Raw genomic sequence first — 72,089 nt, forward strand, 5'->3', positions numbered from 1 at the left:
TCTTATTCCAAAACTCATTAATATACTTTCTGCTTACATTTTACTAAGTAAAAAGTTGTTAAGATTAAATGTTTATTTACCTCACACGAACGAACGAGTCCTCTTCTTCAACGGCTCGCGTCGCACTGTTGCTATGGTGACGCTAGTTCTGCCGGCGCTGAATCAGAGACTGGACGCTGGGCCACAGCCGGACAACCAGCGTCGGCGCGCACGCGTTTCTACGAGCACCAGCCAAACCCAGCTGTGGTAACAACTGGGCCGGATCTGGCTACATTGATTCTGGCCGATTCTGACACTCGGCCGACTGTGCCGATAGAAAAGTGGAAACTGGGCCAGATGATTGTGCTAGCTGGGGTGTGTGTGTGTGTGTGTGTGTGAGTATGCATGAGTGCTAGTGTGTGATGAGTATACATGTGTGTGTTTATGTGTGTGGATCTCTTGTGTGTATGGTGGTGTACGTGCATGTAAGTTTGTGTGTGTGTGTGTGTATGGAGTAGTTACGTGTCACAGTCTAGATGTGTGTATGTATGTATTTATGTGAGAGTTAGTTTGTGCATGTGCATGAGTGTGTGTGTGTGTATTTGTTCATGGTGTGCATATCATTTGGTGTTAGTGTATGTATCTGTGTGTGCATGTGTGAGTGTTTGCATAAATGTATATAAATGTAACTGTGTAAGTGTGTGTATATGGGTCATTCTATAATTTGGGGTACATTTCACATCACCAAAAAAGTACAAAAACAATGTTCTCTCTCAATAAAACAATCAGTGGTTCAAGTTAATATATTCCTTTAGTGTAACATATCCACTAGTTGCAAGGCTTGAACATTAATTTTTTTAATTTTAATTTTAAAGGGACAGTAGATGTAGACTACTAGGTAACTTAGTTGACAGGTAACATAGTTGACAATTTCCCTATTTTGACCCATAACTTCAGTGGTAGACCTTGCCTGGCTGACCACGTCATTTCTTGAACAGAACGTTTAACGTTTAATTTGAACATACATTTGAATAAAAATTATTTAAAAAAATTGTAACCATAACAATGTATGTAACATAGTTGACAGTCAATTAATATACTCATTGACAATGTTCTATTATAGATCAAATATTTTAAAAAATAAGAGGACATTCACCACAGTTTGTTCAATATACCCACCACAGAGAAAAATGATATCATGTAATGCTGGTCACATAGTTTTAGAACAAACCATTTTTGAGTTGCTGAGTGGAGTTCTGTTAGTAACATAGTTGACAGAACTTTTGTGGACATTAATAAATAAAGATATTTAAATTATTTAAAAGAGAAACTCAATTTTAAAAATATTATTTTTCTTTAGTATTTAAACTTTTGAAATAAATAAAAAAATAGATGTTGTTGCCCTTAATGATTTTATTCGTTATTTTGAAACCAAGGCACCCTCAACTTAAAAAACAGACACAGCTAAAACTGTTCATTTAGGAAGATCATGAGAAATTTCAAGCTAAATGAAGCATAGGATGCACATAATGTTTTTGTGATATTACAACATGTTTTCCATTAATAGGTAAAATATGACATTTTTAAAGAAAATAGTTAGAATAAATATAATTATTATCATTGGACATGGAATGTACCCCAAATTATAGAATGACCCATATGTATGTCAGAGTCCATCGTGTGAGTGCACACCTAAACACATGCATGTACTACAAATAAAGAACTAAAAACTATATATATATATATAACCTACAGATCTATAAATATTTGAAATGTCATGTCGAGTTTATAAGAACTAGAAGCATGTATGGCATGTCAGGTGTACAAGTGAACAACACCTATAGGACATTACACACAGTAAATGAGGTGGAGAATGTCTTTCAAGAAAAACAGAGTCGAATCAGGCGCACAACTATAAACTCGTACTTACCTCCACTCCAAGTCCAGCATCCGCATGTACAGATAGCCCATAAACATCCAACAATCCTTCAAATGGCACAAATTGATGCTGCAAGTAAGCAAGGAACAAACAGCAATCAGACAGATTTGAAAATGATCTCCTTTATGAGCATGTAAAGTGTTAGAAGCTCTCGCCTCTCGACGCGGTTGCCAGATTGGTAGAGTTTGTTACAGACGTGAACGTGTATTCCTCATGCAGGCGGCAAAACAACTCTTATCTTCTCTCCAGCACAACACCCGCGGTGCGTTTCAGACGCAGCGTCACTATTAGACAAAAGAGAAAACTGCTTCATAACAGGGAGAAAAGAGCTCACACCAATTGGTCAGCCATTCATAAAGCAGTCAGTTGAACCCCAATTCACACCTGGCGGACTGGGTCAGCGACTCTCAGACGAGTCACACCAATTGGCTCTTGGTGAGAAAGTGAAAAGTCAGCATAAAACAGAATAACAGTGATTTGCTCGATTGAACGTGAACAATTTTTTTATTAGTTATTCATTAATAAGGATTTCAGTTGATATTATTTGATCACTGGGGTGAACGGTTGAACAGTGTTCATCTCTGTGCTGTTCAGCCTGTACACAACAGTGAGAGATCTTTGGACAGACACAAGTACTGCTGCCAGTAAAGGAGTTTTAGACAGCGGTGATGTGCTGCTCTTCTATTAGAAACATGAAAAGTGTGTTCCTGTTGATCCTGAGCACTGGACTAGAATTTTAGGAGATCAGTGTCTGCATGTTGTGTTTGAACTAGTTGTTGTTGAAATGTCAGAAAATGTCCTACGTGCATGTTTGAATGAACAAAATCACTTTTGTGAAAAGCGTTTTTGTCACATGAGATCCGACCCTGTGGTTTAGGTCAAGTTGACTGTAGTGACTAGTTTCCTTGAATGTTGCTGGGCAAAATGGGTCAATTTTAAAGGGTCATTTTGATCATTTCTCTTTATATGCGTACATTCTCAGCTGTACAAAATGTGGATTGTGTTGCAGGCCTGAAACGCACGAATGGACGTTTATTAATAAATAAAAAAGAGTCGACAAGACAAAACATGGAATAGCTCAGGCTCATCCTGTCTGCAATGAAATACAAGTCAAACTAAATGTGAGGAGCTCTGTGTTTTTATTTGATATGCATTTTCCATACTGTCCCAACTCTTTCTGAATTGGGCTTGTAGAATCAGACATAGAACCAGACCAGAATGTGATATCCAATGTAACTGCACATTTTGTCAATAAAAATGAGACACGGCAAACATTGATTCAAAAGCAGTTTATTTAACTAGGAATTACAAACACAATACACGAGTGGGCGGCGCGGCGGCAAAGTGTGTAGCGCCGTCGCCTCACAGCAGGAAGGTCCGGGTGGGGCGGTCCGGGTCCTTTCCGCGTGGAGTTTGTATGTTCTCTCCGTGTCCATGTGAGTTTCCTCCGGGGCCTCCGGTTTCCTCCCACAGTCCAAAGGCATGCAAGTGAGGTGAATTGGAGACAAGACTGTGTTGCAGACATAAACTCGTGTGATGAACCTTGTGTAATGAGTGTAACGACCGTTCTTGTCATGAATGTAACCACAAGTGTAAAACACAAACAAACAAACAATACACAAGTTCATAATAAAAAAATGACCGTATACGTACTAAAATGCTTTAAACCCAAAACACATCTTTAAATAATTCATCTCTATTGTGGAATCACTTTCATTTCTACACAACATAACATAAATCACAGTAAGTATCATAAAAAAGTATTATCATTATCTATCAGTGGTAATAAAACTGACAAAAGAGCTATTAAAATACCCTGATAAACCTGTGAAAGAGAAGCACGACCAACGTTAGTGTTTGTTCATTATAGAAACGATAAAAACGGCATACTTACCTCACGAGAAATCTGAGCAACAAGAACCTGATAAGTGTTTCTCAATAAAGTGAGCTGTTCAATCTAAACATTATATCTACGTGTAAAATGGAGAGGGTTGCTCAGTATTTCTTCGTGGTCTGCAGCATCTGCTGGACGTGCCGCTTCAGGAGCTCCAGCACCACATGAGCCAGGCCTTTGGGATCTTCATAAAGCTCCAGTGGCTGCGAGAAAACCACTCGGAGGAATTCGGTCAGCTGATCCTATCAACGAAACACACACACACATTTTCAACATGATATCAGTGAGAATACAAACTCTCCTTCACGACGTGTAACGTGGGGTAAAATGAAATGTCGGACAGTTACTTGAAGAGCCAGGAAGCATTGCTGAGCTGCAGTTTCCCAGATCTCCGGGTCCCAACTCATGATGTGCTTAAACAGTTGATCCAGGAATCCTCCATCCATCTTTGGGAAAGAAGAATAAGACACTTTTACTTTATGGCCACTTGAATGGAGAATGATCATACGATGAGGTCAAAGCTGCCGATAAGTCACTCACAAACTCGGGTGCAGAGTCGAACGTGAACCAGCCGAAGACGACGAGTTCATACAGCACATCGAGAAAGTTCAAGTGCAGCTGAAATGTTAAAAAGTATTAGAACAATCCAATATCCAAAACTACCTATTTAATTTATGTAATAGCATACACATTATTATTATTTTTTTTTTTTTTACAAAACTGCACCTTTTTAAAACCCCAATGTAAGTTGCACATGCTAAATGTTTACAATGTTTTCTATGTTTACGGGTATGAATGTGTGTGTAAGAAGAGAGTGAGCTGTGTGAATAAGATTGTCTTTACTGTATGTTTTGTGCACTGCAAGTATGTGTGAGCATACTTGGCCAATAAAGCCCGATTCTGATTCTGATATAAATCCAGCTGTGGAACTTTGGGGGGCTTTAGGTACCCCCATACAGAGAAGCCGTTCTTTTTACCTGTATCTCCAACATCTCCAGCTCGATTGAGCTCCGATTGGCTGCTCCTCTTAGGAAGCGAATCAGAGCCTCGTAAGAGAGCTGCACCTTGAGCACATCCTGTCCAAAAAAGAATCACATTCTTAATACACACACCGCTTTGTTTCTTTAGGTAACCGCATCAGGTAACCCGGTGAGATAAGTCACCTGATTGTTCAGGGCTGCTAGGTGCATCACCAGCTCTTTGCCGCTCACAAACAGCAAGTTCTGGAGGTGAACGCTGGTCAACAGGGTCTGAACAGGAGATGAAGCACAAGGTCAGAACACGAGGAAATCTGTAGGCGTGGTAACGTCTGGTGATCAGAGAGACGGGAGAGGTTCAGGGTGTACTCACGAAGAACGCCTCACGGAGCGCAGGCAGCTTCAGGGCGACGTCTGCGATGCCGCAGTCCTTGAGGTGGCAGCTAAGAACGAGGTTAGAATGAATCTTTCTGTCAAACTGAGTCAGCCATGTATACAACACCACTAAAATGACCCGAGGACGATCCTGACCTGATGAAAGGCACCTCGCTCTCCTCGGGAGAAAGACTGCCATCGTCGCTGCCCTCGGAGTCGCTCTCGAAGTCCATGTACGGTGTGTAAAAGCTGGAGTTCTCCACACAGTGAGCGGCGTCCTCCTGTCCGTCGGCCCACAGCTGGCTGCAGTCCCTGGTCACCTCGTGGAAGGTTTGCTGAGAATAAAACAAACATCACAATGTTGGACAAACCAGACACAAAATGCAGCACTGTACTGTTATCACATCCGGGCAGTGTGATGAATTTACCACACGGTCCTCCAGCAGGACGTTAGCGAAGGTCTCCAAGCGGCGACAGGACACAAATGCAGTCACCGTTCCAGAAATACTCTGAAAGGAAGAAATTGCATCAGACAGACTTAGACAAATGTGCACTTTTCACAATGTGAAAGGACACAATAGACGAGCTCTCACATGTATGCCAGTGAAAGAAACTTCACTGGTGGTGTAGTAGGGGAAGCCCTGCAAAAGACCATTTCAACTTAAACTCAAAACATACGACTGCACACAAATTCTCATCTAATCGAAACAAAGCTGGACGTGAATGATCTGCTCTTACAAGATGATTTACACGGCAGGTGTCAGCAATGGTGAACCACCACTGCTGGATCTCTGACCCTTGTACCACACACACAAAGCGTCGTCTGAGCTGCACTGACTATTAAACAAACACAAAAGCATAGATTAGTAGATATAAACTGGATGATACGTTTGTGTCACAGTTGCAACACTGCAACATATTTGAATACCTCAGACTGAGAACAGTGACATTCAGTAGAGAGGAACCGGATGATTCTGGATGTGCTCTGCAGTCCACAATTGCCAGAATGCTGTAAAATGACAGCATAAAGGTCAATACTGTGTCACAAGTAATGACCATGACATCTCTCACACCCCTAACCTAAAATACAAGAAAAACTACCGGAATCACGGCTTCCTCTGTGGGCAGCGGGTCAGTGGCCACCAATTGCCAGTTTGGCATGTCGACCTTAAAAACAAACACATATACACACACAAAAAAAATAAATATGAAGTAATACGATGTAATTGTAGTGTTACAGTTTAATCCTAAATTAGACACACCTGAAGATCACTGGTCTCATCCAGTCTTTCTTCATGGTCTACAACAGAATAAAGTAATAAAAGAATTCATATTATTATTATATTAATTTATTGGTGGTGAGTGCACAAGCATTGTTAAAGCAAGTGGAGAATCTATACACTGTAGATTAAGGATGTATGAGCTAAAAGAAAATGCGTGTTCTGAAATAGGGCGTGTTTAGAAATCGTACAGCGTGTGACATTGGGTGTGTTTTGAAAAAAAAAATTCGTGTTTATGTTACAGTCTGGATACAAAGTTGCCCTTAACAGCAAATGACTCATTTATTCGTTAATTTATTAATTAATTAATACAATTATTCATCAGTGCCCGGTACAGAACTGACTTTAGCCAACCAAAGTGCACAAAGCTTATTAGCTAACGGCTAATAGCTAACTGACCGGGGAGGGGGGTGTGTTGTTTACCATTCGTGGCCGGCTGAGAGAGCTCAGGTGGCGGGTTGGTTCTGCGCCAACGGCGGTAATAAATCAAGCCGGCTGAACCCAACAGTACCACGCCAGCGGCGCACGCCACCTTCCTGAGACTTCCCTCAGTGATTTTAGGCAGAAATTTGCCAAGGTCCATGTGTTTTTATACAGTAGATGAGCTGTGAAAAGAGAAATTTGTAGAGTACTGAGAAACACGTCTGTATCGCTGAGAGGCGGAAACACTAATGAGGTTGGTTACTAAGGGCTCTGCCTTTAACAACCTGAGAACCGGTCACGTGCTCATCACCGAATCATTTCATAAAACGAGAAACGTGTCTTATTTAATTTTAGATATTTCTTAACATCTAAAAAGTTCTTGAAAGTAGATATTTAGATATTTAGTAATACACATTAATTACAACTAATAATAATAATAATAATTAGTTTAATTCTAGGAGTCGGTCAGAGTCAATGTACCGATTCAACGCTACACCAATGAAGAGTCGATACCCTGTCGTGTTCAATTCAACGAACCGATTCCACGGAAGTAATTTGTTCCAGTTTAAGTAGGTGTGCAGTTAAGCGTGTGAGTGTATGTGTGTACGTTTGTGTGTTAGTTTGTGTGTGATAAGCATACGTATGTATGCGCCTGTATGTGTGTGTGTGTGTGTGTGTGTGTGTGTGCGCGAGTAGTTACGTGTCACAGTCCAAGTGTGTGTATGTACAGTATGTACACATGCATGGGAGTTTGTGAGAGTGTGTGTGTGTGTGTGTGTGTGTGTTTATGTGTGTGCGCGCGTGTGTGTGCGTGGTAGTGCATGTAAGTTTGTGTATGAGTGTGTGTGTGTGTGTGTGTGTGTGTATGCGAGTAGTTACGTGTCACAGTCTAAGTGTGTGTATGTATGTCTGCATGCATGGGAGTGTGTGAGTGCGAGTGTGTGTTTATGTGTGTGGTTCTCTTGTGTGTGCGCGTGGTAGTGTATGTGCATGTAAGTTTGTGTATGAATGTGTGTGTGTGTGAGTGGGTGAGTATGCATGCGTGCGGGTGTGTGTTTATGTGTGTGCGCGCGTGTGTGTGCGTGGTAGTGCATGTAAGTTTGTGTATGAGTGTGTGTGTGTATGCGAGTAGTTACGTGTCACAATCTAAGTGTGTGTATGTATGTATGCATGCATGGGAGTTTGTGTGTGTGTGTGTATGCGAGTAGTTACGTGTCACAATCTAAGTGTGTGTATGTATGTATGCATGTATGGGAGTTTGTGTGTGTGCGTGTGTGTGTGTATTCTTCCCTAAATTTAATAACATCATCCCCAACTTCACCTCCCTCCCAGACCTCGACAAACTGCCCCACCTACTGGGGGAGCACAGAGAGAGCTGCACACTAGCAGCACTCTATACACACACCTGCCACCAGGTGAGGGACAGTGGGTGACCATGTCCCATACACACACACACACACACACACACACACACGCACAAACTGATTGTTTTACTACCTCATTATTGTAAATATTATACTTTTTATTGTTATTATTTTGCACTGTTTTTATTAATATTTTATTCTATTCTATATTTTTTGCACATGTAACTGTTCTGTATATTTTTGTTCTTTCTTATTTTTATTGTTTATATTTCCCTGTAACTTGCTTTGGCAATACGAATGTCCTTATTTGTCATGCCAATAAAGCTTCGTTTGAGTGTGCGAGTAGTTACGTGTCACAATCTAAGTGTGTGTATGTATGTATGCATGCATGGGAGTTTGTGTGTGTGTGTGTGTGTGTGTGTGTGTCTGTGTGTGTGAGTGTGTGTGAGTGAGTGAGTGTGTGTGTGTGTGTGTGTGTGTGTGTGTGTGTGTGTGTGTGTGTGTGTGTGTGTGTGTGTGTGTGTGTGTGTGTGTGTGTGTGTGTGTGTGTGTGTGTGTGTGTGTGTGTGTGTGTGTGTGTGTGTGTGTGTGTGTGTGTGTGTGTGTGTGTGTGTGTGTGTGTGTGTGTGTGTGTGTGTGTGTGTGTGTGTGTGTGTGTGTGTGTGTGTGTGTGTGTGTGTGTGTGTGTGTGTGTGTGTGTGTGTGTGTGTGTGTGTGTGTGTGTGTGTGTGTGTGTGTGTGTGTGTGTGTGTGTGTGTGTGTGTGTGTGTGTGTGTGTGTGTGTGTGTGTGTGTGTGTGTGTGTGTGTGTGTGTGTGTGTGTGTGTGTGTGTGTGTGTGTGTGTGTGTGTGTGTGTGTGTGTGTGTGTGTGTGTGTGTGTGTGTGTGTGTGTGTGTGTGTGTGTGTGTGTGTGTGTGTGTGTGTGTGTGTGTGTGTGTGTGTGTGTGTGTGTGTGTGTGTGTGTGTGTGTGTGTGTGTGTGTGTGTGTGTGTGTGTGTGTGTGTGTGTGTGTGTGTGTGTGTGTGTGTGTGTGTGTGTGTGTGTGTGTGTGTGTGTGTGTGTGTGTGTGTGTGTGTGTGTGTGTGTGTGTGTGTGTGTGTGTGTGTGTGTGTGTGTGTGTGTGTGTGTGTGTGTGTGTGTGTGTGTGTGTGTGTGTGTGTGTGTGAAGCCCCAGCTAGTCAGCTGCATTAAACTCATGGTTAATTGTAATGCAGTCACCATTTTGTGAATCCACATGTGCATGTTAATAAATGTATTTGCAAATTGTTTGTACATTGACCTGTAGTAAGACATGTCAGTTTAATGAGAGTTAACTCAGTTTTAGTTTCACATTTCTTACCAGTGTTAAAAGTGAGAAATATCTCAGGAAAACATTGTTAATAAGTTGTATATTATAATATATATATATGATGTTATGATTTTGGAACATTATAATAGACATGTAGTCTATTGTATATTATATGAGTGCTATGTATAATAGACATGTATAATAGACATCCTTTAAAAGGGTATTGTATTTTTCTGTTTCTTTGTTATATAAGTGTAACAAATATACTTTTGCATCTGACATTGAGTATTGTAACTAAAATGTTTGAGTACTGTAGCTAAGATGTGAGTAAATGGTTTCTGTATTTGTTCATTCATTCCAGTAAAAGTTCTAACTGAGAAAACATCGCTTTATCACTCTCGTGATTATTTCTCCCCATTTTCAGGGGTACAACACATGTGTATTTGTGTAAGTGTAATTGTGTGTCAGAATCTAAGTGTGGATGTATATATGAGTGTGTGTGCATGTGAGTTTGTGGGTGTGCATGTCTGTATACGTGTGTGAGCGTGTCTATGTATGTATGTATGTGTGTGAGCGTGTGTATGTGTGTGTGCATGTGAGTTTGTGAGTGTGCATGTCTATGTATACGTGTGTGAGCGTGTCTATGTACAGTATGTATGTATGTGTGTGAGCGTGTGTATGTGTGTGTGCATGTGAGTTTGTGGGTGTGCATGTCTATGTATACGTGTGTGAGCGTGTCTATGTACAGTATGTATGTATGTGTGTGAGCGTGTGTATGTGTGTGTGCATGTGAGTTTGTGAGTGTGCATGTCTATGTATACGTGTGTGAGCATGTCTATGTATGTATGTGTGTGAGCATGTGAGTTTGTGAGTGTGCATGTCTATGTATACGTGTGTCTATTGTGTGTTTGCAGTGTGTGTGTGTGTGTGTGTGTGTTTGTGTATGAGTGTGCAGTTGCAGAGAGAGGTGTTCAGGCCCAGTGAGCTAAGCTGTCCAATCAGATGCTGAGGAATGATGGTGTTGAATGCTGAGCTGAAGTTAAACAGCATCCTAACATACAGATGTGTCATTTCTGTCCACATGTGTAAGAGCCAGATGAGGTGTGGTGGCTATGGCATCATCTGTTGAGCGGTTGGTATGATACGTGAACTGCAGTGGGTCCATTGAGGGGGACAGCGGGGTCTTAACATGCTTAATGACGAGTTTCTCAAAGCACTTCATGACGAGGTGTGCGAGCTACAGGACGATAGTGGTTGAGGCAGGACACTGACCACTTCTTTAACAAAGGCACGATGATGGTGGTCTTAGGTGTCACATAATTGTGGCACTATTCTGTATTCATTCATTCATAGTCTGTTTTACCAAAGCTTTATCTTGATCAGGGTTGCAGTGGGTCTGGTAACCATTGGAGAATGAGCTGAGTGAGATTGTGTAGTTAATTGTTTATTATCTGTGTTTTTGCTGTTTTTGATTCGACCTAAATCTATTTTAAGTGATTGTTTAAAATCCAGTGTGTGGTGCAGAGGTCTGGGAACAATTTGTGGTTCCAGAAACTTTTTACTTATAAATTCTCACACTAACAGATATTTGATCAATTATAAACTAGCTGAACTAACAAAATATTTGTGTCGTGGCTCTGTAGCTCTTTCAGTTCATGTGTTTTGTTAATCATTTTGTCTCTGAGAACTTGAGGAATCTTCCTCACATTCACAGTGATTGTTACATGAAACTAAAATGAAACCAGGTGTTATTTACACAAGAACCTTTATTTTTATTTAAGGTCTTTCACACACACAGTCTTCTTTCTATAATCTTCATCCACGCAGATGCCTGTAGAATAAACACACAAGAAATTACATTACAGAAACACAAAATACAATCAATATTTTAATAGTTTCATGTTATTACTTTTACTTATTCTAATGATATTAGCATTACAATCTTTATTAGCATTCTCTGTGATCTAGACCATATTACAAGATCTTTTAGTTCTAACTTATTAAGTCTGTTTCATTCTTACTAACCCTAACCTCATACTGTTCTCTGTAAACCACTCATGCTGAAGGATTTCTTTAAGGCTGAGACGTTTTTCAGGCTGTTTCTCCAGACACCTACTTATCAGATGGTAGCAAGCTGGGTGCAGCGATAAAATGAGATTAAAATGTTGTTGTATTTAAAACTAGATTTCTTATTTACGCTTTCTATCATTGTAATGACAATATAAACTTGATCAAACTTTTAAAATCATGTTTTCATGCAGGTTTTACAGACTGTGTGTTTCTAGATCTTAATGTGAGCTGTTTCCATTTTCTTACTGTCAGAAAGTTCAGGTAAAAAGTCCAGGCCCCCATCAACAATCTCCACTTCATCCCCGAACGGCATCTCTCCACAAACTATGGTGTGCAGGAGTACGCCCAGACTCCACACAGTAGCAGGGCAGCCATACATTTCCTTCTCAACTATCCACTCAGGTGGAGCGTATGACTCAGTGCCTGAGTGAAAGGGAGAAATGCTTTAGAGAAATACTTCTCCACTCAAATCCATTTCATTCTGTAACTAAGTACTTCTGAGGTGAACTTACCTGAAAATGAGGTGTACGCTGTTTCCTTGTGTAAGTCCCCACAGCCAAAGTCGATCAGCTTGACCTCCAGTGTCTCAGTGTTCACCAGAAGATTTTCTGGCTTGATGTCCCGGTGAAAAACTCCACAATCATGGCAGTGAATTGCAGCCAGAACCACCTGCCACATGATGAGCTGAGCCACAGCTTCATTCATTGGGAACTGCTGAATGAAGTCAAAGAGGTCCATACAGGGGATGGGTCGCTCCAGGATTAGGATGTAGTGCTCGGGCGTGTCAAACCAATCCAGTAGTTTCAGCACAGAATTACAGTGAGGTGGCTTGAATACCATCTTCATTAACGCCACCTCCACAGGAAGTGGGTACGTCTCTCCAGGCTAATAGAACAACAGACAAGGTTTGGAATCAGTAGTAGGTCTAAACTATGATGAGCAGGTCTGTTAGTAAAGATCTGGGCTGGTCTAAGGCAGTAAGTGGACCAACAGTTTTGGTCTAGATCTGGTCTATGAAGGTTTTTATCTTGTCTAAACCTTGTTGAGTCTTTGTGATACTTTATTAGTAAAAGAAAAAGATGAACTTACAATAGTGATGAATCTGTCGCGGGGGTCCTTCAGCACATATTTCACAGCAACCTGTTCACAAATACAAACACAATTAGTGGATTTAGTTGTACAGAAGTAATAATAATAAACATTAGGGTTTAGTTAAAGAATCTCATCATCCAAATAGAACATTTCTCCTTCTGATTGTATCTTATTAATGTGTAATGCTCTACATTTCCTGTCTTGTGTTTATGTGCTGATGTTCACCTGTTTCCCATCTGCATTACAAACACCAGCATAAACCGCACCACAGCCTCCTTCTCCCAGCAGCTCTCCCACAGTGTAGCAACAATCAAAACTCTCTGTAAAAGTGATTTTTATTCCATTTAAGTCAAATTCACATAGAAAATGTACATCATATCAGCAGTACTAAATATCTGTTATATAAAGGCTGTCAGTGGTGTTTGGCTGTATTCTGTATTTCTGCAGGTGTAATATAATCTCTATTGGTTGATGTAGCAGGTAACAGATGTACAACAATATATTATTACAGGAATTAGTGGAGATTAAACTGACCTTCATGGTTCAGGATGTTGAAGAAATGAACGCTGGTGGTTGGATCCTCTGGGCTTTCTTCATCACTCAGGATTTCTTCTTCTGCACCTACAGAACAAACCCCTGAAAAGCTGTATGTACTATACTTACCACCGCTCTCAACAGAGGAATCAGAGTCATTCAACTCAGCAGCACATTCAAAGATCACTTCACCAAGGCTGATCTCAGCTACAGAGGCTAAAGGTCAAAGGTAGGAAGGTGTCGAGGGAAGAAGGTGAAACAGAAACAGTAAAACAGAAACAGTTCAGCTATTTTGAAGCTAAAGTCTGCAGGTAAGGTTTGATTCAGCTGTAATCTCAATATTACCTGAAGCTTCAGATGCTTTTTGGTGCTGATCTGATTCTGAACTAACTGCAGATGATGATGACGACTTCCTGTCTAGTGTCTATCAAACAGATCATATTGGTGTTACACAGATGCAAATAAAATATCATACAGGGAACAACATCACAATTCACACTTAATGTTTTTAAATGAGAGACTTTTTGTTGTTGTGTTCATTAGATCATTAGATATATACACGTCTCAGTGATTCTCAGAAGGTGTTACCTCCGAGCTGTCTGATCTGTCAGCATCATCAGGCTTGGTAATGATGTTCTGTATTACTTTCATCCAAGCCTGTCCAATCTCCTCTGAATCAGCTTTCAAAAAACACCTCCTTCACACACACACACACACACACACACATCATACACATTTTAATAATATAATTTATGTATTTTGTTTATTAGATGTGTGAGAAAGGTGTTTACAAATGTAATATATATGAATGAGTATTATTATTGAACAGCACTCACTTAGTGGGTGAAACCAGCTGGAAGTGAAAGCTGTGTCTGATGTTCTCAGAGTGTTCAATCCTACACAATCTCACATCTTCTATCAGCACAGTCGCCTCACGCTGGTTACAAACAAACAAAGTTTACACCAAAAATAACACATGATCCTAAAAGCACATTTTAACAGTTCATGCTGTATAATGTTTAGTTTTACTGAATGTAAAGTGTTCTTGTGTCTATATGAGGTTCCTCCAGGTACTTTGGTTACCTTACACAACCCCAAAGCATGCAGAAGGTGGAGTGGCTACCCTGAAATGCCTCTGTGTGTACGTGGGTAATTAAATGGGTGAGTGAGTGGTGCTCTGCATGAGCAGGGACTGAGTAGTGTGTTTAGGACAGGACAAGATTGAGACGAATGATCTGCTGTGGTGACCCCTAACTGATTTAAATCCCAGCAGTGCTATTGACCAGCCAGACATCGACACAGACGTCATGGGCCACGTCTCAGGATTGGTGGCTGAAGCCCCTGTGATGATTGGCACTTTGTTCAGGTGATTCCTGCCTTGTGTCCAGTGTTTCCCAGTGTAACCAGACCCCCGAGACCCTGACCAAGGAAAATGAAATCAGGTTGGAAAAGGTCATGTGACTCACCTTAGACTTGCTCTTGTAAATGAGCTGATTGTCCTTAATCATAAACCAGCGCCTGCAGAGAAAAACACAGAAACAGCTGCAGCTACTGAATATTACTGACAATATTACTGCAGGAATGAAACCGTTCAGTACATCAGGGTTTGTTCAGTGCTTTATTTCATGTCAACCTGGACTTGAAAGTTTTTATCTAATATAATATCTTATCTAAGGCTTTATTTATTTTGATCAGTTAATTAAGTGAATAAGTGAATAAAAAATACTGATATTTAATTAAAATAAAACGTTTTGAATCCACTTGAGCTTTCTACAAACCTGTTCCATGTCTTAAACACATTGCTGGCCCTCTTGAACAGAAATCCCTCCATAACGATCCTGTTCTCTCTGTCCACATCGTATTTCTGTCTGCTGTCCTCATTCAGGTCGTCCTGAGAAGACGTCCGAGGACGGGTCAGACAAACCGGCCAACAAAAGAATCTCTGCATTAAAGAAGCACGTTGGTTCTCACGTCTCTTCTGTTTCTCAGCCATGATGAGTGAAGAGGTGAGAACAGAGCTGCTTCATCAAACCCGAACTTTTATTCCATCAGGATTTAATAGAGGAGCTCAGAACAGCGACTGTGACGTCACCCAGTTCTACAGTGGAGCTGAAACAACTTCAACTCCATTTACAGCCAATCACACACACACACACACACACACACACACAATTACATATTACACACACACACACACACACACACACACACACACACACACACACACAATTACATGTGGTTACTCTGTGTGTATTGTACACTCAGTATCATTAAACACACACACACACACAATTACAAATTACACACACACACAATTACATATTACACACACACACAATTACATATTACACACACACACACACACAATTACATATTACATGTGGTTACTGTGTGTGTATTGTACACTCAGTATCATTAAACACACACACACACACACACACACACAATTACATATTACATGTGGTTACTGTGTGTGTATTGTACACTCAGTATCATTAAACACACACACACACACAATTACATATTACATGTGGTTACTGTGTGTGTATTGTACACTCAGTATCATTAAACACACACACAAACACACACACACACACACACACACACACACACACAATTACATATTACATGTGGTTACTGTGTGTGTATTGTACACTCAGTATCATTAAACACACACACACACACACACGTCTTCCAAAAAATAGGACTTAAAAATATCATGAATAATAAAATGCATTTATACTTTAATAAAGCCTCTATAGAGCAGTAAAGAACATGTTGCACTATAGATTAGGTATTTATTACATTAATGTGTTATCTTTGTGTTTTAATAATCTTTATATTAATAATTAATAAGCTTTAGGACTGTTTTTTTTTTTTTTTGTAATGGCAATATTTTCTGTAATGTAAAATTGATATGCTTTTGTGTGATGTCAGTATTTACTCAGTAATTAAACTTTAGTATTTTAATAGTTAATAAAAGACTAATATAGTTATTTAAAATAGTTTTTTAAATCATTAATAATTATCAGTGCGACAATTTTGTGTTTAAATTGTGTACAAACTTTATTATTCATTATTGTATTACTATGAATAACACAGTTGATGCTTTTGTATGAAACTGGTGATGTGGATGTAGGTTTGGTTTTGTGTCACTAGGTGGATCCACTAACACAGTTCATTTAAACTTTCATGTAAATTATATAAACCCAAACCCAACAATATAAACCCAAAATAAACAAGCACTAACATGTTTTACCAAATCTACTTCATTTCTTCCAAAAAGATCTGAAATACTGATTTGTCTGACCACAATAAACGTTTCCACTGTGTGATGGTCCATCCCAGATACTGCTGAGCACAGAGAACCTGACACCACTTTTGGACATGGCTAACAAAAGACAGGCATGTCCAAAGTCCGACCCACAGGACAATCATTACCCAAGGTCAGATTTTATATGTCTTCTGTCTTAAGTTGCATTAGTTGTGGCCCGGCAGCACAGTCAAATAGAAAAAAAATTTATTATATTAATTTAAGATGCAATTCTCCTTTTTACTAATTGGTGGCAGCAACACTGTAAGTACACATTCATGAGAAGTGACAAAACCGTGAATGAGACTCGTTGAGGTGATAAAAGCGACACAGGTTGTACAAACAACGATTAACGGGAACAAAATGTAACGTGACGTATTGTGCTAAAACAACGACCTAAGAATTTGAGTGGTGGAGAGCACTTATGCCCAGTAATAATTTAGAGAAACTCAGAGTTCCTGTGTCATTCTTTTAGTACATAAAGCCACGTTAAGTTTTATTTTTGTAAATGTACCCCGTCTTATTTTACAGAGTTTCTGAAAGTTTTAAAGTTCAGTTAGAAATTCAGATAGCTTTTTCTGTATGTTCTGATTTGTTCACCTGAATGCGTACATTTGGTTGTTATTCACTGTGTGAAATGATTAAATAACAGCGTATTTATATGCATATTTTATTATTTTAAATAATGTCATCAGGGACTGTTGGCTCCCGGGTACTTTCACATGATCAAATCTGGCCCTCCTAGAAAAAAGTTTGGACACCACTGACATAAGGCTTCTTTTACACAGTAAAGTTTTAAATTGCATTTGTGCATGTAACTCCGTATTGTTGTGCTTTACAAAGGTTTACCAATATAATCCCTCACCCATGTGGTTATATCAGCTACTGATAAATAATGATTGTAGATACAGTTTTATCTGAGGGATTAGAGATCACTGGTGTTCAGTTTAGGCTTGTGCTCTTGACAATGACCCGAAGCACACACCCCAAAAGAACAAAGGAGTGGCTTTAGAGAAAGTCTGTGAATGATCTTGAGAGTCCACACCTGAATCCAGTGGAGCATCTGTGGAAGGAGATGAAAATGGCTGTGTACAAATGCTCCCCATCCAACCTGATGGAGTTTGCAAGGATATGCCAAGAGGAATGTCCAGAAACAAGTGTGCCAAAAGCTCGTAGCTTCTTTCCCAAGATGCCTTGAAGCTGTAATTGCTGCCAAGCATGCATCATCCAAGCTTTAAGCTAAGGGTGTGTACAGATACGTAACCCCTAAATAAAGGATTTATGTCTGTAAAATAAAATTACATATTTTCTAAACCCTGTTTTCACTTTGTATTTATTGGTGATTGTGTGTCAATGTCTGACGCAAAAATTCTATTATAGAATGAGTCTGTAACATAATTAAACATGGAGAAGGTAAAAGGGGTGTGTAGACTTTCCAGCTTGACTGTATATACCCTTCCAATATGCTGTTAAAACACAGAACACATAAGTGCAAAATAATATGATATACACAAGTGCAGATAAAATAAAAACAGTATAATAAATACAAAGACCTACAACAAATACACAAGAAATTTCTAATCTAAAGAGACTGAGAAGGACAGGACCAGAGACAAGAGTGGTGTTGGTCAGTACGTGGTTCAGAGCCACGGAGGCTTTCTTCCAGTGTTAAACTAGCTGTGACCTGTCTGTGACCTGTCTGTCTGTCGGAATATCGTAGTCCAATCAGTGTCGAGTTGTGTTCCGTACAGTACGGACTAAAGTCTGATTAAAAATCGACTCTTATGTTAAAGCTTTTTTTTTTTTTCGAACTGCAGGCACTGCAATGCATTTTGAGTGCAATGCAAAATGAGTTCTGGGAGGGCTCACACTTATGTGCTTGGGCTGGCACTTTTCTCACTGCCCCACTAAGCAACGCAGTCCAGAACCGGGGCTGCATGTCAGTGTGAAGATGGATTATGTAAAAATATTGTTTGCACTATTGAGAAAAAATGTTACATGATGTTCTTTATGTTGTTTTGCCTAAAATATGGTTCTGATTTATTATTACAAATAATGAAAATAATAAATGTTAAATAGCCTAAATAAAACATTCTGATAATGTTCCTATGATGGTGTAAGACGCGTTATTTTTTTTATAAGTGCAATCCTAACCGCCTACCCCCTGCTCAGGTAAACACCCGCCACCTCACCCTCCACCCTATGCCTTCCACCAACCCGTCAGCCCAGGGTGTTCCTTATTTCCAGTTCTGAAAGTTGGCAACCCTAATTGGAGCAGCTAGCGATCTCATCATCATGACTACCATTACCTCAGGATCTGCTGCACCTAAAATAAAATGCTATTTGATGAAGACTGAATTAAATTGTTAGTGTGAAGGCTTTACTTCATTTTATGATTAATAGTAAAGCTGGTCTCTCTACAATGCAGCTAACTATATACCAAAATGCATTAGTGATGACATACTATTTTTCAAATCAATGCAGTCTGCAAATGGAGGGGAACGTTCAGGACTCCCCAAAGACTTCAGCCAAAAGCAAAAGCAGTTTCTCTGTCAAGTCATTTCTGAAACGTCTTTTCAGGGTAAGTCATGATCATTTGAGAAGCAAAAATCAAAGATCATATTCAAATACAAGAACTTGGACATAACTGTGTGTTTATGTTTTCCTGAGTAGAAGAAGAAGAAAATTCCATTAACAGAAGAAAATGTTGAAGCTGTCAGCACTACAGAAAGGTAATAAAAGTGCAGAAGACTGAAAACTTTAGATATATGATTTTTAAGCAACAGATGGATATGAGCAAAATGTTCATGTATTTTTTAAGGTTGTTTATGACCTTGAGTACAGCTAGACAGCATGTGGTGTTCTATTATATCTTTTATTGTAAAATTCTTTAATTCTTAGTTTAAACAGACAGAGAAGTGTAATCATTTCTTCTGTGTTGAATATGGCATGTTGTGCTCATTTCCATGTGGTTTATAATGATGAGATGTCACCCTGTCTGTCTCTCTCTCCAAACTATAGTGTAACGGATGTGTGTAGGGTGGATGAAGCCCAGAGTGAAAAGGCTAAAACACCCACACCAGTCCTCTCCGATGACAGAAAACAGCAGCTACAGGACAGAGGGTAAGAAATGCAGCAGCGTATATTTGTACGTTCATAAAGGTTAATACTGAACATGAACCCTGATCAGTATTGTGTTTGTGTCTGTCTGATTTAATTGCAGGTTTGAAAACTTGGGAAACAGCTGCTACGTAAATGCCAGTATGCAGTGCCTGTTCAGCGCAGAATCTTTCTGCAAACAGCTCATGAAGAACATAAATGAGGACATGCCAGATGAATTAGCCAACCTTACCGGGGAGAGAAGAAGAAACAATGTTTTCTCAGTTTATTTATTATTTACTATTCAATTTCTTATTTTAGATTATGAATGATGAGAATGCTGATCTGGTAAAGTGTGTTTTGTGCTTTTGCAGATGTTTTGCAAAGCTGTGGTCCATGAGAGAGAGAGAGCTCTGATTGTCTTGAAATTGATCGAGGCAGCTGTGCTTAACAACCCTGAATTTACACCTTACACTCAGAATGTAAGAAAACGCAACACAGACACCCTGAACATGATTGTTTTGTGTTTTAAGATGTGAAATGAACTCAGCTAACACAGTTGCAGGTAAGATTGAAATGTTTGAATGTTTAGGATGCTCAGCAGTTCATGTTCAACTGTTTGATGGAAATGGAGCAAACCATGAGTGGCGCAGGGGACATGGCTGTTGAATCCACAGTCAAAAAAGAACTTCAACTTTCAGCTCTTGTGTATCATCACATGTAAAGGGTGAGAACCACTAATAAAGTAAATGTTTACGTTCTTTCATTTGTTCTATTTTCACTAGAAATGACATGTCCACTTTGTGTGTGTAGATGTGGAGCTGAGAAAACCAGGATTGAGAACTATAACCACCTCTCACTTGGTCTTGTGCCTCAGAGATCCATCAAAGACGGCCTAAATGTATTTTTTAGGGTAAGTAGCACACACATCCATGCAAGTTCCAGTATGTACACAGTGAACCGGGCACTAATGCATCAAATGATGTCACACTCACACTAAAACCAGACTGAATTTTCTCTCAACTTTGCATTAAATATGTGTGTGTGTGTGTGTGTGTGTGTGTGTGTGTGTGTGTGTGTTGCTCGCTCTCCGTGATACTGAAAGTTTTCGGATTTGAATATCGATAATAAACAGCTTTTATTACGAGTTATGATTAATTCTCTCTACTGATGCGATGCTGAATGGGTTGATTAGATTACAGCCAATAAGAACTGTGCAGAAATAAAAGACTCGGTTCCTTTCGTTCATTTCAAAGATCCGTTCAATAGAATCGGATCGTTGGCGAACGACCCATCACTAGTATATCTGCAGTTAGCACTGAGCATGTGAGTGAGAGGGGAGCGCCTGTTTAGCGGAGCAGCCTTGTGATGTCAGGAACAAGATCAGTGAGCTTCAAATGCAGATCTGCTCTGACAAAAGCGAGAGAGCTACTGATATCTTTACTGATAACTTTACTGAGAACTTTACTGAGAACTTTACTGAGAACTTTACTGAGAACTTTACTGATAATGCTTTGGAAATTTCGAGATGGAAACCCCGAACGTGAAGTATAGACGTAATGAAATACAGTGTCTGTGTAGCCCCGAATATTTTTAAAAACACATTCGTTTTAATTAAACTGATTTTATTCAAATAGAATTATAAGAACTTTGAAACAGATTTTATTAGTAATTTACACATTTTGTTTCATATTTTTTTATTTATAATTATTAAATGATTTATTTTTTCGGTGCATGTAATTACTTTTCTGAGATTATCTGGCGTACCGCCTCGTGCTGCTTCACGTACCACCAGTGGTACGCGTACCACAGTTTGAGAACCACTGGACTATTCCATGAATTATTCTTTATTTTTCTCTCTTTATCTGTATAATTTCATGATGAGGCCTTCATGCATTTAAAGAACTCCCTCCTACCTAGGGTCTGCTTTATCTCAGATCTATCCAATTAGGAAAAGAACTAAGCTAAGTGAATTCTAGCAAAGACAATCCAACATGTTGTAATGTCTATGAATAAAATCCTCAGACAGACTGTCCGGGTAAGTCTACCAGTTATGTATTATTTCTATTTTAATACTGTGTTGGAGATATAGTGTTAAGAATGATGTTATACCAATATCCTGAACACAAAACTAAAGAACATTTGTACTGCATGTTTAAATCACATGTATTGATTTCTGTGTATTAAAGCTGTTTAATCTATATAATCAGTATTTAGATTTTGTTCTGTTATTATGTTAGTGATATTAAAAGTTCACTTTTACAATCAGATACGTTTTAAGATTATTTTGTGTAATAAAACTCTTCCCACACTAAGAGCAATGCTATGGTTTCTCTCCAGTGTGAATGCGCTGGTGTCTTTTGAGAGTACTCTGATGATTAAAACTCCTTCCACACTGTGAGCACTGATATGGTTTCTCTCCAATGTGAATGCGCTGGTGTCTTTTCAGATCACTCTGTCCATTGAAACTCTTTTCACACTGTGAGCACTGATACGGTTTCTCTTCAGTGTGAATGCGCTGGTGTATTTTGAGATCACTCTGTGTATTAAAACTTTTCACACACTGTGAGCACTGATACGGTTTTTCTCCAGTGTGAATGCGCTGGTGTCTTTTAAAATGACTCAGTTGATTAAAACTCTTCCCACACTGTAAGCACTGATATGGTTTCTCTCCAGTGTGAATGCGCTGGTGTCTTTTAAAATGACTCTGTTCATTAAAACTCTTCCCACACTGTAAGCACTGATATGGTTTCTCTCCAGTGTGAATGCGCTGGTGTCTTTTGAGAGTACTCTGATGATTAAAACTCTTTCCACACTGTGAGCACTGATATGATTTCTCTCCAGTGTGAATGCGCTGGTGTCTTTTGAGAGTACTCTGTCCATTGAAACTCTTCTCACACTGTGAGCACTGATATGGTTTCTCTCCAGTGTGAATGCGCTGGTGTCTTTTGAGAGTACTCTGATGATTAAAACTCCTTCCACACTGTGAGCACTGATATGGTTTCTCTCCAATGTGAATGCGCTGGTGTCTTTTCAGATCACTCTGTCCATTGAAACTCTTTTCACACTGTGAGCACTGATACGGTTTCTCTTCAGTGTGAATGCGCTGGTGTATTTTGAGATCACTCTGTGTATTAAAACTTTTCACACACTGTGAGCACTGATACGGTTTTTCTCCAGTGTGAATGCGCTGGTGTCTTTTAAAATGACTCTGTTCATTAAAACTCTTCCCACACTGTAAGCACTGATATGGTTTCTCTCCAGTGTGAATGCGCTGGTGTCTTTTGAGAGTACTCTGATGATTAAAACTCTTTCCACACTGTGAGCACTGATATGATTTCTCTCCAGTGTGAATGCGCTGGTGTCTTTTGAGAGTACTCTGTCCATTGAAACTCTTCTCACACTGTGAGCACTGATATGGTTTCTCTCCAGTGTGAATGCGCTGGTGTCTTTTGAGAGTACTCTGATGATTAAAACTCTTTCCACACTGTGAGCACTGATATGGTTTCTCTCCAGTGTGAATGCGCTGGTGTATTTTGAGATTACTCTGTTGATTAAAACTCTTCTCACACTGTGAGCACTGATACGGTTTCTCTTCAGTGTGAATGTGCTGGTGTATTTTGAGATTACTCTGTTGATTAAAACTCTTCTCACACTGTAAGCACTGATATGGTTTTTCTCTAGTGTGAATGCGCTGGTGTCTTTTAAAATGACTCTGTTGATTAAAATTCTTCCCACACTGTGAGCACTGATATGGTTTCTCTCCAGTGTGAATGCGCTGGTGTATTTTGAGAGTACCCCGGGTACTGAAGCTCTTCCCACACTGTGAGCAGACGTTTCCTTCTCTCTGTGTGTGACTGAGAGACGTGTTAATGCTGACAGTACCAGAGGACGTTTGCTGATTACTGGAGCTTCTGGTGGGCGTCAGATCCTCATGTTCAGTCTTAATCTTCACCAGACTCTCATATTTAACATGGTTGCAGCTCTTGATGTGATTGTGGAGCTGATTTTGGGTTGTAGAGGAACGTGGACACGAGGAGCAGGAGAAATCCTTGTTCAGTTCTGAAGCACAAAATAATCAAATACATTTATAACATTATAAATAATCAGATACATTTATAACATTATAAATAATCAAATACATTTATAACATAAATAATCAAACACATTTATAACATTATAAATAATCAAATACATTTATAACATTATAAATAATCAAATACATTTATAACATTATAAATAATCAGATACATTTATAACATAAATAATCAAACACATTTATAACATTATAAATAATCAAATACATTTATAACATTATAAATCATCAAATACATTTATAACATAAATAATCAAACACATTTATAACATTATAAATAATCAAATACATTTATAACATTATAAATAATCAGATACATTTATAACATTATAAATCATCAAATACATTTATAACATAAATAATCAAACACATTTATAACATTATAAAAAAATAAATACATTTATAACATTGTAAATCATCAAATACATGTATAACATTATAAATAATCAAATACATTTATAACATTATAAATAATAAAATACATTTATAACATTATAAATAATCAAATACATTTATAACATTATAAATCATCAAATACATTTATAACATTATAAATAATCAAATACATTTATAACATTATAAATAATCCAATATATTTATAACATTATAAATAATCAAATACGTTTATAACATTATAAATAATCAAATATATTTATAACATTATAAATAATCAAATACGTTTATAACATTATAAATAATCAAATATATTTATAACATTATAAATAATCAAATACATTTATAACATTATAAATAATCAAATATATTTATAACATTATAAATAATCAAATACATTTATAACATTATAAATAATCAAATACATTTATAACATTATAAATAATCAAATACGTTTATAACATTATAAAAAATCAAATACATTTATAACATTATAAATAATAAATACATTTATAACATTATAAATAATCTAATACATTTATAACATTATAAATAATAAAATACATTTATAACATTATAAATAATCAAATACATTTATAACATTATAAATAATAAATACATTTATAACATTATAAATAATCAAATACATTTATAACATAATAAATAATAAAGATTGTTTGTAAATGTTAAACTGAGATCTGATGCTAAAGTCCTGTAACGTGATTCATCCTGCATTCATCATTTCCTGCTCACACTGATCTGCATGAGCACAATACAAGCTTTCACTGTATGATGCTTCATCCCAGCTGCTAACGGCACAGCTGCTTTTACGGTACCCAGTTTTATATAGAATGTATTATGCAATTTGTTATGAACAATGCATATACTGTATGTTTCAGGCAGAGCAGGCCTACTGGTCATTAATCTTTTGTTATTGTTATGCTCAATAAGCAAGGTCAGGTAAATAAAGATGTTGTCTGAAATAAGTTAAATCTGGTTTTGTGTGTATTGCACATTCAAACATTAATAATATTCCATAACTGGTTAAAAATGTTTTATTTTGTGTAAGTGTATATAATGACAAATAATTTAAGGGAACTGATGAAAAAGCATTTACATTTTACACCCTTTATATGTATTTTAGGGCGGCACGGTGGCTAAGTGGGTAGCGCTGTCGCCTCACAGCAAGAAGGTCCTGGGTTTGATCCCCAGGTGGGGCGGTCCGGGCGCATCGACTGTATATTTAGTCGACTAAAGTCTTATGATAATTAGCCGACTAAAACTAGACTAAAACTAAAACAATTCAGATGACTAAATTACGACTAAAACTAAATGACATTTTAGTCAAAAGATTATGACTAAAACTAAATCAAAATTTGCTGTCAAAATTAACACTGCACTTAAGTTAGAACTAACAGACACGTACTTCTATACTATCTGTCAAAAAGGACGATCTATAAACCTTTGTTCAAACAGGGTTTCAGCAGATTTAATAATAATAATAATAACAATACAAACCCAAATAAAAAAAAAAACAATACTTGGGACAGTATGGAAAATAATAAAACAGAGTTTCTTACACTGACTTTGACTTTTATTTGATGTCAGACAGGATGAAGCTGAGATATTTCATCTTTTATCTGCTCAACTTCATTTCATTTATTAATAAACATCTATTCCTGCATTTCAGCTCTGCAACACGTTCCAAAAATAGTTCTTTATTGGGGACAGGTCAGGACTGCAGACAGGCCGGTCCATTACCCATACCCTCTTATTCCACAGCCACGCCTTTGTAATGTGTGCAGCAGGTGGATTTGCATCATCTTGTTAAAAAATGCTGGACATCCCTGGAAAAGACGACGTCTTGAAGGCAGAACATGTTGCTGATAACAGTCTGGATCCTTTTCATCTTTGGTCCGGATCACACGCTGTCCAGGACCATCAGCACAAAATCTCTCCAGGACCATCAGCACAAACAATCACGTATATATTAAATATATCAGCTTATATACTCGACTTTATTTATTCTCATTCATTACCCAATCATTCAGCCACTTGTATTCACCTGGCATTACTCTGTAATTATATACTAGTCTACACACTGTACAGTCAGAATTATCTGTTTAATATTCTTTACTTCTGTCTCCTCATTTCACTCACCTGCTCACTTATTGACTAAAATCTACAATCTGAACACTAGATCACAACAATATTCAAAATATAGTCTTACTGGGTTCATCTGTATCTTCAGGTTCTTCCTTCTTCACAGGCTTCATCTGGAAACCTCCACACTGTTGGTCCTCTGAGAAGAGCAGTTCCACAGAAGCAACAAGTTCTGGAGGGATTAAAGTGACTTCACCTGAAATTCATCAATATGAGAAGAAGAAACTCAACAACTGGAGGAAACTGAAGGTCGTGGGTTTGATTTTACAATCACAAATAAATCCTAGTTAGATTAAAACTCAAATCCAGACTGGAGTGTAGCAGCACAGGACAGTACGGTACAGTACAGGTTCTAATCCCACTATCCACTTTCTCTTATTACTTCTACTGATTAGTGACTCCAAAACTAACTGTACTGTACCACACTGTACTGTACCACACTGTACTGTACCATACTGTACCACACTGTACTGTACCATACTGTACTGTACCACACTGTACTGTTCCTCACTGTACTGTACTGTACCACACTGTACTGTACCACACTGTACTGTACCATACTGTTCTGTACCACACTGTACTGTATCATACTGTACTGTACCACACTGTACTGTACCACACTGTACTGTACCTCACTGTACTGTATCTGTACTGTACCATACTGTACTGTACCACACTGTACTGTACCATACTGTACTGTACCATACTGTACTGAACCACACTGTACTGTACCATACTGTACTGTACCATACTGTACTGTACCTCACTGTACTGTACCATACTGTACTGTACCATACTGTACTGTACCTCACTGTACTGTATCTGTACTGTACCATACTGTACTGTACCACACTGTACTGTACCATACTGTACTGTACCTGTACTGTACCATACTGTACCTCACTGTACTGTACCATACTGTACTGTACCATACTGTACTGAACCACACTGTACTGTACCATACTGTACTGTACCATACTGTACTGTACCATACTGTACCTCACTGTACTGTACCACACTGTACTGTACCATACTGTACCACACTGTACTGTACCTCACTGTACTGTACCATATTGTACTGTACCACACTGTACTGAACCACACTGTACTGTACCACACTGTACTGTACCATACTATACTGTACCATACTGTACCTCACTGTACTGTACCATACTGTACCTCACTGTACTGTACCATACTGTACTGTACCATACTGTACTGTACCACACTGTACTGTACCATACTGTACTGTACCACACTGTACTGTACCATACTGTACTGTACCACACTGTACTATACTGTACTGTACCTGTACTGTACCACACTATACTGTACCTCAATGTACTGTACCATACTGTACTGTACCGTACTGTACTATACTGTACTGTACCATACTGTACTGTACCTCACTGTACTGTACCTCACTTTACTGTACCATACTGTACTGTACCATACTATACTGTACCATACTGTACTATACCTGTACTGTACCACACTGTACTGTACCACACTGTACTGTATCATGCTTCATGTTTACTTACAGAAGAAATCATCATCATCTTCATCATCCTCCTTTTGTATTATTTTCTTCTGAAATCCGTCATGTTGTAGATCCACAGGGGTGACGTCTCCCTCTTCTGCTGACTGCATTATTAAAGCTCTAATAGATAGACAGACAGAAAGACAGACAGATAGATGTGCTGTATTTATATTTAAAGGAAAATTATTTAGACTGTTGTAACTGGCTGTTGTTATTGTTATGAACTGAAGCTGGTCTGTACACAACAAAAATGACACTTTGCTTAAGTTTGCCATCACATTATTTCAAATTCCTACAGTAAAATGATCTAAAAATCACAAGATTAGTACTCGAGTAAGTGTTCTTCATGATCATAGGGGTGACATTTAATAACAATTTGATTTGCTTATATTATTGCTCTTCAAAATGTGGTATTAACACAACCGAATAGACACTTCACATGAGTTTGAGATCCGATCACAACAAATTCCTACAGTAAAAATGTCTGAAATGTATTTCATTAATAAAATAAATCTTGATTTGAGTGGATTTTGTGCATCAGAACACGGTAATTAATGTTTAATAAACTGTAAACAGCAGTTTTACCCTCAACACTTCGGGTACCGTAATACATGGTTTAGACCCGCAGTAAACAATTAAAGACGCTCGCTGTAAACAATTAGACACGCAGTAAACAATTAAAACCCTCTGACGCATAGCGGTCACTACAGTGGACAGCTGTTTAATAGTCATTTTCTCCTAAATGCAGCAGTTTCTATGGTGGAATTGCATATCAGTGCTTCGAGTGCTCTCTACTGCCCCCCTCCATTGAGTTTCATTCAGTGGTTAGTTGTTGTAACTACAAGTGAATGCCATCTCAATCCAAGATGACTGGCAGACAGACACACTTGTTGACCACTCCTGGAATATCCTGTCAATCATTCTATTCTAAGAGAACCCTGGAGGTAAAAAAAATATACTGATATGCAGGAGTATCTAAGTAACAATATTATTCTTTTAGTTTTGAACATTTTATTTCAAATAAGTAGGAAATTACGATTAACCATGTGTCCAACAAAGTGGACGTTATGCATTGCTAAGTATGTTTTCAACATGAGTCATATACTTGATTTATCTTTTATTATGACTGTTTTGGTTGCAGTTTAATTCATTTTGGGTACATATATAAGTTAGTTTTAAAAATATATAATTTTTGTGCAGATTAGCTGTCATTTGTGTTGGTAAAAAATATATTTTTGTCATGTGGTTGCAATTTAATTCATTTTGGGTACATCTATAAGTTAGTTTTAAAACAATATAAGTTTTTGTGCAGATTATTTGTAGTTTGTATTAGTTACAAATATATTTTTGTCATATTTGGTTGCAATTCAATTTATTTTGGATATACCTATAAGTTAGTTTTAAAAATATACACATTTTTGTGCAGATTTGTTGTAGTTTGTGTTGGTAAAATTATAATTTTGTCATATTTTTAGACCACAAGTGCAGCAAAGAATAGGGAAGACTATAGAATAGTCCAGGAATTTCCCTCCGACTCCAGTGACAATGAGTATAGTGACAGCAGTGATGAGGAGTGGCTGCCAGAGAACAATAGAGACATAGGAGATGAGGATGATGAAGGAGATGCAGACAGTAAGGATACAGTGAGTCAGGATGCTGAAAGTCAAGATGACGAGGGCCTGGATGATGAAGGACAGGAAGCAGAGAGAGGTCAGCATGTTGAGGGAGCTGAGGAAAATGTCCGTATGGTACCTACCCAGAGAAATATTCGCAAGGCACCTGCCTGCACTCAACCTCGCAAATATGTCTGGAAAGTCCAAGACAACAACTTTGAAGGAGACTTGCCACCTTTTCTAGGAGACAGGAAAGTGAATGTTGAGGGAAGAGAACCAATTGATTTATTTAGGCATCTGTTTCCCTTAGATCTCATCGATGAGATGACATGTATGCTCTGCAGAAAGGGAAAGAAAATTTGGCAGTGACAAGCGAAGAAATGCAAATTTTTCTAGGGATCAATATGGTCATGGGGTACATTCGATATCCTAGGGCACGAATGTACTGGTCCAGTGAGGATGGCCTTCGTCTTGGAATAATTGCAGATGCCATGTCTGTAAACAGATATGAGCAAATTCTGAGTCATCTGCACTTTGTGGATAACTATACATACCAGCCAGCAAACACAGATAGGCTCTTCAAAATAACACCAGTGCTAAGTACACTTCAGAAAACATTCCTGGCGGCAGCAGACCCTGAAGAATTCCAATCAATTGATGAGCAAATAATTCCCTTCAAAGGCCAACTATCAATTAAGCAATACATACCAAAAAAGCCCAAACCCTGGGGAGTGAAAGTATGGGTGAGGGCAGGGTCCTCAGGTTATGTGTACAGATTTGAAGTGTACCAGGGCTCAGCAAATAGGGGTCACAGCAGTGGTTTGGGAATGGCTGGAGATGTAGTGATGCGCCTTTGTGATGACATAAAGCACAAAAACCACAAGGTGTTTTTTGACAATTTCTTCTGCAGTATTCCACTCCTTGAGGCCTTGAAAAACATGGGCATCTATGGCACAGGTACATGCAGAGCAAACAGAGTGAAAGGAGCGAGTCAAAAACTCAAGAGTGAAAAACAACTGAAAGAAGAAGGCAGAGGGGCCTGCTCTGTTGTCAGCACAAACAGAAACATCACTGTCACACGTTGGCTTGACAGCTCAGTCATCCACATGGCATCGACCTGTGCTGGCCAGTCCCCTGAAGATGTGGCCCAAAGATGGCTCAAGAAAGAACAAACGATGATTAGTGTCCAAAGACCCTACTCAGTGGCCCTTTACAACCAACACATGGGTGGGGTGGATCTTGTTGACCAGTGTGTGGCAATGTATCCCCACAGACGTAGAAACAAACGGTGGTACATCCGAGTGTTCTTTCATTTTTTGGATGTGACCGTTGTTAATGCCTGGCGACTCTACATGATGTCTGGATTGGAAAAGATGAATCTCCTCATCTTCAAAGCTTCTGTGGCCCGTGCACTGATAAATACTGGCTCCCTCCAGCAAAGCAAAAGAGGAAGGCCCAGTGGAACCCCACCTCCGGCAAAGCGCAGAGCAGTGACCAAAGTACCCAGTGAGGTCAGGTTCAGCACAGCAAATCACTGGCCCAAGCTCACTCAGGTCAAAAATGCAAACAGATGCCACGATGCTGCATGCACACGGAAGACCAAATACATCTGCATTCAGTGCCGTGTGGCACTTTGCCCTGGATGCTTTGCCAATTTTCATGTAGCCTAAGACTGAGCGTTTGATGAGGGTTAGAAGTTAGGAAAAAGTTAGTAGAGGAGTTTTGGAGATGCAGATGTTCAGTGATGCAGTGACTGTCCATTCTTGTTGTTGAAAACATAATGATAATAACAAGTTATTCCAATTCATGCATTCTTAAAGAAATATGGAGACTCAAATATATTTGTTCTGTTTAGAGATGTTTTTAAACATCCAATTACCTTACATGGAAGCTTTTTCAGTTGTGAGCACTGTTTGTTCTCTTTTTTAGGCCTAAACAATAGGGCTATAGAATGTTAGATTGATTGAAAGTATGTTCAAGTGATTTTCAAAGCACACAATGGAATATGTGCTCATGGATTTATGATAAAACATGGATTGATTCATTATTCCATTAAGTTTATACTGTTTTATGTTGAGTGCTTAAGCGCATGTAGTCCACTGTTGTGGACATGTCTGTAACTTCCTGAAGAAATAACATTTTTGAAAAAAAAGTTAATACAATTTTTTGTCATTCCCTAAGAAAAGTAAAGACACATTTAAAAAAAATCTTGACTCAGGATTTCATAATTCATGCATCAGAGGGTTAAAGACGCTCGCTTACACTTTTCACCTGACTGTGACTATAAAACTCTACAAACCACCTGTAAACAAAGTTCCACTATAAACAAAGTTTAAAAATATCACGTGTTTATATAAAAATGTGAGATTTCATCATGAAGAAACTCAATCAGTTCCGCTCAATTGATTCACTTTGCTGGGTCGGTTCAAATGAATCGGTTCATCAGTACTGAATCATGTGTGATGCTAACAGTTAGCGGAGCAGCTAATAGTTTGTGTGTTTAAATGAAAGCAGAGATAAAGCTCCTCAAATCCTCACAGTGATGTTTTATTATGAACTCTAGTTTATTATGAATTAGAATGTAGTTATAATGAAATATAAGGGTTATAATTAAATACATATTTTACTTACAGATGAGGCTCTACAGTACAAACACAGCAGCTTCTTGTTCTTCTTATGATGGTTAATGGTGGATAGCAGAACAACTTAAGACGCAGCAGCGTCACCAACTGGACTGGAGTTGAACAGCAGCCCAGCAGTAATAAACCTCCATTAGCCCTGTATCTCTGAGTTAGATTTAGAGAGAACTACAGTGTGCAGTGTTGGGGGTAACACGGTACAAAGTAACACATTACAGTAATGTCATTACTTTTTTCTGTAACGGCATCGTGGGGCGTCGTCGTCTGCACGCTTGGCATCGGCTGAACTTACTCGTGTGTTTCAAAGTGATCTTGAGGTTACATTAAAAGTTGTGACACTAAGCTCTGTTTTTGAGGGAGTGTGTGTGTGTGTGTGTGTGTGTGTGTGTGTGTGTGTGTGTGTTTTCTTTAGGTTAAGTGTGTTTCTTTATTTGATATTTTTCTCTGTTATTACTCTCATCCATTTCGTTCTTTTCTTTAAAGATTTGCTTAGAGCTGGATTTCTCTTTGTTGTTGTTTTCATTGTTATTTAGAAATTTTATAAATAAATTGTGTGTTTTGGAAAGATTGTTTCCTCCTTATTATTTCATTATTGTAGTAGTATTATGTTACATCCCTGTCACCCATAGATCACTTTGGGATGTAACACATGTTAATGCTTTTTCATTGTGAATCCACTATGAGGGTTTGTGTTGTGCATTTGTGATTGAATACACTGCAGGGTTTACAGTGGTTAGTATTTGTTTTGATGTGAAACTGGTTTATGGGAACTAAGTTTATGGTAAAGTTTGTGCAAGTTCTTCAAGTTTTACAAAGCAAACTGACTAAAGCCATTTAGTACAACATTTCTGACTCTGCCTTTTTGTCTTTGCAAATATGAATTTTTACATTTATTTTATTATTATATTTGTATTAATAGATGTACACTTAACATTTCTATGATACATTTGAATGGAGTTAATTTTTATAAAGCAAGTTAACTATGGTACCATGGACTTAACTATGGTACCATGAACATAATGAAATTGCTTCAGAGTTACATAATATCTTTAAATAATGGCAATAAAAATGTAGCTGGCATTACAATTTGTTACATGATGAAACTTGATATCAATAACTTGATTTTAAAGTAATGAGAAATAATATCTTGCATTAACATGATTAATTTAAATAGTTTAAATGTGTGAAATATTTTGGCTATATTCTGATCATGTGGGAGTGATGTTCACATTAAAATCAAGTAAATTCAAAAGATTGTTTTTTTAGTGTATAATTGATTTTTTTATTAAATGTGAACACTTCTGTAATTTGAATTATAATTTTTAACAGTGTTAATAATAATAATAATAATAATAATAATAATAAGTAGTAGTAGTAGTAGTAATCATATAAAAGGTAAAAAAACAATGCAAATCAAGCAAACCTATCAGCAGAAGTTGAGTGAAGTCAGCAGATAACTCTAGTAGTGTTAAGTTAGTAACATCTGATCTGCATTACAGTTAAAACTCAGGAGCTCACATTTAAACAGCAGCTTTGTGACGTCACAGTAAGGTGTTCTATAAAGCGGGGAGTAAGAGGGGTGAAGGATCAGTTTTGTTGAGACCCCCCGCAGTGTTCACTGTGTTTTCTTTCTCTCTCTTAAAACTACACTGTAAAAAATGAATCAGTGGTCCAGTAGATTTTATACAAATGTTTTGTGTTAAATTTATTTAATGGAATTGAGTTCTTGAATTTTTGGCTATTATTTGAGTTAATTTTACTTAAAAAATGCTATAAAATCTACTTATTGTATTCGTGTGAAAGCTCCGATCAGTTGGACGGATTCGTGGTGTTATTCTGTGGGGACAAAAGTGGTTGTCCAGAGTTGTTTTTGGATAGGCAGAGAAATGGACCAGAGAGGCTAAACTAGGACTACAAGACTGTGTTGAACACACGGATTGGTCTGTTTTTAAAACTGCAGCTGCAAACCTGGACGAACTGACGGACACTAACATCTTACATCAGTTTCTGTGAAGAGGTGCAAACTAAAACTTTCTGCACAAACACTTATTTTTTTATTATTGTTGTTATATTTTTGATTATTTGTTGTCGTGTTTGTTGATATTTAAATCATTTCTTTTTTGAAAACTGTTTACAGGTTAAAGTATAAAAGCATAAACACCACCATCTATAAATGAATGAATTGCTTTGGTCCTCCACTTGAGACTTTTATGTAAACAGACACAACAACAAATAAATAAATAAAAATAAAGACAGTAATAATAAATAAATAAATAAATAATAACAATAATGTCACAAATCTATACCACATCTACAAGATGTAACTTATTTCTAGCACCACTAGATGGGGATGATGTCTGGACATAATTTTGAACTTCATTTTTAAAGTCACTAAAATGCTAAAGATCCTAATTTGGTTTTTAGTACAGTTATTAATAAATGCAATTCAGGGAAACATTTACATTTTTAAAGCAGGAAAACAAAGTTTTTCGTTAAGCTTTTTAAAGTTATATTGACAAAATAATTACCTTTTGTACAGCCAGGATGGATAAGTGTTTTACTCAGAATGAAAGTGTCAGCTGGTCTTTTTCTTCACGTATTGCTTTGATGATGAAGAAAAAAAGAAAATGTTCGGCTCCTTTGGCAGGAGGTTGAAGTAAAGATGTGTGATGAAAAGCTTCCAGCACCTGGTATTCCCAGGCGGTCTCCCATCCAAGTACTAACCAGGCCCGACCCTGCTTAGCTTCCGAGATCGGGCGTTCTCAGGGGTGATGTTGCCATAAGCGAGAGACATTACAAATAGTTTCTCTTTTAAAGACGTCCATCATTCAGCCTTTCACTTCAGTATTTTTTTTTTCTCTATTCTACACGCCCCATTTTAAAAAGCGTCTCATAGTTCCTATGTACCAGAAAAGTCGTCATTTCATGCCTGCAACATTTTACAAAAACACTTGGGACGATGGAGCCTTTATAAACTAATCAAGCTCGTCATATTTAAGACGCTGTTTACTTAAACAAAAGTCTCAAGTGGAGGACCAAAGCAATTCATTCATTTATAGACGGTGGTGTTTATGCTGTTACGCTTTAACCTATAAACAGTTTTACAGGAAAAGAAATGATGTCTAAAATAACAAAAAACACGACAATAAATAATCTAAACCTGCTGAAGTGAAAGGCTGAATGATAGACGACTATAAAAAGGAAACTATTTGCAGCGTCTCTCGCTTACGGCCACACCACCCTGAGAACGCCCGATCTCGTCCGATCTCGGAAGCTAAGCAGGGTCGGGCCTGGTTAGTACTTGGATGGGAGACCGCCTGGGAATACCAGGTGCTGTAAGCTTTTCATCACACATCTTTACTTCAACCTCCTGCTAAAGGAGCCGAAAAGTTTCTTTTTTTCTTCATCATCAAAGCAATACGTGAAGAAAAAGGCCAGCTGACACTTTCATTCTGAGTAGAGTAAAACACTTATCCATCCTGGCTGTACAAAAGGAAATTATTTTGTCAATATAACTTTAAAAAGCTTAACGAATAACTTTATTTTCCTGCTTTAAAAATGTAACCGTTTCCCTGAATTGCATTTATTAATAACTATACTGAAAAACCAAATTAGGATCTTTAGCATTTTAGTGACTTTAAAAATGAAGTTCAAAATTATGTCCAGACATCATCCCCATCTAGTGGTGCTAGAAATAAGTTACGTCTTGTAGATGTGGTATAGATTTGTGACATTATTGTTATTATTTATTTATTTATTATTACTGTCTTTTTAATTATTTGTTGTTGTGTCTGTTTACATAAAAGTCTCAAGTGGAGGACCAACGCAATACATTCATTTATAGACGGTGGTGTTTATGCTTTTATACTTTAACCTATAAACAGTTTTCGAAAAAGAAATGATTTAAATATCAACAAACACGACAACAACAATAAAAAATAAGTGAATAATACATTGCTCACAAAAATTAAGGGATATTTCAAAAGGAATATGAAGCAATAAAAAAAGAATCATCATTTTTTTTATTAAACAAGAACATCAACAAAGCAAACGACAAGTCAAAGAAAGTTGTTTGATTATGCAATTGAGATGCAAACTCAATTATCGTGATTGAGTAGCAAGTGACATATTGGTGGGGGTGAACCAGATTGTCCAGCAGTTCTTGTGGGATCCTCTGCCACTCTCGCTCCAGGGCAACTTCCAGCTCAAGACGTGTTGTGGGAGGCATTGGACGGTTTGCCAGACATAAAATACACTTCCTCTACTGGTGGGTTGCAACACATGACTGGTGGTACCATCTGTCACATCCATCACAGGCAATCTCAATGATCATACAGTCCTTCAATTGATCAATAAAAAGTCACACAATAGTTTTATGGTTACTTTAGACTTCTCAATTACAAGTGTAGCTATAATAGATAGATCACTTTATTAATCCCAGAGGGAAAGTCAAGGACATATGTAATAGCATGGTGCAATGAAAAAGCCAATAAAATTAAGGCATTATTTTTATTTCTTTGGTACTACCAGTCATGTGTTGCAACCCACCAGTAGAGGAAGTGTATTGTATGTACTGAAGATTAGACCAAGTTTAACTGGGACGTTATTTCTAAAAAGTTTGCTTGTTGCTGTATTTTATTTTATGTTGCTCTTTTAGTTTATTTAAAAAGTAGATAGTAAATTAATCATTCATTTCTGTTTAGTAACTGCTTTATCCTGGTCATGGCCGTGGAGGATCCAGAACTGTTCCTGGGGAAACTGGACGTATGGCAGGAGTGCACTATGGATGTGATGCTAGTCAATCCCAGGGCACATCCCAGATTTTATTTTATTTCGTTTTAAAATATATATATTTTTCTTAAGCTATAAATATGTATTTACGTTTTAATTTGCATTGAGGTGGACTTCTTTATTATATATTTGCATAATTGTAATATATGCATAATTTAGTTTAACACTAATTTCTAATACAGATATTTGTTTTTAAAATGTGTGTGTGCCTGTAGTTTGCATTAAAAAAAAAAAAAAGAATCATCACACAGTAATATACTATACATGTGGGGAACCATATTCCCCTTCTCCAGGTAAATGAGTTCCCCCCCTGTGTTGTTAGTGTAATGGACTGATTTATAGGTTAAACTTGTTCTACATAATAACAACAGTTAAATACATCACCAGCATCACTGTAGTGTTTTATAATTACACACACAGTGATATACATGTGGGGAACCATTTTTTCCAGGTCTCCAGGTAAATGTGTTCCCCCCTGTGTTGTTAGTGTAATGGACTGATCTATAGGTTAAACTTGTTCTACATAATAACAACAGGTAAATACATCACCAGCATCACTGTAGTGTTTTATAATTACACACACAGTGATATACATGTGGGGAACCATATTCCCCAAGACTCCAGGTAAATGTGTCCCCCCGTGTTGTTAGTATAATGGACTGATCTATAGGTTAAACTTGTTCTACATAATGACAACAGTTAAATACATCACCAGCATCACTGTAGTGTTTTATAATTACACACACAGTGATATACATGTGGGGAACCATTTTTTCCAGGTCTCCAGGTAAATGTGTTCCCCCCTGTGTTGTTAGTGTAATGGACTGATCTATAGGTTAAACTTGTTCTACATACTGTTTGTTAATTTTTAAATCACATGGATGCAGTTTGTGAAGTTTAAATGAACGAGAGATCACCATGAATGAAACTATTCTTGAAAGTAAATGGTAGTGCAGCGGAGATGAATAACCTTACATAATAACAGACTACTTATTGTCCTGTACGATATAGTTTATACCAAAACTTTATCTTGTGCGACAAAACGAGAATAAACAAACTAGTGTGTGAATAAGAGCATGTTCTGTATTAGGATTTATTTACAAAAAAATCTGACACGTTCATTCTAGTTGATTGACAGCAAGGCTGAAGACAGCAGTGTGAAAACCTCGGGGTGGAGCAATAAAACCTCTGACAGTAGTTCATTCAATACTTTAAAGTATGTATTTAATCACAAACTACCTAACATACAACATGAAATGTGAAAAGAACATACCGCTATAAATACATATTCCAAATAAACCGACGCTCAACGAAGCGACTGAAAAAAACGTCGTGATTTTTGCACATGCGCGTTAAAGGGGAAACAGGGGGAACTGAATTCTCCGTAACACCGGCACCGTACGGCACCTCATGCGGTCTTTCCCAATCCGCTCCCTCCTCACTAACACTCCACTACAGAGGGACCCTCCACGTGAACGCGCAAACGGAGGCGGAGTGGAGAGGGGGAGTGAGTAGGGAGCGGATTGAGATAGGGGGGATTGGGCTCCCTGACTGTACTTCATGTTTACATTCCGTTTCTGCTCTCCACGCTAGCCTGCAAAATGACCACAGCAAAAGTTAAGTTTATGTTCTCAGATTGAGCTCCCTGATGTGTGTCTCATGAATTAGTGTATATTATTATTAGGGCTGTCGTTAATCGCGGTAATTAACGCGATTAAGGCGTTAAATTTTTAATCGCGATTAAAAAAAAAATAATCGTGATAATTTTTAATCACAATATTTTTATTGAGCTGTTGGTGTCACATAAATTTGCGTGTCTGTGGCAATTTGCGTTCCTTAAAAGTGCATGAAGCAGAACTCTGATGAACAGAACTTCTGATAGCTTCCCTACACACTCGCTCCTATAGTACACTTAACATTCTTAAAAATAGTTCTTGTGTGAATTACAAGGGCAGGAAAAACTACGGCAGATACAGAAGGTGCACCGGGGCCCATGGCAGGGGGGGCTCCACAACATTAACTCAACCACTCACCTCACTACCATTGGCTGCACTCGCCAGGTCCTTATTATTATATTACAATATTTTAGTTAAGTAAAATTAAAATGACTAAAACTGTGCATTCAAAATACCAGAAATAGTCAGAAATTTGAATTTGAAGTGTAACTTCTGAGTGAGTACTTTTAAGTTAACTATGTTTTCTCTAACAAGTTTAGCTACAGATGAATGCAAAACTTTTTTCCAGCTTCAGATAAAACTTCATTCATCTAACCATCTGTGTGTTATCGAGTTTTAACTTTGCTCTCAACACTGGGTTAAAGTAGTTTTCTGAGAAAATGAGAAAAGTTTTTATTAGCTAGTGAGGTGTCTTTGTCTTAACGATGAGGTGCCGACTGTGAAACGACGACTCCGTTGACACAGTTTATTTGCAATTAAGAAGTTTATTACAGAATAATAGCAGTGTCGCTCGGACAGCCTGGCTTTGTCCGGAGAGAGCTTGTGTTCGGATCTGCTGCTCTCTGACTCCAATGAAATTTGCTTCTCCTTAAATACTTGAATATCCATACAAAAAACATATGGAATGTATTGGGTGTGTCATTTTCTTAAAACTCAGTAGAGGTTCCCACAGTCCTACTGACAGTTAGGGCCTCTGTGTGATTAATATATTTTCTATAGAATAACAGAAATGTATGCATTTAAAATGGATCCCAGATGTGGGATTGCAACCGAATACACCCCGGCCTCCTTATGGAATGTAGAGGTCTCATGAGAGGCATCCCAGAAGTGTGGGAAACACTTCTACACAATAACCTATATATGAGATTGTTTTAAAAGGAATATTAAAAAGAGATATCTGACCAAATTATTTTATATGAACCTTCCAGACACCTCATATTCCCCCCTTTGGGACTAATTAGTCTCAAAAATCAAAAGAATAACATAATGAACAATGGTTATAGACATAACATAATCTAGTTCCTCCCACATGTATGTTTCCCCAACTTAAATGTAGCACTTAGCGACTTTTATGGAGTGCAAGGAGCGAAAAACCTATCAGGCAGTGTCATCCTTCTGAAATGTCCATCAATCAATCAATCAATTTAGACAGGAAAAACTCACTCACGACCCCTCTGCCCAGGCGGCCACATATTGTACTCCAGTCCAATTGTCCCCAGAATCTAAAGGAGGAACTATTATATTTGAAAGGATCACATCCAATTTTACCCCAAATTACAAACGAAACTATTATATTTGATAGGATTATGATTTTAGCAAATACATTCGAAAACCTCAGAAAAGAAAATCAATAAAATGTCCAAAGGTCAACGGGTCAACCCCTCGGATTGATCTATTGGACCTTGTTCCTACCTATCAATCAATCTGTCCCTAACCATCGAGAAACAAACAAAAAACTCTGAGGTCCCCAAATGTACCTACCTCATAACCGAACATTTTTCATTAAAGACTAATACCTCCAAAAACAACATAATATCACATTAAGTACTCCAAAAACAACATAATATCACATTAAGTACTCATAATTACATACTACAATTATAACAGCACACATCTTATTTGCATAGTATAACATAAGAAAGACATAAGAATGTATCACACTGCAGCTCCTCAGCAGCGCTGACTCTCCATGTGACTCCATGAAGTCTTGATGATGTATTGAATCTTGACATTCATCACAGAGTCCTTGTTCAGAGTCTATCAGTCCATTCTTATTGTCCTCATGTGAGCTGTATGAACCCCTTCAGCACATCAGGGTCCTCGACTAATCAATCAACCAAAAAGTGGTCTCCCCCCTTTCATACTAAAAGGAAAGAAAGAACACCAACCAGTATCTTTTGCATAAACAACAGATGCAAATTGAAACATCAATTAACTCCTTATACAAACATGTAAAATCACAATATCATACTCTCATATTCCCCCAATCTCATTACTCCATGGTAAAACCACCAAACAAAATAACTAAAATAAACGGTAGGACTACAGCCATATAACGAGATTATAACGAAATTACATATTCAAAATGGATACGTCTCCATCAGTTCACCTTCCACCATCAGTTCTTCGACATCGTCCATGTCAGTCCCTCGTAATAAAGGCATCTGTATCCTATCACCAGGCATCACAACACCTACCCATCTCATTATCATAGCCTTTGCAAAGGTCAATAACAGCGTACAAAAACAAAACATCACACACAATGATAGAAGAACCGCTACCAAAATCTGAACCAACACTGCTCCCAACGGTCCTAATTTCTCTTGCAACCAAGCATTCGCAGACCATCCAGCTCCTGCTGACGCTCCAAACGCATCCCTTATATTCTTCAATGCATCTATAACACTAGTCATATTATCTGAACTATCAGGAATCAAAGTATAACAAGCATCTCCTGTCAAGTTCAAAGCTACACACAGGCCACCCTGTTTGGCCAAAATGTAATCAAGAGCCATATCATGTTTCAGTAACGTCAATCTGTGACTTTTCTGAGTATTTGATAAGTATTCAAACCCTCTCACAGTTTCATTCGCAAAACCCTGTAGGGTGTAGGTAATATTATCAATGTGATCTGCTAAAAATGTCACACCATACCATGGAAATAAGCCTATACCCCACTTTTCTCCTATACTTATTCTCCAATGGTAGGCCTCTAGATTATGAAATTGTGCCATGTCCCTTTTCTTTCTACTTCCAGAAACAGCCTCAGATTGGCTCTCATCCGGTCTTTCACCTCTCTGAATAGTAAAAACCTCATATGGCAGCTTCAATGTTGCCATGTAACAACATCCTATCCATCCATATGGCAGAAATATATAAGCTTTATCACCACAAACCCACCAAATATCTTTAAAATTTCCTATAGTCACATTTCCAGGCAAAATCTGATTCCTCACCATCAAAGTTCTGCTTTGTTTACGGTGTGGCATATAAAAAGTCACCTTAAATAAATCACTCTTAGCCTTCTGCTTACGCTTACCCAAATCCATTATATAATTGTCACAATCTGATATTCCCATAAACATTCTAGTTCCTTTATGAGTGTCATTTGAACAAAAACAATCTTTAGCTCCAACAGATCTTACCTCTATTGCATCAGGAACTGCTGTCAATACATTTTCATGCTGATCAAGTAAATTCACATATGGTAAATCTCTCAACCAAGAACAATTATTCTTAGGTCTAAACAAATGCACTGACAAAGCCATCAATCTATCTCCTCCTGATTGCTGCTGAAATAATAACCATGACAGCACATAGTATTGACATATAGAAAGCAACGGCTCTGGTTCCGTTTCCAAAATTGAAGGCCATGTCCCTGGTGTTGGAACTTTCACTATACATGGACCATTCAGTCGTCTAACTGATCTTACTGAATGAGTTAACTGCTGAAACCACAAATTCCTACTTGCCCATGGGTCTGAGATTTGTAACACTGAAGAATCGAATCCAAATGCTTTCCACTTAGTTTCTCTCTTCTGTAATGAACGGTACTGGTCAGTCATTTCTTCTGATGTCCAGTCAAAATCTAAGAACTGATCTTTAACATCCAAAACAGTCCTCTGAGTTGTCACAGATGAATCTACACCCTTCTCTTCTTCCATCTGCTTCCCAGATTTAGATATCTTACTACTACTATTTACACTAAGCTCTATCTTTAACATAGGCTTCTGAGTTATATTCACCACTTCCTTAAAGTTCAAAGTCGTCATGTCAGGTGTTTGAGTCACCTTTACAAAATTCCTAGGCAACATCGTTGTCACCGTATTATTAACAAAGGTTGCCCTTATATCAACCTTACTTGTAATATTTCCAGAAGTGACAAAAGTAGATGCTTTCACCATCACTGTAGTAGCTTCTATTCTCTTCAAAATCTCAGCTACAGTAGTAATCTCCACTGATGTATTAACACTCTTAGTTGTTTCCGGAACTAAAGTAATACTCCTCATCTGTGTTCTATTTACCCCTAGAGTAGTCGCTGTAGTAGCTTGCTCCTCAATTCTCTTAGCAACCGTAAACATCTCCACAGGACTCAAATCTACTATCATAACCACCACTTTACGAGTTATATAACCTCCTCTCCAACTATTTACCAAGGGAATGAATTTAAACTCCGGCTCATAATAAGTACATGTATACTCCCCTAGGCCTTCTCTAGTAATATTTCTCACAAAAAGTGTACAATCATCACTGACTGTCAACCACCTTACATCATTCAGCAAAATATATTTCCTCTGATCAAGAGGCACAGTATCAACCTCAGATCCCATTAACAACTCTTCATCACGACTATTCCTCCACACAGGAGGATTACTACCACCAACATTAAACCTCGAGCATTTACAGGGAAGATAAACTGCTCCTCCTAACTTGGCTCTAACTACCTTCTTCTTAAGAGTTGACACCATTGTCACCATCTGAGGCGCTACCGTAGTTAAACATAACACACTCATACTTTCAGAATCATTCAGTGCTGAAAGATTACACTTCTCTGAAGTTCCTACCACTCTAGTCGTCATAACGCTTTGGCCTAACCCTTTTCCTAGCTGGTCTTGGACTCCTTTGTTTACCTGTGTCTCTGCATTCTCCTGCATCAGAATCACTTCCCTTTGTAACCTCTGGCGCTTCACATTCCTCAGGAACAGGCTCTGCTGTTCCTGGGACATATTGAAAATCAACGTCTCCAAATCTCCTTTCCTGCTCACTAACTGCAGAGTCATCTCTGACATCATCAGACACATGCACACTCCCATCAACATCTTCCACATTATCTTCCACATTATCTTCCACAACATTTTCTTCCAACTTTCTTGAACCTTCAACTTCCTGACTTTGTGACTCTAGTCTCTCTTCACTTGGCGCCTTAACACAATGCGACAAATGGTACCACGTTGGAGACCCCTTAACCTGAACCGCAGTTCCCGTACTGCGAACAACTTCAAATGGTCCTTCACGACGTTCGTTATACCACTTTCTTCTAAATACCTTCACAAACACCTTGTCTCCAGGTTGCACTGAACACTTCCTTTGTTCGTCCAGTCTCTCCTGCACCTCCTCTTTCTTTTGCCTGTCAGAAACGTACGCGGATATTCTTTTATGCAGATTAGCCATATACGCAACATATGCTCTCATTTCATCCTCTAAAAGGGCTAAGCTTGGACCCTTTCCACTTGTACGCAAACAAGGCATCGGCATCAATCTACCTGTAACCAATTCATGAGGTGTCATATGTAACTCACGCAGCTCACTCGAGCGACACACCATTAATGCCAATGGAAGTGCTGCTATCCAATTCAACCCCGTATGCTGGCAAATTTTCACAATGCGATTTTTCAAAACACCATTCATCTTTTCACAAATCCCTTGACTTTGCGGATGATAGACCGCACCAAGACGCTGTTTAATTCCCAGTTTTTGCAAAATCAATTTCACTGTTTTATCCACAAACTCTTTCCCATTATCTGAGGATATCCGATCTGGAAGTCCCCACCTGCTTATGACCTCTCTACACAAAAACTTAGCAACAGACTGGGCATCCTTTCGCTTGGTTGGACAAGCCTCAGGCCATCGTGAAAATCTATCCACAACAACCAACATATACCTCTTTCCTTCAACTGGCTTTATCATATCCACAAAGTCCACAACCAACTCACGCATAGGACCTCTCGGAGTTGGAATATAACCAGGAGGAACCATCACTCCCCTTCGAACATTATTTTTCAGACAGATAGTACATCTACCTATAACATAATCAATCTGCTCAAGCAGACATGGTGCCCAAAAACCATACTCCTTTGTAATCTTACGTTTAACTTCCCCCCTTGCAACATGAGCCAACCCATGTGCTTCCTGAATCATTAGACCTAACAGGTCTGGAGGTGCTACTATTAATCCCTCATGATTTCTCCAAAGACCTGTAGAATCCTTGGTGGCACCTCGGTCTAGCCACAACTGTTTATCCACATCAGGAACAGCTTCCTGAAGTAAAATGACATCCTTAAGTGTAATTTTTTCTTCCAAATTCACTTCATGCGTAACCAGAAACACTTCACCCACTTTGTCTGCTCCTGTAACTGCCTTTGCAGCTTCATCAGCTGCTTTATTTCCTTGTGTGACCCTTGACATATCCTTTTTATGTGCTGCACATTTAGCTATTGCTATTTCCTTGGGCTTCATCATAGCATGCAACAGTTTCATTATTTGAGCATGATGCTGTATTGGGGAACCATCAGTTTTCTTAAACCCTCTGTTCTTCCACACTGATCCAAACAAATGACACACATTGTGCGCATATGCGGAATCAGTATATATTGTCACTCGCTTACCTTCCGCCAACAAACATGCTTCAGTTAGCCCCACAAGTTCAGCAAGCTGCGCAGATGCAGGCTGCAGTATTATTTCAGCCTTCTCAATAACAAATCCAGCTCCTTGGGCTTTCACTACTGCATAACCAGCACTCAACTTATCTTCCACACGATAACAAGAACCATCAGTCCAATATTCTACATCTGCTTCATGCAGTGGGAGAGCTTGCAAATCTGACCTAAGTTTCATATACCTCTCTGCTTCCTTAACACAATCATGTGGTTCACCATCCTCAGGAGTTGGCAAAGTCTCAGCTGGGTTCACTGTAACACACCTCACTAAAGTGACATCTTCCTGCTCTAAGAGTCTATGATAGTCCCTAAGCCTAGGCATAGTCAATGTATACTTGCCATAATTCAAAAGATTTCTAAGGCTATGATGGGTAAGAATTGTTACCGGATATCCCATCGTAACAGATGATGCTTTATCATACATTAAAGAAACTCCCACCATTGCTCTGTAGCACAGGGGTAACCCCAATTCTACTTCTGAATACGCAGTAGAATAATAAGAAACAGGTTGAGGGCTTGTTCCTGTTCCTGTTGGCTGACAAAGAACTGCACATGCATATTTACCCCCAATAGAAGTAGACACATACAACAGAAAATTTCTAGAATAGTCTGGAAGCGCTAGCGCTGGAGCCTCCTGTAACCTTCGTTTGATCGTCTCAAAAGCCAAAAGGCCATCCTGTGTCCACGAAAGATTACAATGCAATTGCGCATTCCCTGTATCTTTAATCATGGCTCTCAAAGGCCCCGTTAAACTAGCATAATCCTCTACCCATGCTGAAGAATAGCCAGCAATGCCAAGAAATGTCATCATTTCTCTGACCGTTCTAGGCTTTGGAGCCTTGCGAATAGCTTCCAACTGACTATCAGCAATACTTCTATGTCCCTGTGTTATTGTTTGTCCCAAATAAACCACTCTCTCCTGACAATACTGCAGCTTTTTCAGAGAGACCTTATGCCCCTTCTCTGCCAGTATCTGTAACAACCTAACTGAGTCCTTGTGACATGTTTGCTCATCTAATGAACAAATAATAATATCATCCACATACTGAATAACCGTGCTTTTTAGCATCTGATCTAACCCTGTCAGATCATCCTTCAATACTTTATTGAATATATGAGGACTATGTTTAAATCCTTGCGGCAACCTCTTATACTCATAAAACTGACCTCTGTATGTGAATCCAAATAAGCCCCAACTTTCTATACCAAGTGGAACACTAAAAAACGCACCACATAAATCTATCACTGTAAAATGTGTCGCATCTGGAGGCATTTGGGCTAACAAAGTATGCGGATCCGGCACTTCTGCTGGAAAATCAGCCACTACTTCATTCACTGCTCTTAAATCATGTACCAGGCGATAAGAATCGTCTGGCTTCTTCACAGGCAACAAAGGCGTATTACTCTGAGGATTCTGTGTTAACTTCAAAACATCTGCTTTCAAAAGTCCTTCAATTTGTGGTCCAATCCCCCTAATTGCCTCTTCTTTCAATGGATACTGGTTCCTCCAAGGAAGTTTAACTCCTGGTCGTAGTTCAACTTTCACTGGTTGAGCTGACTTCACCAGTCCAATATCAGCACTATGCTGAGACCATAAACATTCTGGAACTTGTTGCAACATCTCTTCTCTTATAAAGTTTCCATCCAATTTAGCACTGCAAATGGACTCATGCGTCATCCGCACAGTTTGTGGCTGTCCCTGCCCTTGAGCAGAAATCATAATCTTAATAAAACGCTGGTCCTCACTTCTCCAAATTGCAAGATTCTCCTTCATCGGTAGAAAAACAGCTTCCTCTGCTTGCACCATCATTTCTCCTATGTGCTTCTGCTCATAATCCTCAGACACCAACAAAGTCACATGTGGGACACTCTTTTCAATATCAAACTCCTTGGACAAATAATCATCTCTATCTATCTTCATAGCTGCCCCTTGTGGTCCCAAAACTATGCAGCACGAACGAAGTTGAACTTGCTTCGGTTGACATTTCAACCATTCCTCTGAATTCGATTGGGCAGCATCCTTGAAATACTTAAGCGTACAGTGATATGGATACTCCGGGAGCTTCGCATTAGGCATGTTTGCTACAATAAACTTCTCCCACAACTTGGCGGGCTCCAAAAATTCTGCACCAAGATTTCCAATCCAGAATACTGAAGAGACCTCAGTCTCCACTGACATCAACAATTGGTGCACCACATCATTTGGCACCTCCACCAGACAGCCGTCAGGTGTACACTTTATCGTACAGTTCAATCTACATAAAGCATCTCTTCCCAAAAGTGCAATAGGTGTATGTTCTGATACCAATATAGGTATTGTAGTCTTCAGATTTTTATAACAAAGCTCAATCGGTTTTGTAAGAGGTATCAGCTGTTTTATTCCCTCAAACCCAATTGTCCTAATCCATTGATTAGACATAGGGAGATGTATAGCATCTTCAGGTCGAATACAGGTGAAAGCCGCTCCACTATCCGCCATCATTTCCAAAGGTCTATTATTTACTTTCACCTCTATTGTTGGATCTTTCTCCGACCCTGATGCTACCAGCTGACACCCCCCTTTTGGGTCCTCTGGGCACCTCTAAAATCCTTGCTCCGGGCCCCTGTAAGGGTTCACAGGTCCCTCAAAAGACCTCGGTTGGCCCCTAAATCCTCCTCCTCGGAAATTTCTTCCTCTGAAAATTCCTCCTCTGAAATTTCCTCCTGGCCTGTTGCACTCCCTGGCAAAGTGACCAAACTGTCCACAATTAAAGCACACTTCCGAAGACTGTTGAAAATACGGATTAAATCTTCCTCCTCTTCCTATGTTTCCACGACCTCTTCCTCTCCAGGTCTGCACTTGACCAAACAATGGCTGTGGGTAAGAAACAACTGGAACCACTGATGATGACTGAGATGGTTGAGGCTGAGCCTGGCTCGGCTGTACTTGTGGCAATGGTGGATTTTGCTGAGACTGACTCTGTATAACCACAGCCTGCTTCTTCTCCTTCTTCTTATTATCCACCAATTGTATTTGGTTAAGTTTTCTAAGGGTTTCTTGGTCCTGCTCTTTTTGATCATGCTCCTTCTTCCTATACAGCTCCACCTGGTGGGCTATATGATCTGTATAGACACCCTTTTCCATGCTTCCAAGACCAACCACCTCTGCTAGCTTACTCCTCACCGGCAAAGGCAGCCCCTTCTGTATTTTAGCTCTCAAAATTGACTGCTCCATTCGATTCAAGTCCGGATCATTTCCTGTGACATTTCTCCACACTTGATGGGCTCTCGAGACATATGCCCTCGGGTTTTCTCCCTGGCCCAATGGCTCAATGAGAATATTATCTGGATGCACATTTGTCGGAAACGTATCTCTTAGCGCTCTCCACACTCGACCTCTATTCGCAGAAAACAGCTCCGGGTCATTCACAGCAGTCCCCACATATCGATTAAGCCCTGCTTTCTGTAGAAGCTCCTCCATGGCTGGAACCCCAAGGAGATTAGCTAGAAGTCTCTTAATATCTCCTACAGCCGATTGTGTCCCCACCATAATCTCTTCCAGCTTTGAAATCCAAGGATGGGCTCCATCCTGAAGAGTAGGCAACTTCTCAAGTATATCTGACATATCTGTATTCTGCCAAGGCTTGTACTCCAAACTCTGTCCTCGGATAGACTGGACACATCTTCTCCAGTGACTTCCCTTTTCTTGAACGCAACACATACTTTCTGTCCACTTGTTTGGAGTCTTCTTTCTGCAACTCTTTCTTCTGTATCTGCAATTCCCTTAATTGCTCCTCCAGCTCTTTCCGGCCTTCTGGACTAGTAGATTCTTCCAGGCGTGAAAGACATTGATCTATACTTTTTCCTACCTTTCTTAAAGCCTTCTGTTTGTTCTCAATTCTGGTGCTGGATGTTGCAGGAAAAAACCCTCTTGAATACATAGGACCATCTGAATCACTATCGCTACCTCCATGTTCACTCTCCTTAGAGCTTTCATCTCCTGAGTCTTCTCTCCTCCTTGTTTTATCTCCTCTCTTTTCCGCTTTAGCCAATATCTTCCTGACTGCAGGGTCATATCCTCCCATGACCTCCTCCAGATCACTTCGATCTTCATCATCTTCAAATTCCATCCTCCTGATCCTCAGCTCACCCTTAGTTTTCAAAGATGTCGTCTTCTTCTTACTTTTAGAACTTGGGTACATCTTTATGGTCGTTTCCGCTTGTCCCATTTCTATTATTCGATCATCCTCATTTCTGATTTGATAATTGCCCTCCTGACTGATCACTGGGAGCTGGGGATAAACCTCCTCAAATTTCACATTCGTCTGATAGGGAGGGGGTTTTTTCACTGAGTCCACATGTGAAAAAGGCACATTGACTTCCGCCATTCGTTTTTCTATTTCTTTTGTGCTTTTTTCTATTTCTTCTGCACCTCTATCTCTCTTCTCTTTTGCAGCTCTCATCCGCTTCTGCCCTTCATTCTCAAACAACTGGAGAATGCCAAGCTCCTCTTGTCTTTTTTCTTTACGTTTTTCACCTTTTTTACCCTTCTTTTGATCAGCTTTATATGTAGACACAAGCACCTGCATTGTATTAATTACATCTGGATTAAACGTTCCCTCCAATGGCCAAGGTTGGTTAATCTCAGGCCAACGCTTATTCCACTTCTCCATCATCTTTGGGATGCCTTTAACTAAAGAATTATTCTTCTGTATCACATCAACAGGAGTAATAACCTTCGCAATTTTAGCGTCCTTCTCTGACATTGTAATGACTTCCTTATGTACCCTTATTGCAAAGAATGAGACTAATCACTATAACTACTTAAAACTATTTCAATTACCACTCCTTTATTTCCCTAAGCAACCGATTTGACACAATCAATAAAACCTAAAATGAATTTGCCAACTCCAAAAGTGACAACCATCCACAACACTAAGCATCTCCTATTATAATAACCAAACACCCAAAGAATCTATCAAATTGTAAGCAAAAGCTCACTCAATTAATCCCCCAAATAAAAGAAAGTCCTATCCCATATGAAACTCAAACTCACACACTCCCACAAGGGACCAACTATCATCAAATAAAGTCCAATTCGCATATTCATTCACCTTAAACCAACAAATAGTCTCAATATCAAACCCCAACACAGCTTAGATCAGAAATCATGCACAGACAATAAAACTCACATTAGCCATCAAAGTTTAGTATATTCCTATAGACGATCAGTCTGTTGCCAAGCCTTTTCTCTCTAAAACTATATCATATAGTGTAAACAAATACACATACTCTTGTATACCCAAATAGATGAATAATAATCATAAAATACACTTAAAATGCAGGTATTGGATAGCAGAGTTTGTGATAATAAACAGGAACACTGGCCTGATTAGATGAATGATGTCATCACACTTCAGTCCTTATTGAACAGCAGCACCTCCACTCCGCGCTGCGCACACAAGGGGAGAATCACCCCTCCTTCTCCCCTGCTCACAGAAACCCACTTTGTAGTCGTCTCATATGAACACACAGGAATCAGAAGACAGGGCAAAGTTTATAAAGTCTTTTACTAAACAGCACTCTATTAATTCACAACTTTGCTCAGGTTTTTTTCCTTCACTTCAACAAACTTTTATACACATGCAAGCATTTGCAGTCAGGCTAAACATTACACCTACAAAGGTTAGGCACTTCAACTACACACACCACATACATTAATGTACATGGGCCTACTTAGTTCAGTTCCTTCAGTTCCTCTGACTACTTTTCAGTCCTTAAATCCTTACATATTCCTTATTTCTGTTTACAATAAACTCCTTTATATTGTCTATTCCTTAAACTCCTTTTAATAAATTTTTACGTCCTCGGATCTCTGCAAATCTGAATTACATGCATTCTATTCTTCTGCTATCTTAACTATTTGCTATCTGCTCCTCATCCTTCAAACCTCCTGAGGCTGGCTCTCCAATGTCTGTGGTGTCAAAAACTCAACTTCAAACATACTTTATCTTAAAACCACACCACAGCCAGCAGCAGCAAAAATCACATAGATTCATGGCATATTACACACACTCACACATAACTTTACAATTTATTGGTTTACTTATCCTAATTCTTCATAAAAGTGGGCTTAGGGGTCTTTTTTTTCTCCTTTTTTTTTTAAAGCCTGCCCTTACCACACTTCGCATCATCTGGTTTCCATCATTACTCACATTACACTCAACCTCACACTAGACGACACCCTCCAATCACTATGATTGACAGGTCTCCATACCATTTGATTTCCTTACTCCCTAGGCCAAAAACTCCCCCTAAACGTGGGATACTGTCTCTCTCTCCCATACGCACATAGAAGCAGCACCTCTGACGTCACCTTACACAGCTCTCTAAGTCTGGGCAGCCCCCACTTTTTCTCCCCCTCTCACACACACACACAAAGGGATCAGGGAGCAAAAAACAGGACTTTGTTACTTATAAGAATTCAATGCAACTTAGCTGTCAGCACTTCATCTAAACACTAAGCCATGATTCACACTATACTTCTCACCTTAATACTATATCCATTCTTTAAAAATCTTTCTTGGGAGTTTATTGCTTACATTTCAAATGTCCTCATCATTTCTGAGGCTCATAAATTTTTAATTAATTAACCTCCCAAAGAAAGCTCATTAATTATCATTAATTACTTAATTAGCATTAAGCTGTCCTCTTGAAGAAGCTTATTATTTTTATTTATTAATTATTACTCAATAAAAATCAAACAAAAGTCTTCTTCAAGGGCTCATTTTATTTCTAACTAAATATCCTATTGACCACTACAGCAATCTATTACAATAATCACCCACTGACAATTAAGACAGGCGCCACACATTACACATATGCACACATACTTCTGTATCTCTCTCATGCAAAGGGGCTTCTCTCATGGGAGCTCTCTCCTGCACACACACACCCCAACCTAAAGCTCTGCCTCTCAAACAAACACAAACACACACACAGAATCCAAAGAGCCCAGCTCTTTGCACGCACACACATAGTCTTAGACACACAAACTCAATCCTAACACACACAAATATACATTACATAGAGCACACACACATAGACTTAACGCCCTTATGCACTCACTTTTTCCTGCTCTTCCATCTGACATACACACACACACACTTAGAGCTCTCACATACATTCCTAAAAACATTTAATGCTGCAAAGTCGACTAATTCATATTTTCCTTAATGCATGCTTCTTCCTTTACTCTCATTTAATCTTCTTAATTCTTTTTAACTCTTCTCTTTTTCCTTAAAACACTTCACTTTCCTCTTATTTACCTTTGTATTCTCTATTCTTTTCTGTTTCCTTTTAACCTTAAATTTCTCTTAATCCTTAACTTTAATTAATTAGCACCTTATTAATTGCTAACGAGAGAGGATAATTGCTCATGTCTTACAGTCAACAAAGTTAATAGGCCTATACTAAGTCACTCGCATGGCGCTAATTAACACTCTTACTCGTTAATAATCAAGGCTATTCCACATACTTCAACTTTTTTTTTTTCCTACTTAAACTTTTTCCTTTTCCATCCCATATTGTCTCTATTTTCACTTTACCCCCCTATTGTGATGTCCATATCACAATAAACCTTGAATTTGGACGGAGCATCATTCCACCGTCCACACCTCACAGTACACACAAGAACGTTGCAGTGCAGCCAAACACCACAGATTACAACACACAGGCTCACGCCCTATCATCATAAAAAATAGAACGCTCACCTGATGTCGTTCTGACAGTGTAGCAGCTACATCAGAATCCCATCCTCGTCGCCATCTGAGGTGTCTTTGTCTTAACGATGAGGTGCCGACTGTGAAACGACGACTCCGTTGACACAGTTTATTTGCAATTAAGAAGTTTATTACAGAATAATAGCAGTGTCGCTCGGACAGCCTGGCTTTGTCCGGAGAGAGCTTGTGTTCGGATCTGCTGCTCTCTGACTCCAATGAAATTTGCTTCTCCTTAAATACTTGAATATCCATACAAAAAACATATGGAATGTATTGGGTGTGTCATTTTCTTAAAACTCAGTAGAGGTTCCCACAGTCCTACTGACAGTTAGGGCCTCTGTGTGATTAATATATTTTCTATAGAATAACAGAAATGTATGCATTTAAAATGGATCCCAGATGTGGGATTGCAACCGAATACACCCCGGCCTCCTTATGGAATGTAGAGGTCTCATGAGAGGCATCCCAGAAGTGTGGGAAACACTTCTACACAATAACCTATATATGAGATTGTTTTAAAAGGAATATTAAAAAGAGATATCTGACCAAATTATTTTATATGAACCTTCCAGACACCTCACTAGCTAACTTAGCTCAGCCAACAGAGATTTTTGCAAAGTTACAAAAAAGGCTGAAAAATGAACCACCTAACTAGCTCAGTTAACAAAATGGCAAGCCTGAAGAACAGCTCAACCTATTTTCAAATGAGAAAAGTGAGACGTTGCAATAAATCAAACTACAAGACTCATCACAGCATCTCTCACATAATGTTGATTTAAAGTAAGTATAATAACGACATGCATTCCGACACATTCTAACACACTAATTCTAAGTTTACAGTAATAAACTGTGGTAACTATACAGATTAATAGAACAGAATTACTTACCTTAGTTCATTTGCTCACAAACTGTGCAATCTGGATTCCGTTGTGGAGGCTCTTCAGAAGGTGTATTTAAAAAAAAAAAAAAAAAAACGCACGCGTGCAGACTGGAAGTGCTTGTAAATTGAAAGCAACTTATTTATATAACTTATTATTTTTATATTCACACAAATGAAATAAATAGATTTTATAGCATTTTTAATAAGTAAAATTTACTCAAATAATAGCCATAAATTCAAGAACTCAATTCCATTAAATAGATTTAACACAAAACATTTGTAAAAAATCTACTGGACCACTGATTCATTTTTTACAGTGTATGCAATTTGTTGAGGGGGCCCAACATTTTTTTTTGCACTGGGGCCCATGAGCTCCCAGTTACACCACTGGTGTTGCATCTAGAAATGGTTCATATTATGAGCGCCTGTTTTCAGTGGCAGGGTTATGAACAGGTAAAGATCCTCACTTTTACCAGTTCATATGAACAGACTCATTTTAAATAACTGGCTGAAAGATGGTAACTGTCAACATCTACATTTCAGCAGCAGTATTACACACATTTTGCACTTACGGCTGCTATTATGTGGACTGTTACAGTTTTTGTGGACAGTTGGTTGTTCAACAGTATTTGAAAAACATTTTTAAATGGTATCTTTTGTTGAGTTTTTTTGCACAATACTTACTCTGACCTTTTGGAATCCTGCACCTAAAAAATGACCCAAAGTATAAAAAAAAACTAAAACTAATAATAGAACTAATAAAAACTAAACTAAAACTAAACATTAAAAAAAATAATAAAAACTGAAAAGAACTAGCAAACCCACTATAAAAACTTATTAAAACTAATTAAATTAGAGAGAAAAAAGTCACAACGAAATAAAACTAAACTATAATGAAAAATCCAAAACTATTATAACCTTGATTCCTACATGTAATACATTAATGAATTCATTATAAATATGCACAAGTTCATTTTGTCTAATGTAAGTGCTGGAGAAGGTACAGAATGTAGTCGAGTTAAAGTAGAGATATCCAAGGTAAAATATTACTCCAGTAAAAAAAAAAAAAAAACGTTACAACGGTTCCCTACGGGAGAGTCGCCACTCTGTTCTCTCTACCGCTCTGGATACACTTAAAACATCGTCTCGTTATTATTGTTAGGATTGAAGTTTTGTTTAAGCGGCTCCATTTATATGCATTATGACATTTCAAAGTCAGACACATCTTGGTTAAAGTGAAAGTGATCTTAGCTGTGTATCAATAAAATCCAAATAAGTGAAATAAGACACTGTATGTGTCTGTGTCAGCTGTGTTAAAGACATTTCTAAGTTAAACATTAAAAAGTGCATCTTTATAAAAGAGATGTATCAGATAAATAACTAAAATAGACTTGAATCTGTTTTGTGAGTGTTAGAAAGATCAGTAGAATGTGAATGTTGGAGCCATGTGTTGTTTTAGAAATGTGTCAGTATATGTGAACTTAAAGCTGACACGGTGATGTTCTGTAGATCTTACAGCATAAATATGTAGATTTAACTGAAATGAATGTCATTATTATTCTAAATTTTTATGTTTTTTTTCTTCAATTTCTGCTACATGACAGTTAAGCACCCTGGACTCGATCTAGTCCTGCTTGGTAGCTGTGTTTTACTTCGCACTAAACAGAGTTACAGAACAAAAACATGCCAGTAAAGAAGAGGGAGAAGTAAACTGCAGTAAATTGCAGCGGTGGTTAAAATATAACGCTACTAATGCAAAAAAAAAGAAAAAAAGAAGAAGAATCAGTAATTATTATTCAGAATAATGTATCAATATCAATAATAAAATATTATTTTAGGGGTAATTACAGGCATCTTAGAATTCAATTCTTGATATCAAAAATTCAATTCTTGATATCAAGAATTGTATTTTTTGATATCAAGAATTGCATTTTTGATATCAAGAATTACATTTTTACTAGTTAAAATTGCATTCAAATGAGTCTGTTTAAATGTATCCAATAGTAGCTCATTGTCACTGCATGTGGGAGTGTCTCCAAATATTCAGGGTTGCCAAGTCTGCAATGAAATGTGAGTTTGATAAATGACAGTGATAAATAAAATGACAATTGAGTATATTAAATTGAATACATTTTTTTAATGTTTGCTTAGAGTGTTTAGCTAGTCCCAAAGTAGCTAATATTTTTTAGTTTTGGTTATTGTAGCGCATTTGTTGTTGCCATCTGTAAGACGACTTACATCGGTGTCTGGCAACCATACTCCCATTACACTGACCATAGACCTGGCATTACACACATCTGACAGTGATTTTCGTCTCTTACACTGTATATAAATCACTGTCATGTGAAACACTGAGAATCAGAAGCTTTGACTTAAGGAGACATTGCAAGTGATTGGAAATCAAATGTAATTATTGAAAAATCTATTTAGATCTGTTTTTTCCCCTAAAATAATCATCATCAATAGAGAAATCAAATAAATGTGTATTTATTTAGTAGACCGTTCAGTCTCTGGTTTCCAAATGCCATCTACTGGACTGTTGAACATTGTAAGTTGGTCCAGAGAAACTCCATTAGAAAGTTGTTCATTAGTGTAGTTGACTTTGTAAAGTGTAGATGTGTCAGAGTTGCAATAATAAAGTGATGTTACATTTTACAGCTTTCATACACGTCATTACATACTTTATTAAGACGTCTGCGTTAAAAAAGAAATGTGGTTTAATACTGTAACAGTATGTGTTTATGTATGGAACGTATGACGGTTTTATGTTTCAGTGCGGAACAGTTAGAGCGACGCACACACTTATGTATGCGGGGTTTTGTGTGTTTACACGTGATGGTTAAAGTTCGTTACTGTTGTACATTTAATAAATATAAAATAAGCTAGTACAAAGCTTTAACCGTCCATTCTGTTTATTGACACGATAGTCAAGAAAAGGAACAGAGTGAAACAAATACTGATATGTAGATTACGTGATAGAGTATAGATTTAAGGGTTAGATGTGTTTTCAGTCTGCAGTTTTTAAACATGTTTATTTTTTAATGTAAATGCTCGACTATGCTGCAAAATCTGTACAACCTTTACTATTTTGTTTACAATGGCTTGCAGTACATGTGGTTCATGATGTCTCTTTAAGAAAAGCACAACCCAAGTTAGCTCCGCCTTTAAATCCACATGCAAATCAACTCATTATCATTAGAACATGTAGTAATTCAATTCCTGATATCAAAAATGTAATTCTTGATATCAAAAATTAAATTTTTAACTAGTAAGAATTAAATTCTTGATATCAGAAATTGTATTCCTGATATCAAGAAAAGGAGGATTAAAAGCTAAAACGGCTTGCCATACACATTGGATTGGGCCAATATAGCCATAACTATATGTACATTAGCATACATACGCATGTGTATGAATATACTAAAGTACACATATATACATGTATATACGCTCAGTCCTTAGTGATCACCCGTTGCATATTCATAATAAATTCATTCATGTATTACATGTAGGAAACGATTATTAATTACCCATGAAATAAAACATGAATTAATGCTATTTCACTTTCATGATATTTAATTTTCATTACACTGTAATGTTTCTGGTACGATAGAGTGTTTATCAACAGGATCATCTCTTTATTAGTTACACGATTTGAGACACGCGTCAGCACTTAAAATTGTTTTCGGCTATTGTAGCCATGTTATCTCTATCACCGCGCTACACGGTTACGGTAGGTTTTTAGATTCAATATGTAATTAAACAAATACACAATTCACAAACTAACATCATTAAACACAACACCAAACAACATAAACAAACCCAATAAACATGTACAACAAAGAACTAACAGTTATTAACACCGCGGCCGCAAGTGTCTCTGGGTAACGCTCGCTCCGCCCTCCCCCCTAATCCACAGTGGCGGACGCCACATTATTATGAATCCTCAGGAAAGTGAAGGGAGATTATAGTTTATGCAAAGAACAACTATTATGCTAAACTACTAAAACCTCTTTAATCTCTGTACTGTATATTGTCTCTACTACTTAATATCACCACATTATGTAATGTATGCTAATATAATGTACTGTGTTAACAAGAACGACCTATTAACATCAATCTTCCACTTCATACACCAAATTGACATTAAAGCAGATGCAGTAAATGTAAGCGCAGTTGAAAATACCCTGAAATTGTACAAATGTTTATTATTTAGTGTTTAATATTTCATTCACTGCTGCCTGTCCCACATGAGAACATGACAGCGCGGCTCTATCTGGAACTATTGGAGGGGCACATGAACCACGTGACCGCGAGGCTGCGAGATCAAGGAGTGTCGCAACTCTCTCTACAGCCGAATTAAAAAAAAAAAAAATTTAAGAGTACAGTGAAATTTGATTATGCGTGTTATTCTAAACTCACCACAAAGTAGCAAGTCAGGGCCCAAAAAATGTAATATATTAATAAATATATAAAAGAAGATAAAGAATGCGGTATTATAAACACGGGAAGCTATCTAGATAAAGTGGGTATAATATATTCAAATAAAATATTGAAAAAGAGGAAAATTCTCTTAACTTGATAAGATGGGTGGCTCTTAAAAGAGCCGTTGGTTTGCCAGAGCGACTAAGGCGCTTTACTTGGAGCTGGTGTACTTGGTGACGGCCTTGGTACCCTCGGACACGGCGTGCTTGGCCAGCTCACCGGGAAGCAGCAGGCGCACGGCGGTCTGGATCTCCCTGGAGGTAATGGTGGAGCGCTTGTTGTAGTGAGCCAGACGAGAGGACTCACCAGCGATACGCTCGAAAATGTCGTTGACGAAGGAGTTCATGATGCCCATAGCCTTGGAGGAGATCCCGGTATCAGGGTGGACCTGTTTCATGACCTTGTACACGTAGATAGCGTAGCTCTCCTTCCTGGACTTTCTGCGCTTCTTGCCTCCTTTGCCGGCGGTCTTGGTGACGGTTTTCTTGGAGCCCTTCTTGGGCGCGGCCTTCGCTGGTTCGGGCATGATGCTGCTGTTTCCTCTAGAACAAACTGCTAGTGAATGTAGACGCTCTACACGCCCGCTTTATTAACCCTGCATGCTGAGTCAGCCAAGTTGGAACACGTAACTCTGATTGGTCCAAGGTCCTGGGTTTCTATTGGACAGACAACATACCGTTCCACGCCCCCTTCTGCCCCATTCACTAGAATCTGTTCTTTGTTGTCTGTTCCCGCTTAATCTGAGGTCGATACATGTTTTAAAAACCGAATATAAAAGAAAAAAAAATCGCAATATTTTATTAAATTTTATATATAAATATAAAGTTAGGATAGATAGAAATTTTTTTGTTTATTTTTTAACCGAGGCATTCAGGCACAATGTTTTGCTGTATTTTACCCAGAGATCGTGTTAATGATTGTAGTGTAATCTACAGTAGGCTGTACATTGGTAGTATGCAGACACGTATGAAGGCTAAACGAGAGATCTGATAGTAAACGTAATACTAAAACTACTAATGATAACGCCAAGCTTTTAGGGCTATATAAATTAATAAAAAAAATGCAACACTGAATGTGTTATTTTTACTTATAATGATGCTTTCAAGCTTTTGAGGCTAAACGAGTGATTTGCAAATCTACGCATCAGTGAACGTACTACTACTACTACTACTAATAATAATAATAATAAAGCAGGAGAATTTTATCTTTTGTAGAAAATATGGGTGGCTCTTAAAAGAGCCGTTGTGTTAGCGTGGAGGTCTGAACGTTTAACCCCCGAATCCGTACAGGGTGCGTCCCTGGCGTTTCAGAGCGTACACCACGTCCATTGCGGTGACGGTCTTTCTCTTGGCGTGCTCGGTGTAGGTGACGGCATCACGGATGACGTTCTCAAGGAAAACCTTGAGCACACCGCGGGTCTCCTCGTAGATCAAGCCGGAAATACGCTTCACACCGCCACGGCGAGCCAAACGGCGGATGGCGGGTTTAGTAATACCCTGGATGTTATCACGGAGAACTTTGCGGTGACGTTTAGCGCCTCCTTTTCCAAGACCTTTGCCGCCCTTTCCTCTTCCGGACATCGTTACTGCTGTCGTCGAGATGAAATGAGTCAATGCAGGACGAGCGTTCACAGCGAGCCTGTTATTCCCCTCTACCGGACCTAGTTGAAGACAATGGGGCGGAGTTAAGCAGTGACCGCCCACTGTGACCGCAGCTGCTCGGAGTAGGCCTCATGTAAAGCGCATAACTTAGTACCTCCACTGTTTTTACCCCACAGTAAATCGGTCCACAATCGATGTGATGTATTCCACATGACATATTTTTCTGTAACTAATGTTTAATGTTAAGAATTTTTTTCTAAACATGTTGTGCCAGAACAAAGAAAGACAAACAAAGAAACAATCCTAAACCCTATAAGAGAGAGAGAGAGAGAGAGAGAGAGAGAGAGAGAGAGAGAGAGTTGGGCCCCAGCGCTCAGGGTCTCCAGCACAAACTGGACCTGCTGCAGCAGTACTGTCAGACCTGGGCCCTGACAGTCAACCTCAAAAATACTAAAATTATGACCTTCCAGAAAAGATCCAGATCTCAGGGAACCAAACACACATTTAAATTAGGACATCATGAAATTGAACACTCTAAAAACTATACCTACCTTGGACTAAACATTAGTTCATCATCAAAATTTGGCTCAAAATATTTGGCGCAATAATTGAACCAATTGCCCTGTATGGCAGTGAAGTGTGGGGCCCGCTTACACACCAACAATTTAACAAATGGGAACAACATCCAATTGAGACCCTGCACACAGAATTTTGTAAAACAATATTAAAGGTGCACAGACACACCACCAACAATGTGTGCAGGGCAGAATTAGGCCGATACCCACTTATTATTAATATACAAAAAAGGGCAATAAAATTCTGGAATCATCTAAAAGAGAGCGACCCACACTCGTATCATTACAAAGCTCTGCAATACCAAGAGCTGAGCAAAGATACCAGTCCCCTCATCCAACTGGTCCTGAGTCACTGCATTAACACACCATTAACACATACTAACACACCACTAACACAGACTAACACTATTAAGACTCAAGACCAGAACCTAATCAGAACTGATCAAATTACACATGAATTAAAGATAAACTATTTGGCCTATTGGGAAACACAAACTAAACTCCAAAGTAAACTACAATGTTATTTGGCTCTAAATAGACAGTATAGTGTAGCAGATTATCTCAGCACTATAACTGATCCAAAACTCAGAAACAGCTTGACAAGGTACAGACTCAGCGAACACAGCCTGGCCATCGAGACGGGACGACACAGACAGTCCTGGATGCCCAGAGAGGAGAGAGTGTGTCAACACTGCTCTTCAAACCAAATAGAGACAGAGCTGCACTTCCTCACTGAATGTACAAAATACACACACATTCGAAAACAATTTTTTACCAAAATCAACAAAATTATCCCCAATTTTAATTCTCTCTCAAACCCTGACAAGCTGCCCTACCTACTGGGGGAGCACAGAGCGAGCTGCACACTCGCAGCTCTCTACTTACACACCTGCCACCAGGTGAGGGACAGTGAGTGACCTTATACTGTATCCCATACACACTCACACATACTCGCACACACACATCATCATACACACACCATACACACACACCATCAAATGCACGCACACGCACGCACACACACACACTTACAAATACTTTTTCCACACATACATATACAGGTCCTTCTCAAAAAATTAGCATATTGTGATAAAGTTCATTATTTTCCATAATGTAATGATAAAAATTAAACTTTCATATATTTTAGATTCATTGCACACCAACTGAAATATTTCAGGTCTTTTATTGTTTTAATACTGATGATTTTGGCATACAGCTCATGAAAACCCAAAATTCCTATCTCAAAAAATTAGCATATTTCATCCGACCAATAAAAGAAAAGTGTTTTTAATACAAAAAAAGTCAACCTTCAAATAATTATGTTCAGTTATGCACTCAATACTTGGTCGGGAATCCTTTTGCAGAAATGACTGCTTCAATGCGGCGTGGCATGGAGGCAATCAGCCTGTGGCACTGCTGAGGTGTTATGGAGGCCCAGGATGCTTCGATAGCGGCCTTAAGCTCATCCAGAGTGTTGGGTCTTGTGTCTCTCAACTTTCTCTTCACAATATCCCACAGATTCTCTATGGGGTTCAGGTCAGGAGAGTTGGCAGGCCAATTGAGCACAGTAATACCATGGTCAGTAAACCATTCACCAGTGGTTTTGGCACTGTGAGCAGGTGCCAGGTCGTGCTGAAAAATGAAATCTTCATCTCCATAAAGCTTTTCAGCAGATGGAAGCATGAAGTGCTCCAAAATCTCCTGATAGCTAGCTGCATTGACCCTGCCCTTGATAAAACACAGTGGACCAACACCAGCAGCTGACATGGCACCCCAGACCATCACTGACTGTGGGTACTTGACACTGGACTTCAGGCATTTTGGCATTTCCTTCTCCCCAGTCTTCCTCCAGACTCTGGCACCTTGATTTCCGAATGACATGCAAAATTTGCTTTCATCCGAAAACAGTACTTTGGACCACTGAGCAACAGTCCAGTGCTGCTTCTCTGGTTCAAAAGTGGCTTGACCTGGGGAATGCGGCACCTGTAGCCCATTTCCTGCACACGCCTGTGCACGGTGGCTCTGGATGTTTCTACTCCAGACTCAGTCCACTGCTTCCGCAGGTCCCCCAAGGTCTGGAATCGGCCCTTCTCCACAATCTTCCTCAGGGTCCGGTCACCTCTTCTCGTTGTGCAGCGTTTTCTGCCACACTTTTTCCTTCCCACAGACTTCCCACTGAGGTGCCTTGATACAGCACTCTGGGAACAGCCTATTCGTTCAGAAATTTCTTTCTGTGTCTTACCCTCTTGCTTGAGGGTGTCAATGATGGCCTTCTGGACAGCAGTCAGGTCGGCAGTCTTACCCATGATTGCAGTTTTGAGTAATGAACCAGGCTGGGAGATTTTAAAAGCCTCAGGAATCGTTTGCAGGTGTTTAGAGTTAATTCGTTGATTCAGATGATTAGGTTAATAGCTCGTTTAGAGAACCTTTTCATGATATGCTAATTTTTTGAGATAGGAATTTTGGGTTTTCATGAGCTGTATGCCAAAATCATCAGTATTAAAACAATAAAAGACCTGAAATATTTCAGTTGGTGTGCAATGAATCTAAAATATATGAAAGTTTAATTTTTATCATTACATTATGGAAAATAATGAACTTTATCACAATATGCTAATTTTTTGAGAAGGACCTGTACACACTTTATATACTTGTTGTTCTAATTTGTTCATGTTAATTTTTTAAGGCTAATTACTAAGGTTATTGAACATCCTTTAAATTAATATGAATGTTTACGTATGCAATTCCCCTGAGTTCCTACACTGCAGTAACACACACAAACTGCCCTACATACTGGGAGAGAAGAGCGGACTGAAATTATTATTGATTTTTACTGATATTACAGGGTTTTTATTTTTATTTATTTTATTAATTTTATTTATTTATTGATCACTAATAATCCTGTAAATAACTTTAATTCTAGAGTTGTATTTTTAATCTGTTTTATTAGTTATTTTTTTTATTATTATTATCTTTATATATATGTATCTTATTTTCTCATTTCTATTTACTGTTTATTGTTTACCGCTTTGGCAATAGTGTATCTAATTACATTCATGCCAATAAAGCACCACTGAACTGAACTGAACTGAGAGAGAGAGAGAGAGAGAGAGAGAGAGAGAGAGAGAGAGAGAGAGAGAGAGAGAGAGAGAGAGAGAGAGAGACTTTGACTTTTCAACACACATTTTATTCAAGATTATTTACAAAATAAAACCAGTAGCCAATTCCAAATCCACTAACTGAAATAAAACAAATAAAAACACACACAATAAAAAAAAAAAAACAGTCCAGTCACAAATTCAACACAAAACCAGCCAGACCATCGGGCTCACAAAGCAGGCCCCCATCCCCCCACACGGTAAAGAAATGGTCCACATTGTCAGTTACAGTGTAGTAGCTAAACTCCACAGTTAGCCTCTTCAGAATTAAACCCCTGACCATTAGGACAGGGTCAATACCCCAAGTACCTTTCAGTTTATTTTTCCTTGTGCACCAGATGGCTAGTTTCGCAGCACCGTATAGAAAATTTAAAATCACTACTCTGTCCTTATTAGAAGCTGAATACTTGGGACCATAAATGAAAAGACAGTCAGTAAAGAAGCCTAAAAATTTCACGCCCCACTCTTTAATCACACCCAAAATGGGATGTAGCCGGGCACACAGCAAGAACAAGTGAGACAAGGTCTCAGTCTCACCACAAAAAGGACAACCGTCCCCAAGTGCGGGATCAATCCGTGCCACGTGTCTGTTTGTGGCTATAATCCCATGCACAATCCTCCACTGGAGGTCACCCACCCTCTTTTCAATGGGTCTTTTGTACAGGGACCGCCAGCTACGTTTAGGGGAAGCATCAGCCGAAACAACCTCAGCCCACCCAGACTCCTTCACATCCCTCAGGCTTCGGTGATGTAGAGTTTTAACACAAGCCTGATACAGGGCCCTCTTGTGTAGAACACTGAAAAGTCCCAAAGCAGGGGTGTCTGAAGACAGGAGTGTCCCCTGTCCCTCCTGCCGGTCCTCCTGGTCCATGTCCATTACCAGTTCAGGGAAGGTGACATTTTGACTCAGATGTTGCTCCACAGGGGTAGCGTTCAGGTACTCACAGGCATCAGCAGAGAGGTCATCCAACAGCCGGTCCAGCAGCTGTTGAGCTACACGCACCGACCTCAGACCGACCATCTCAGCCAACTGCTCCGCATGCACCCAGTCCCTACCCCTCCGCAGGTCACGAACCTTGACAAGTCCACCTTCCAACAGGGCAGTCCTCAAAGCCCCTGAGACCCGTTGCAATGATGGAAAAGAGGGGTTGTGGAACAGTGGCTCCTCAAAGATCCACGCTGAAGGCAGAGTGGAGTCGTCCCTCGAAAAAGAGAACAGACGCCATGCCTCCAGCACTGCTGTGTAAAATGGAGTCAAACCTCTCAAATCCACCCCTTCCAGCGGAAGGGAGAACAGATGCCAGTCCAGCCCCATACCACCAGCGCGCCGCAAAAGGGCACAGGCAACGGCCTTCCAGCCCTGCTGCCCTCTGTACAGCAACCGCTGCACAGCTTGCAGACGCAAGGTTGCAATTCTGGACCGGATGTCGATAAGACCCTGTCCCCCCTCCTGCACAGGCAGAGACAGGACAGCTGCTCTGAGCCAGTGTGTCCAGACCAGAAAAAATTCACCAGTATTTTCTGGATGTCGTCGGTCAGTTGTCTAGGTGGGTTGAGAACAGTAAATCTGTGCCACAAAGCTGACGCAACAAGATTGTTCACGACCAACACTCGACCCCTGTACGATAACTGGGGGAGCATCCAGGACCATGAAGACAACCTGGCACGAACTTTCTCCACAACACCTTCCCAGTTCATTGCTATTGCCTCTTCAGAGCCCAGCCAGACCCCTAAAAACTTTATGCCATGCCTGCTCCACCTAACCCCTCCCGGGAGTAATGGCAAAATACTGCATGGACTCTGAGAGCCACACCACAAAGCCTCTGTCTTATCCCAGTTAAGTTTAGCGGAGGTGGCCTTGCTGTAAACTTGCAGGGTATCCTGCAGGGACACAACATCCTGGTCATTTTTCACTATGACTGTGATGTCATCAGCATAGGCAGAGACTCTATATAAACTGTTCATAATGTTTAAGCCCGACAGTCTTTTCCTAATTAAAACCAGAAGGGGTTCCACTGCAAGTGAGTAGAGTTGTCCAGACAAAGGACAGCCCTGCCGTATCCCCCTACTGACGGGGACGGGGACACTCAGACCCCCTCCCACCTTTATCAGACAGGAGGCCCCTGAATAAAGCAATTTCACCCAGGACATGAAACCATCCCCAAAACCAAAAGCACTTAGAGCAGTAAAAAGATAATCATGATCTACACGATCAAATGCCTTTTCTTGGTCCAGAGATAACAAACCAAACTCTAAATGAGACATTCTAGCAAAATCACATAAGTCCCTAATTAAAAACAAATTATCATAAATAGAGCGTCGAGGCACACAGTAAGACTGGTCCTTATGTACAATCACGCCTAACACACCTTTTAGTCTGTTCGCAATACATCGGGAGAGTATCTTATAGTCTGAACACAAGAGAGAAACAGGTCTCCAGTTCTTTAAAAGGCAGAGGTCTCCCTTCTTCGGTAAGAGGGATAAGACGGCACGCTGACAGCTACTCGGGAGCACCTTGGCATCAAGGCCAGCCAGCAGAACCTCATACAAGTCCCTCCCGATGATCCCCCAGAAAGCCTTGTAAAAGTCCACCGGAAGACCATCAATACCAGGCGCTCTCCCAGACGAAAGCTGAGTTACAGCTGCAGTGAGCTCCTCGAAAGTCAAAGTCGCATCCAGGTCCTGCTTGTGTTGATCATCCAGTTGAGGTAGATCCTCGAGCAGGGTCCTGGAGCAATGCTGATCCCTAGCACCTGCTGTATACAGTTCAGAATAAAAGTCCACAGCCAATCTTCTCACCTCCGCCGGTTCTGTCGTAATAGTTCCGTCAGCTTTGCGGACAGACACCAGTGATTTATGTCGATGAGAAGATTTCTCTAAATTAAAAAAGAAAACAGTAGGAGCATCCATGTCCCGCACAGACATGAACCTGAACCGCACCAAAGCTCCCTTTGCCTTCTCCTTTAAAATATCACTCAGTTCCTGTAACTTAATCGTAAGATCCGCCCGCAGATCCAGTGAATTTTGAAGGAACATAGAGTCGTGTATTTTAGAAATGTCTTGTTCCAATTTACTAACTGCTGCCCTCAATTTAGAGGTGGAATATGCGGTAAAGTCCTGACAGAAGGCTTTAATTTGGGCCTTCCCCACTTCCCACCATTGCATAAGGTTTACAAAATCACCCTTCTTACCAACCCACTCTCCCCAAAACAGTTTAAAAGTATTGCAAAATTTTTTATCTACTAAAAGTGCCTTATTAAAATACCACATTGGACTACCAGAGGACTGAGGAACAACAGAAAAGACTACAGTACATAAATGATGATCAGAGAAAGAGGTGGGCTGAATGGTAGACTGACTAATCATATTCCGAGCACTATTAGAAACATAGAACCGGTCCAAACGGGCCGCATATACACCTCCTTCAAAAACCCTAACCCAGGAGTACTGCTTGACTGAAGGGTGTTTTTCCCTCCAAACATCAACTAAATTAAAACCAGATAAAGTAATGGCCAAAGTCTGAGCAGACTGGGGATGAGGCTCTTCGCCGTTTCTATCATTAACAAAATCCAAAGTGCAGTTCCAATCCCCTCCCAACACAACTGTGCTGTCTGAAGGTAGGGATTGCAATAACTGCTCCAGCCTCACAAACAGCTCACCTCTTTCTGCACCTCTATTTGGGGCATACACATTAATAAAAATAAACACATGATCACAGAGTCTAGCTTTAAGCATGAGAAGTCGTCCAGCTACAATTTCATCAACAGACAGTACGTTCACTCTACTGGACTGAGAGAAGAGAATAGCAACACCTGCGCTAACATTCGAACCGTGGCTAAGAAACAATTCCCCTTTCCACCACAGACCCCACTCAGAAGCTGAGGCATCATCACTATGTGTTTCTTGTAAAAAACATACATTTAATTTCTTAAGAGAAAAAAATTCATAAAAAAGGGCCTGTTTATCTTTGTCTCTAAAACCATTAACATTCAAAGAGCCCACCCTTAGAAAACCCATAACAACTGATGTTGATTTCAGGAGGGCCTTGATCGATATTACGGAAAACCTGAATTCCTCAGCTGTGCAGTGGGGCTTCGGTCAGGCCACAGGAGTTTCTTGAAGTCGAGATTTTCTTTATGTGTTTGTGGATTTTGCTTTAGAAGTCGCTTATGACACTTGTTAACACTTGTTTGCTATCGTTGCGGCTGAAACACATGAATTTCCAAATTAGAAAAAGCATCATTGTGAATACGGTTGTTTTTTTGGCCATTAGTACTATTACCAGTATTATGGTTAACATTAAATATTCTTCTTATTATCATCATCATTATTCTAAATTGTTATGTTTATTATTTATTTTTAGTTTTTTTTTTCCATTTGTTCTTTCAGCTACATGGCAGTTAAGCACCCTGGACTCGACCTAGTCCTGCTTGGTAGCTGTGTTTTACATCGCACTAAACAGCCTATTTTTCTAGTAGAAAAGGAAGCTCACATCCGCTTATAAATACATGTGGAAAACACCAAGGTCTGGTTTGCTCTTTTCAGCCTGTGTCTACAAGAAGATCGGGTTTCCTCAGCATATTTTTACGTGTAATAAGATGTGAAATGTGCGCTGCGTCGCTTTACGCATCAGGAGCGGTGTGCTGTTTTAGCAGAACACAAGGAAACAGAGCATCGTTAGGTTCCCTTTGCGGGCTTTTACATGAACGAGAGAACTTATGTTCGGCCGACGTGCACTTTATTACCTCGCATTTTATATCAGGACTTGTATTTTAATCGTTATTTGCCATGAGAAAACACAAGTGCGCATGTGTCACGGAAGCACACAGACGCTGCGCTGGGCGAGCTGAGTCTGCACAGTTCTCATGTGTGCTATAAAGCCCCGCCCCCTCTCGTAAGAGGGAGGAATCTCTGTACAACAGAGCACAGCGCTTCACTCGCTCTTTCTTAGCGCCGTTTTAGCTCCAACAACGATGGTAGAAGAAGCTCCAGCACCGGCCAGCTCGGCCCCCGCCAAGGCTCCTAAAAAGAAGACCGCGGCCAAACCCAAGAAAGCGGGTCCCAGCGTCGGCGAGCTGATCGTCAAAGCTGTTTCCGCTTCCAAGGAGAGGAGCGGCGTGTCCCTGGCCGCCCTGAAGAAAGCTCTGTCTGCAGGTGGATACGACGTGGAGAAGAACAACTCCCGCGTCAAACTCGCCGTCAAAAGCCTGGTGACCAAGGGCACCCTGGTGCAGACCAAGGGCACCGGCGCTTCAGGCTCTTTCAAGCTCAACAAGAAGCAGACCGAGGTGAAGAAACCCGCGGCCAAAAAAGCCGCCGCTCCTAAAGTGAAAAAGGCCGCAAAGAAACCCGCCGCTGCAAAGAAGCCCAAGAAGGTAACAGCCAAGAAGCCCGCAGCTAAGAAGTCTCCCAAGAAGGTCAAGAAACCCGCTGCTGCTGCTAAGAAAGCCACCAAGAGCCCTAAGAAGCCGGCGACCCCCAAGAAGGCAGCCAAGAGTCCTAAAAAAGCCAAGGCAGCCAAACCCAAGACCGCTAAGCCTAAAGCGGCCAAGGCCAAAAGAGCTGCACCCAAGAAGAAGTAAACTTGTTCATGTTTTATTAACTTCGTTTTCTTAAAACGGCTCTTTTAAGAGCCACCTATATCCTCCCATAAAGAGTCGCGTTTCCTAAACACATACATACATATAAGCATGCATGCAAACATACAACTATTCATACATGCAACCATCCATACATACATATTTTGTGGAGAGAGTGATAAGCAAGGAGTTAAAAACACTAAGTATAACTGGTCCTGTTTTATGTGTAATAATGATTTTGTCACACATCCCCATAAAACTGTCCGTATAAATGTGTATATGTATGTGCACTCACGTATATGAGCTCCTTACATAATGTAATTGTTAGTGTAAATGTTATTGTGACATAATATAATGTAATTGTTGCTAAAAAGAAGCTTTTCTGTATCATACATTACACGGGCGGGAGAACGGAGGAGAAGAGAGGGGAGGAGGGGGGGGGGGCAGTATGTGAGGGGGCGTGTATGTGTTTCCCTGAGACATGACGGCGCGTTTAGGATTGGCTCAGCTGTGCCGTCGCTCTAAGCCAATAGGAGAGAGCCAGTTTGCCTATATTACACCGTTTCGAGCTCTTTCTCAGTTTACTTCAGTTTTGTTCGACGAACACATCTGATCATCAAAATGAGTGGCCGAGGGAAGACCACCGGTAAGACTAGGGCTAAGGCCAAGACTCGTTCATCCCGTGCCGGCCTTCAGTTCCCCGTGGGCCGTGTTCACAGACTGCTACGTAAGGGAAATTACGCCGAGCGTGTGGGAGCTGGTGCTCCTGTCTACTTGGCTGCCGTGCTGGAGTATCTGACCGCTGAGATCCTCGAGTTGGCTGGTAACGCCGCCAGAGATAACAAGAAGTCTCGTATCATCCCTCGTCATCTGCAGTTGGCCGTGCGTAACGACGAGGAGTTGAACAGACTGCTTGGAGGTGTAACCATCGCTCAGGGCGGTGTGCTGCCTAACATCCAGGCTGTTCTGTTACCCAAGAAGACCGAGAAAGGAGCCAAGTCCAAGTAAAGTCGCTCTCGTGTTCTAACCAAAAGGCTCTTTTAAGAGCCACCCATTTCCACAGAAAAAGTGCAATTTCCCCAGATAATGTGTAAATAAATGTAATATCGTTTCATAGACTCACACGGCATAAACCACATGATTTATGACATGGTAAAATTAACAAATCAATATGTACGACTTATTTTTTCCCCATTTATCTATCTTTACATATATCCATATGCTCGGTGTAGGTGACGGCATCACGGATGACGTTCTCAAGGAAAACCTTGAGCACACCGCGGGTCTCCTCGTAGATCAAGCCGGAAATACGCTTCACACCGCCACGGCGAGCCAAACGGCGGATGGCGGGTTTAGTAATACCCTGGATGTTATCACGGAGAACTTTGCGGTGACGTTTAGCGCCTCCTTTTCCAAGACCTTTGCCGCCCTTTCTTTTTAATATTTTATTTAAACTTCATCAGAGTACATGGAAATTACATTACATTATCAAGACAATCATTTACAATTTTAAAATCTTCCACAATTCAGAGTCCTTAAATAAAATATTCATTGTTCGTATTCTTTTCAGTTCAGTTCTTATATTTTTATAAACATTCTCTGCTGAAACAAACTGTTGGTCAATAGTCATTCTGCATCTTGTTTTCCATAATTTAGACTTCACAATACACAGTACTAACCACAAGAAGTCATGTTTATCTTTAGACATGATTTCATCAAAAATACCGAAACAGACGGACTTCATATGAATTTTAATCTCAAGACCTAAATTTTCCATTTTGCTCCATACTTCTTGGGAACGATAACACTCTAGAATAAAATGTTCTAAAGTTTCCTCTGTCTGGCATTTTGGCATAGGGCACATGTTTGTCTTCACAAAACAACTCCACTTCACTACAGATCTCACTGGAAGTCTCCTCACTGCTACCAACCATGTAATATCCCTTAACTTCTCAGATATTTTTTTACATAAAATATTATTTACACATTCTTTCTTTTCTTCCTCTCTAAGGCCTCTAAAATCCACTATATTACAATATTTCAAATCTACTATTAGCTTGTAAATCTTTTTATTAGAATCCTTAATCCAATCTATATTCAAAACATTAAATTTATTTATAAAATCACCATAAATTAATTTATAATAAGGAACTAAAGCTCTAGAGCGGCCTTTTTTCTGTTTCCAATTTGTGATGTTTCCAATCCAATCAGCTTGTCTGTAAATGCCATTTGCAATAATTTTACATACAAAAATTTTTGTTTTAATGGAAAGATCAATTGCTCCTAGACCACCCATTTTTTTCTGTTTATATAAAAGTTCACGCTTAGTTACTTCACGTGTTGAATTCCAAATAAAATTACAACATAATTTATTCATATTTTTAAGCCATTTATCTGTGGGAGGGAAAATACAGGATAAAAATATTATTTTTGATAAGATAAAGGTCTTAACCATATTTATTCTTGTTTTATAACTTAAATTACAATTTTTCCATTTACTAAATTCTTCTTTAATAATTTGTTCTTTTTCTTTCCAGTTATAATCTACACAGCCATTGTTATCAAAATATATACCTAGGACTTTAAGATGTTCAGTCTCAGGTACATCAATTGGAAATTTTTTATTAATGTCTCCAATCCACACACATTCTGATTTTAAAACATTCAGGGTGGCTCCCGACACTTTCTCATATAAGGAGAAATGTTCGTAAATAATGTCTAAATCTTTTCTTGTTTTAATGAACACAGTAATATCATCAGCATATGCAGAAATTATAAATTGGTTGTCACCTAATCT

The 72,089-nt window shown here is 39.1% G+C and overlaps 6 protein-coding genes, 1 long non-coding RNA gene, 1 other non-coding gene and 1 pseudogene across 10 annotated transcripts; 3 read left to right on the forward strand and 6 right to left on the reverse strand.

Annotated features, from left to right (window-relative positions):
• Positions 1–3,192: 3,192 nt before the first annotated feature.
• LOC134304811 (uncharacterized) lies at positions 3,193–7,040 on the reverse strand. The gene is made up of 14 exons (XM_062990045.1): positions 6,868–7,040; positions 6,427–6,464; positions 6,266–6,331; positions 6,093–6,173; positions 5,903–6,001; positions 5,758–5,805; positions 5,593–5,673; positions 5,321–5,499; positions 5,163–5,232; positions 4,976–5,062; positions 4,790–4,888; positions 4,353–4,430; positions 4,160–4,258; positions 3,193–4,054 (listed from the first exon to the last, which is right to left on the reverse strand). The coding sequence occupies exons 1-14, from the start codon at positions 7,025–7,027 to the stop codon at positions 3,914–3,916; spliced, it is 1,326 nt and encodes a 441-aa protein (XP_062846115.1). The 5' UTR covers positions 7,028–7,040; the 3' UTR covers positions 3,193–3,913.
• Positions 7,041–11,267: 4,227 nt separating this feature from the next.
• Positions 11,268–15,216, reverse strand: LOC134304818 (serine/threonine-protein kinase pim-2-like). 3 transcript variants are annotated; one of them, XM_062990055.1, is made up of 12 exons: positions 14,994–15,216; positions 14,682–14,733; positions 14,052–14,152; positions 13,804–13,912; positions 13,561–13,639; positions 13,216–13,431; positions 12,907–13,001; positions 12,679–12,729; positions 12,102–12,474; positions 11,836–12,012; positions 11,551–11,653; positions 11,268–11,350 (listed from the first exon to the last, which is right to left on the reverse strand). In XM_062990055.1, the coding sequence occupies exons 1-12, from the start codon at positions 15,206–15,208 to the stop codon at positions 11,335–11,337; spliced, it is 1,587 nt and encodes a 528-aa protein (XP_062846125.1). In that variant the 5' UTR covers positions 15,209–15,216; the 3' UTR covers positions 11,268–11,334. The 3 variants fall into 3 exon arrangements, with proteins under 3 accessions (XP_062846125.1, XP_062846124.1, XP_062846126.1); XM_062990054.1 differs by having other exon boundaries at positions 11,545–11,653; XM_062990056.1 differs by lacking the exon at positions 11,551–11,653.
• A 14,626-nt stretch (positions 15,217–29,842) lies between these two features.
• Positions 29,843–31,102, forward strand: LOC134304812 (piggyBac transposable element-derived protein 3-like). The gene has a single exon (XM_062990046.1). The coding sequence runs from the start codon at positions 29,843–29,845 to the stop codon at positions 31,100–31,102; it is 1,260 nt and encodes a 419-aa protein (XP_062846116.1).
• A 3,644-nt stretch (positions 31,103–34,746) lies between these two features.
• On the reverse strand, positions 34,747–34,856 carry LOC134304829 (5S ribosomal RNA; annotated as a pseudogene).
• A 438-nt stretch (positions 34,857–35,294) lies between these two features.
• LOC134304828 (5S ribosomal RNA) lies at positions 35,295–35,413 on the forward strand. The gene has a single exon (XR_010008204.1). It is a non-coding gene; the product is annotated as a 5S ribosomal RNA (ribosomal RNA).
• Positions 35,414–36,079: 666 nt separating this feature from the next.
• LOC134304827 (uncharacterized) lies at positions 36,080–38,282 on the reverse strand. Its single transcript, XR_010008203.1, has 2 exons — positions 38,136–38,282; positions 36,080–36,410 (listed from the first exon to the last, which is right to left on the reverse strand). It is a non-coding gene; the product is annotated as an uncharacterized LOC134304827 (long non-coding RNA).
• A 20,190-nt stretch (positions 38,283–58,472) lies between these two features.
• Positions 58,473–58,905, reverse strand: LOC134304815 (histone H2B-like). Its single transcript, XM_062990050.1, has one exon. It carries the CDS (start codon positions 58,903–58,905, stop codon positions 58,531–58,533), a length of 375 nt encoding a protein of 124 aa, XP_062846120.1. The 3' UTR covers positions 58,473–58,530.
• A 742-nt stretch (positions 58,906–59,647) lies between these two features.
• On the reverse strand, positions 59,648–59,964 carry LOC134304817 (histone H4). The gene has a single exon (XM_062990053.1). It carries the CDS (start codon positions 59,957–59,959, stop codon positions 59,648–59,650), a length of 312 nt encoding a protein of 103 aa, XP_062846123.1. The 5' UTR covers positions 59,960–59,964.
• Positions 59,965–69,913: 9,949 nt separating this feature from the next.
• LOC134304820 (histone H2A-like) lies at positions 69,914–70,307 on the forward strand. The gene has a single exon (XM_062990060.1). The coding sequence runs from the start codon at positions 69,914–69,916 to the stop codon at positions 70,298–70,300; it is 387 nt and encodes a 128-aa protein (XP_062846130.1). The 3' UTR covers positions 70,301–70,307.
• Positions 70,308–72,089: the final 1,782 nt, after the last annotated feature.

The sequence above is a fragment of the Trichomycterus rosablanca genome, unplaced genomic scaffold (genome assembly GCF_030014385.1).
Source record: "Trichomycterus rosablanca isolate fTriRos1 unplaced genomic scaffold, fTriRos1.hap1 scaffold_118, whole genome shotgun sequence".
Lineage (NCBI taxonomy): Eukaryota > Metazoa > Chordata > Actinopteri > Siluriformes > Trichomycteridae > Trichomycterus > Trichomycterus rosablanca.

Coding starts and splice junctions, on each gene's coding strand:
- LOC134304811 (XM_062990045.1), bottom strand. CDS start 7,027: ATGGACCTTGGCAAATTTCTGCCTAAAATCACTGAGGGAAGTCTCAGG. Junction 5,674..5,757: donor TTTCTTTCACTGGCATACAT/GTGAGAGCTCGT, acceptor TCTTCCTTTCAG/AGTATTTCTGGAACGGTGAC. Junction 5,500..5,592: donor TCCTGCTGGAGGACCGTGTG/GTAAATTCATCA, acceptor TTTTATTCTCAG/CAAACCTTCCACGAGGTGAC.
- LOC134304818 (XM_062990054.1), bottom strand. CDS start 15,208: ATGGCTGAGAAACAGAAGAGACGTGAGAACCAACGTGCTTCTTTAATG. Junction 13,913..14,051: donor CAGCTGGTTTCACCCACTAA/GTGAGTGCTGTT, acceptor GTGTGTGTGAAG/GAGGTGTTTTTTGAAAGCTG. Junction 12,013..12,101: donor AGCGTACACCTCATTTTCAG/GTAAGTTCACCT, acceptor CCTTTCACTCAG/GCACTGAGTCATACGCTCCA.
- LOC134304812 (XM_062990046.1), top strand. CDS start 29,843: ATGGGGTACATTCGATATCCTAGGGCACGAATGTACTGGTCCAGTGAG.
- LOC134304815 (XM_062990050.1), bottom strand. CDS start 58,905: ATGCCCGAACCAGCGAAGGCCGCGCCCAAGAAGGGCTCCAAGAAAACC.
- LOC134304817 (XM_062990053.1), bottom strand. CDS start 59,959: ATGTCCGGAAGAGGAAAGGGCGGCAAAGGTCTTGGAAAAGGAGGCGCT.
- LOC134304820 (XM_062990060.1), top strand. CDS start 69,914: ATGAGTGGCCGAGGGAAGACCACCGGTAAGACTAGGGCTAAGGCCAAG.